Source organism: Alligator mississippiensis, chromosome 1, assembly GCF_030867095.1.
Source record: "Alligator mississippiensis isolate rAllMis1 chromosome 1, rAllMis1, whole genome shotgun sequence".
Taxonomy (NCBI): Eukaryota; Metazoa; Chordata; order Crocodylia; family Alligatoridae; genus Alligator; species Alligator mississippiensis.
Window position 1 is genome coordinate 472476861 of NC_081824.1, and position 70410 is coordinate 472547270.

Consider the following 70410-nt stretch of genomic DNA (forward strand, 5'->3'; position numbering starts at 1 on the left):
TCCCTGTCCTCCGGCATGTCCACTTCTCCCCATAGCTTTGTGTCATCTGCAAACTTGGACAGAGTACATTTGACTCCCTCGTCCAAGTCACTGATGAAGACATTAAACAGTATCGGTCCAAGGACCGAGCCCTGCGGGACCCAACTGCCCACACCCTTCCAGGTCGAGACCAACCCATCCACCACGACTCTTTGGGTGCGACCCTCTAGCCAATTCGCCACCCACCGGACTGTGCAGTCATCCACATCACAGCCTCTTAATTTGTTCACCAGTATGGGGTGGGATACCGTATCGAAGGCCTTCCTGAAGTCTAAGTATACGACATCCACCCCTCCTCCTGTGTCCAGGCGTTTCGTAACCTGGTCATAGAAAGAGACTAGGTTGGTCAGGCACGATCTGCCCGCCACAAACCCGTGCTGGTTTCCCCTCAGCATAATTTGCCCTGCCGGGCTCTCACAAATGTGAGCCTTGATAATTTTTTCAAAGACTTTACCAAGGATGGAGGTGAGACTGACTGGCCTATAGTTGCCCGGGTCCTCCTTCCTCCCCTTTTTGAAAATGGGGACCACGTTGGCCCTTTTCCAGTCCTCCGGGACTTGGCCCGTGCGCCACGAGCGTTCGAATATTCCTGCCAGTGGCTCTGCAATGATGTCGGCCAGTGCCTTCAGCACCCTCGGATGGAGCCCATCCGGGCCTGCCGACTTAAAGGCATCCAGTTCTTCCAAATGACTCTGCACCACCTGAGGGTCTACGCATGGAAGTCTGGCACCTTGCTGCTGCCTCTCTACAACCCCAGTGAGAGACTTGTCGTGCCCCTCGCTTAGGAACACTGAGGCAAAGAACTCGTTGAGGAGTTCAGCCTTGTCCCCCCTATCTGTCACCAATTGTTTCTGCCCATTTAGCAGGGGTCCTATTCCTCCCTGGGCCTTCCTTTTACTCCCAATATATCTAAAAAACAATTTCTTGTTGTTTTTTACTTGGGTTGTCATCCTCAGCTCCATGGTAGCTTTGGCCCGCCTAACTGCCTCCCTACAAGCACGAGCAGAGGAGGTATATTCATCTTTAGTGATCTCACCCTGTTTCCACTTTTTATGTGCTCCCCTTTTGGCCCTTAGGCTGCCCTGGATTTCTCTGGTCAGCCATGGAAGCCTCCTGGCCCCTTTCCCTTTTTTGCATCGCTTGTGGATCGTCTTGCTTTGTGCCCGAAGGATCGTTTCCTTTAGGCACAGCCACCCTTCTTGGGCTCCCATCCCTTCAAAACTCCTACTCTGCAGTGCGTTCTTGACTAATCGCCTGAGTGCAATGAGATCAGCTTTCCTGAAGTCTAGCACTTTCACCCTACTAGTTACCTTACCCACTCGCCCTCTTATGTTGAATTCTATTATTAGGTGATCACTGTCTCCCAAATGGCTACCGATCTGGAGGTCCCCTATCATGTCATCTCCCGTTGCCAATACCAGATCCAGTATGGCATTCCCCCTAGTGGGACCACGCACCTCCTGTGTCAGGTGGAGGTCCTGTACACAGGTTAGAAACCTGCGTGAGCGATGGGACCTTGCTGTCTGCGTCTCCCAGCAGATGTCTGGGTAGTTTAGGTCCCCCATGACTACTGCCTCTTTAGCTTTTATGGTCTCCGAGAGTTACCTCAGCAGCCCTGCATCTATTTCTTCCCCTTGGTGTGGGGGTCTGTAGCAGACCCCTACCACCAAATCCCTTTCTCCTTGCCCCCCATGTAGCCTAACCCACAATCCTTCTACTTCCTCAACCTTGGATTCTGTCTTGATGAGGGTTGATGTATATTGCTCACTGACATAAAGTGCAACCCCCCCCCGACTTTCTCTGACTTCAAGGGGAGTTAGAGAGGATACTGCCCAGAAGGGCTACAGCCCAAGTTTCTGGTCGGGTAGTCTTGGTTTTTCTGACTTGGTAAGGGAGACTGGAAGGAAGACGTACCTGAATTGGACGTGGCCGTCGGATTACCTGGGGATATTTAATGAGCTCCAGGTCTTGTGCCCAGAGATACGTGAGGTCCTAGAATAAAGAACAAGAATTGAATAAATACAAGCTAATTCTGAAAAGAGCGAGACCTGCGAGTTTCAGTTTACATGTAGGACTGAAATCCCAGTGTCACTACGAGGGGCTACAAGGGAAGTTCGGAGCCATAGGATTCATTGTCTCTATGACCTGATGTTTAGTGGTGTCTAGAATTCAATCCTCCTGACAGAAGACTTCTTACATCAAGACGTGGCAGACGATAGTCAGGGTCACCATATCCCCGCATCTGACTGCTGGACATTCGACCTAATCTAGAGGGCTTCGAGCAGTCACACCTTCTTTCAATAGTCCAACAATCCTCACAGCGGCTCATGCTACATCTTCAGCGTTTTCAATCCCAGGCACTTGCTCTCATAATAATGTCCCACGCTTGATGTATAGTGTGTACCAGCCACCCACTGGTCACATGAGTTCCACCTACCCAAACTACCAGATCTTCCACTTTCCTCTCTCTTCATGGGCCACCTTCCCACTATTAATCAAGAAAACACCTTCAGACCGTCGTATGCGCTCTGTATCAGCTCTACACAACATTGGCTTGTATCTACCCTCCCACTCTATGCCACAAAACACACGACATATACAGCACATTACACGGATCTTGTTTCCTTGCTTAACGTCAGGCTGAGACACACTCCCACTTCGATACTATCAGATACCCACCACGGACCTTCCCCTGTACAAACACCAACCTCAGACACAAGCCAGCCTCAGCTAAAGTGCTCTAAGCACCGGCTGCTCTCCTTAAACCACCTTAGTGAGACACAAATATCACAGGAACTGGTTTTTCTGTTCAGCAGACTGAAAGGCAGAGAAGGGGAGTGCACACAGTCACTAAAGGACTCAGTAACACAATTCAGAACGGAGCCAGAGCCCAGACGCTGTATCGCCACCTGAGCCAGGTTCTCTATCCCAATCCCCCTGACACCCCAGTCTACCCCTCTGCTCCACCAACAAATGGAGAGGACAGGGGACTGGGGGTTCAAGAGCCCAAATCCACCAAACTCTGCAAGCCCCTGCACTAGACTCCTTGTTTCCTTCACCACTACACCCCCATGCCCCCTCCCCGAGTGACCTCCTACCACACCACCACACCCCCACCACTGCCCTCCCCGCACTCCCACTCTCGAGCCCATGTCAGTAAGGGAGAGGGTTTGGGGGAGGGGGGAACGGGAGCGGAGCAGCACTGGCAGCATCCTCCGTTCCTCTGCCCTGTGGGGGGAGGCGGAAAGGGGCAGCAAAGTCACCGATTGCGACAGCCTCGTGGAGATTTCCAAGTGCTCCAGCCAAGGGCCACTGCAGGGGCCGTGCAATGTCCTGCGGTGGTTCCCTTTTTGAAACAGCCCCAAGCCAGCTATGCCTGGAGACATTTCAAATGTCATGTCTGCCTGCACCTTAAGACTGAGATGCACTGTGTCATGCGTGACTTGATCTGAGTGCTCTCCACCTCGTGCATGTGCTTATATTTTAGCTGTGGAATATCAAACCGATCCAGAAGATGTTCCATACTTCAGGAGCTATTCTCTCTGATAACGGGAAGGAGCATTTTCACAGCATACAAGTTTTACGCTATGTCCACAAAATTGCCCACAGCTTACCCTGTGAGAGCACGTGTCAAAGTGCACACGTTCTAGATCAAGGATTGGCAGTCGGGGTGCCCCAGGGGACCTTTCAGGGGTGCCACAGAGGATGTCTCCAGATCACAGCTGGTAGTCATCTCTAGCAGCAGTCCTCTGGGCAGCAGGCACCAAAGAGGTGTTACTTTTAATCTATGGTGTTGGTGTGCAACAAATGGCAATGAGTTGTGATGCAAAGAAGCACCCCATTTTTGTAGCTATGGAAACGAATGACAAAAGTCTCTGTGAATAAAGACAGCATCCTTTGCAACTGCCTCCTCAGCAATCATCAAACTCAGCACTTTGCATTCAAAATGGGGCCTCAACCCTCCGCCTCAGGATGTCTCCAAATACAACTGGTTTCTGATCAAACAGGACGGTGAAGGGGACGGCCAAATTCTGACGGCTTCTCAAAGTCTGCAACAACTTCCGATCTGGATGGGTAAAGACAGCCCCGCCGGTACTAGCTCAATTTGCCATGTGGTTGTGATGTTGAAAGAGTAATTGGTTTTCTTACCAGTTAGGCTACAAATGGACATGGTGAGTTTGGAAAGGGTTCTTCAAAAGGGAGGATAACATCTAGGATTTTGAAATGGAGGAGGTCCCAGAGTGGGCAGACAGGGGTCTAACTACTCATTTTTGCCCCCGGGGCATAGAAGGGAGGGTGGGTTGTGCGTGGGGGAGACCGAGCAGTGGATGGTCTTACCCGCTCCTGGCCTGCCTGCTGCAGCCGCAGCTGCTGCCGCCACACAGCGTCCCAGGCCCTTGACTGTGCTGTGGCAAACATCTGCTGCCCTGTCTGGCTGCCTGCTTCGGGCCTCAGCTCCTGCGTGCGGCAGTGCTCGAGGCAGGATGGCAGAGGGATGCATCTCCATCCTTGTCCCTCCTCCTGAGATGCCCTGTTGAGGAGTTCAAAACCAAGTTAATTGGAAATTATTACTTCTACTGGTGTAAGGAGCAAAGGTGATTAGGTGCTAAGCACATCTACACCGTTCGAAGTAAAACCAAAATAAAACAGAGAGAAAAAAAGAGAAAAGAATTCAAAATGCATTTGTGCCGTTTCTTTGTATGCATAAAGCGTGGCCCGATGAGCGTGCACAAACTGCGGAAAGAACAATGGGGAAGATCCTAAAGTTAAAATTAAATAAATGTATGTCCTTACTTTAAGTTCAAAAGCATGCCGTCATGGAGACATGGACCGTGAGCACACTGGCACAGAGCCATACCTCTTCACAAAAAAAGGAAGCAGGAAGGCAAGAAGAAAAGTGTTATGATATTAAGTAGGAAGTTTTAGGAGACCGTTTGCATCAACTCATTTAGAAACTGGAAATTGAAATCCAGGAGAAGCCGACAGAGCGGGTCCAGCCCCTGCACCAGGCAGGACAAGACACCGGGGCTCAAGCCACCGCGGCAAGGTGACCGTCCCGTCTGCTCCTGAAGATTTCCAGGGGAGGTGACTGCACCCCGCAGGGTCACAGTCAGGGCGGCCAGGATCTGGAACCAGCTGCCAAGGGGAGCGGTGCTGGCTCCTACCTCGGGGGTCTTTCCAAGGAGCCTGGATAACAACTAGCTGGGTCAGATGAGCTTCAGCTTACCAGGGCTCATATGAGCCCAGTATTCATTCCTGCCCAGGCAGGGGGTCGGACTCGATGATCTGCTCGGGGCCTTTCCCACCCTGCATCTATGAACCACCACTGCGGGGAGTTGATTCCAGTCTGGACACCCAATTAAATGCATAGAAATACATTTTTAAAATAGATTAAAGCAGGAAACTTGTAAGAGAAACAGTGCATCGATGGGACTACTAAGGCATTAAAGGAGAAGAAGACCCCAAAGAAGACCCTTCAAGGCTATCATCCAACACAAAACACTTTAATAATCAGGGTTTGGTTATGTAAATCCCCCAGAGTCAATGGACGGCAACCAATGAGACTGGAAGCAGAATTTCGGGGTCAGTTCAATTACCAAAAAAAGCCAACAGAAAAACTGGTATCGCTGGGTTGAGCACTTGGCCCTTTTCCTCAGCGCTCAACCAGGGCAAAGTTAGCAGCAATAGCATCTTCTCCTTCCCTAGAGTAAAGACAGGAATGGAAGTGAAGTAAGGCGTAGTTGCGTGTCTGCGGGCCTCGGGGCTCGGTCTTTCTGCACGAGCTCTCTCCGAATCCTGCGTGGAGTATATTGCCTTTTCTGGCCCTGCTCCAGCGCTCACTGCACCGCTATGCGCAGAGACCTGGCTGGGCCGTCTCCTTTCCAGCGCAGCTCCCTGCCCTTCCCCTCCCCTCCCCTCAGCACTGCATTCTTCAATTCACACCTGAATCTCTCAAATTAGACAGGGCAAAATGAGTGTGTGACAGTGAGAATTGGCATCTCTATTTGATTTACCTTCCTCTCTTTCCAAAGGATCCCATATTTTTCTCCCGGGATAAAAGACTGTCCAGTCTTCTGTGGCTGTATGAAAGAAATATTGAAGAGCAAGTTGAAACCACAACCAGTCATTCCCAGTTACTTGATGTCTGGAGCGAGGGACAGCGTCATGGCCGGGGGGCAGGGTACTGCAGTTTGGGGTGAGGGGCACTGGCAGGCTGGGGTCAGTGGGTTGGGGGTGAGGGGCAGCAGCAGGGCTGGCGGGGGCTCTGGCTCGGCACTGAGGGGCAACAGCATGGGCAGGGACAGGGCACTGGCATGTCTCTGCCCCCCACTGTCATATCCCCCGTCCCCCCTCCGCCATGTGACAGGTGTCCTGCATTTTGGACCTGGAAATATGGAAACCCTAAAGCAACCATCCGCATCCTCACTGCCTGCTCCGCTGCACCCCTCACCTTGCCTGCCCAGCCAAATAGCATCGCTCCAAGCACTCCCCCCGCCTCCCCATGTCAGGCCAGCACACCTCGTCTTCAGCCCTTGGCTTGTACTGAAGCAGACTGAAGTCATGTTTAGGAAAGAAACGAAAGCATAAAAGTGACAATTCCCCCAGCCACAAGTCACCCACCCCTAGGACGCCCCAAGTGTGGGTGCAAACACCCCCTCATTTGCCCACACTTACCCTTGCGGTCAGGGTGACACCAAGGACACAGGTGTGACCTGACTCCAAGCAGTGTTGGCTCGGGAGCAGTCCAACTGCTGTGCGCGTCTCCAGGAGCCGCACGGCGACGAGCCGGTTCTAGAAGGGGCCATTGTGATGCGCGTCACCTTCTCCGGGTCTCCCCGCGTGCACGTCTCGGCCGTGTCCGGCCGCACCGCTGCATCAGCCTCCAGGTGTGAGACAGGGCTGGGCTTGCATGCGGCCTGATGGTGCTCACAATGAGGGACTTCGCACAGGACTGGCCCCTGCCAGGGTTTCCCTCCAGGGCACTGTGACAGCGGGTGAGGAAAGGGACTCCAACACCAGGTCCTAACGAACACCATTTCTTGTCTGTGCACAAGAACAGACGGCCCAGGTCTGTCTCACACGTGCTCCCTGCGGTGACTCTAACCTCTATTTCTGGAGGCCGGGGGCTCCCGCTGCTCCGAGCTCTGCACTGGGGAATACACTGTATTACTTGCTGCCTACTGTCAGCCCTTTGACCGTGTGGGTCCTCCCAGTGTCTCAGCGTTGCACCGCTTTCATGGGCAACTTCCCCCAGTTTCTCTTCAAGCCTTTTCCCTTTCTGGAGGGAGAACTGTTTAACCAGATCCGTGCCCTGGATCTCCCTCTTCTGCCTTTGGTCAAACAGCCCTTGCACCAGAGCTGCGGCTGAAGAGGCTCTTTCATGGATATCAGGTGCTTACTGCGCCTCGAGGTAGTGCTCCTTCTCTGCCATCCTCATTTTACCTTTCCTGCCTGGTTCCTTAACCATAACCGCGCTATCTCTTTCGTTTTAGATGAACGGATTGGAAGAAGGACGGATCTTGGTTGAACGACTGTGTTGTGAGATTAGTCCTCGAGAGCTCGATGTCTTCAAATCCCTGAGCGGTGGCCATGGAGAGGACGGAGACGTGTCCTGTTTTCTTCAACCACAGAAACAGACTCAGAGGAAATCAAGAATTGCAGCAGGGGACATTTAGGTTCGATACAAGTCCTTTCGCACTATATGAGGGCAATTTTTTCAGGTATTTTTGAGCACGGAAAGGGGCTACCCGGAGAGTTGTGCAATCTCCATGCTTGCCAAGGCGTGAGAGCAGGGTTGATGCTTGGCTGGCCGGGTTTGTAGGGGTGATCCCGCCTCGAGCAGGGGTGACTGGATGGCCCCGACGTCTCTTCCAGTCCCGGGTTTGATGATTCGATGCCCTCTCGGTGTGCTACTAAAGGGACAGGAGCAGCAGCATAAGAAGATCAGATCAAACCCCTTTTGTCACAGAAGACCCTGCTGGGCTGGGGGTGGGAGGCACATGCCCCCCTCTTCTCCCTGCTACCAATCCCCCCTCCCCCATTATGGCTAATACACACACACTCACACACAGGCGTGCACACAGACAGGCACACACTCTACTTAGCACAGGGGCGATGGCAAGGCACTGCCCACACTGCTGGCAAGGTCTGTGGGTGGTCGCTGCCCCCTGTCCAGCGCTCGCCACCTCCCCCCACCCCCCGACGGATGCCAGCGCCAGTGCCGTCTGAGGGAGCTCCCGCTTAGCCCCGCCACTCTCCCACTACCACTGCCCCGCTCCCGTCGCCGCCGTGGGCACGTGTCCTTCATGACGCACCATCTCTCTGCACATGGGCACACAGGCACAAGCATATTCTCCCTGCCATGAACACACACACATACATGCAGGCACACGCACGCACAGACACATGCACACAGAGACAGAGATGTGTGTGCGCTCTACTCACTCGCTCTGCACGTGCACACATTAACACGCTCTCCATGCCATTAACACAGATGCATGCACACGCACACACATGGACAGACATATGCACACATGTAGGCAGGCATGCACTCTACACACTCACTCTCTGCACATGGACACGCAGACACAAATACACTCTCCCTGCCATGAACACAGACACACATGCACAGACAGGCATGTGCACATGCAGAGAGGAGCACACGCACAAACACGTGTGCACATGCATACACACATGCACACAGACACATGCACATATGCATACACGCATGCACACACACTCATGCAGGCACTCACGTGCACACAGATACGTAGACATGCAGACTCATGAACAGACACACGGAGGTACATATGAATGCACACAGACATCTCTTAGCCTGACGAAGGGTTTTTGAGCCCGACAGCTTGCTTAATAACTAGTCTCCAACTATTTGGGTTGGTTTCATAAAAGATATCCAATTCACCCAAGGAACCTTGTCTGCCTGGGTCCTTAGACCAACACAGCTTCAGCCTACACCCCCACAAACATGCACGCACACACATGCACACATGCACGCACAGGCACATGCAGGCACACACACATGCACACAGACACATTCACATACGCACACAGACATGCACACATGCACACAGACATTCACACACATGCACAGACATGAAAGAACATACATGGATGCACAAACACATACACACAGACACGCACAGACACATGCATGTAGACATGCACACACATAGATACATACACCTGCACACACATGTGTGCAGAAACCCAAAAGCACACTCGTGCATGCAGACTTGTGCGTGCACACCTAAGCATGTACAGGTGCACATGCACACACACATGCACACATATGAATGCACACAGACACATGCATGTGTATGCATGCAGACATGCACGCACATACATGTAGGCACACAGACGCATGCATGCACATACATGCACGTGCACAGACACACCTGCACACACACCTGCATGCACACAGATATGTGCCTGCACACAAACACATGGACGCGCACACATGCATGCATGCAGACATGTACACGTGTGTACGCAGACATGCATACATACGGATGCAGACAGACATGCATGCACAAACACATGTATGCACACACACACACGCGCGCGCGCACAGGATCCCGCCCGGCCCTGGGGCAGGCTGGGCTGCGCAGTGGGGGGAAGGGCCGGAGCCCCCGGGGGTCCGGGGAAGAGCCCGGCAGCGTCCTGTGCTCGGAGGGGGGCTCCTCCAGCCCCTCCTCAGCCACGTGAAGGTAGGAGACTGGGGGGTCAGGTGCTAAGGCCCCTTCTCGTAGCCCTGCCTGCCTGGACTTTACAGCCAGCACACAACCGCACCATAAAACCCAGCTGCGCTGAGGGGTCGCTGCATCCAGTGCTCCCCTGGGCTGGGCTGGGCTGGAGAGCAGGTCCGTGCCGGCTTTCCTGGATGCGCATCGGGGGAACGACGCCTGTACTTCGCCACCTACTTATTCCTGTTCACCTGACGGCTCGTAGTTCCCGAGTGGTTTGCAGGACAGCACCTCCTTTCATCCAGCCCCTTTCCGTGGATGTCCAAACGTCCCTGCCCTTCTCTTCCGCAAGTGGGTTTCTCTAACCCGGGGTTTTCTCCCCCTCCTTTTGGACACTGAAGCCTGTCAGGTTCCTCCCAGAAGAAAGGTGCAGGGAAAGACTCTGGATCTGCAGATAAAAAGTGGATCGGTTTTCTAGGATGAACCTGCGCCGTACTCTGGCTTGTCCTTTGTAGCTAGGTTGGGCTGGTGTAAATGGCAATCGCCTCTTCCTGGATCTGTATTGAAGTGCAGTGTCCCTCCAGATCCTCCTTGTGAGAGATCCTTCAGGTGAGGAGTTGCTTGGTTTATCCCTGGCAGCCAAGTGTTTCTCTTTTCTTTTCTTTTCTTTTCTTTTCTTTTCTTTTCTTTTCTTTTCCCAGGCTGGGAGGGGTTTGCAAGCCTGGCTTGGTAAAAATCAACCAGAAGCTGTGCAGCATTTTAGCAGTGATGACTTGAAACCACGGGGGGGGAAGGAGAAGGTGGTAAGCCTCAGAGCCAGTCCCGGGACGGCCCTGCCTGAGCCTCAGCGCCCCCCAGCACAGAAAGGATGGTCCCCAGGCGCCCGGCCTCAGCTGCAGCAGAGCAGCGCGCACAGGGAGCAGGGGCCTGCTTCCCCACGTCTGCTCCCACCAAGTCACACACGTGCTTTCCCCCACACTCGGGGCCCTGCTTGAGCCCGGCCTCACGCAGGTGGAGCCTGGGGTGGGGGCAGCTGGGAGCTCAGAGCCCTAGCAAGTGCTAACAAGGGGGTCCAGCCCCGCAGGCCAGGGCACGGCCCCTGCTCCTGCCCCACGGATCCAGCCCCAGGAGCCGCTCCTGTTTCCACATGGCCTTGGATGTAGCCTGGACCGGAGCCACATCCCGGGCCAAGGACAGGCGCTGTGTCCGGGCAGCACCCACGTGTCGGGGGGGCCGTGGCACCGGGCAGCAGCACTAGGGCCCAAAGCTGCTCGTGCCAAGGGGCACTGGGCTGGGCTGGGGCCGGCTGCAGGGCTGGGCGTCCCCGCTTGCAGGGGCAGGACTGAGCCCAGGACCGTGCTGGGGAGCTGCCACATGGTGCCAGACCCAGGAGGCCCTTGCCCGGCTGCTGGGCGCTGCCTCCCCAGGGCAGCAGGGGAGAGGCCCCCCGGCCGTGGGGGTGGGCACGAGGCAGGGGCTGCCCGGCGTGGGGCTGGGGGTGCCCCAGGCCAGCTGTGCACAGACCAAGAGGGCAAGGGGCAGCCAGGCCCAGCTTCCCCTCACCCAACCACACACCTCTCCCCTGGGTCCGGACTCCCTCGGCCCTTGCACATGCAGGGCACACACCTTCTCTTCTCCAGGCCTGGACTACCCCGCCTCTTGCACACTCAGATCACACACCTTCTCTCCCCCAGGCCTGGACTCCCATGCCCCTTGCACACCCCTCCACATGAGCACAGAGCCCTGCTCCTCCTCTCCAGCCTCAGTTTCCCCAGGAGCAGGGGGTGGTGCCGGCGCAGTGGGGCTTGCACTGGGGGCAGCAGGAGCAGGCGGAGGTGACGGTCTGGTGCCCAACCCCTGCCCTCTCCCTCAGCTGCCCTTCCCCTCCCTCGGCCCCACTGTCCAGTTGCACCCACTCAGGGGCAGTCTGTGGGGGAGGGGGTGGGTGTGCACCTGTCCAACCTCCTGCACGGGGTGTGCATGTGTGTGTGCTTGCCGTCCTGCATGTGGGGGGGTTGCCCATCCTCCTGCACAGGGGTATGCACATGTGTGCCTTCCTGCACGGGGGGTATATGCATGCACACATGCATCCTTTCTGCACAGGGTGTGCATGTGTGTATATGCCCATCCTCCTGCATAGGGGGTGGGGTGCACACTGTCCTGCATCATGGAGTGGGTGTGTGTGCACACCCTTTCCAGACTGCTGGAGGTGGTGAGCTGGGGCAGAGAGGGGGAGCAGGGCCAGTCTTCCCCTGAAGTGGGGCATGATTTCTACCTGGCATCTCCTGAGTTCATCTTCTGCCACGCAGCTCCAGCAGGGCACTACCAGCCCACTCCTCCTCCTCTTCAGCCTCAGTTTCCCCTGCTGCAGCTGGAGCCCATTGTTCCTAGTCCTGTCCCTGACAGCCACAGAGAAATGCCTGTCTCCATCTTCTCTGTCGTTGCCCCAAGACTGGGGTCAAACCCCGCTCAGTCTTCTCTTCTCCAGACTCAATCCCCTGAGCTCTTCCAGCCTCTCCCCCCCACCCCTGCCTCCCAGGCCCCTCATCCTTTGGGTCCCTCTTTGCTGGCCTCTGTCCACCTGCCCACCTCCTTCTGGAAGTGCGGGGTCCCGAACCGGACACAGGACTCCAGGGGAGTCTCCCCAGTGCTGGGGGATCCCTGCCTTTGGTTTGCAAGGGGCGCTCCTCCTCATGCTGCTCAGGAGGATGCTGATTTCTTTTACCACCAAAGCACACGGCTGGCTCGGATCCAGCCCACGGCCCCTGGTTCCCCCCACCTCATCTCTGCAGGGCTACAGCCTGGCTATGCGTTCCTCAGGCGGGATTGGTGAGTGCAATTATTCCCTCCCAAGTGTGGGGTTTTGCACTGGTCGCCCACGACTCAGTTTTCCTACTTTATTGGCCACGGGATCCTGATCTGAGTGGAATGGGCCAGGAACGCATTTGAATGTGAATTGTATAAATGGGACTGACACCACAACAGGCTCCATGTGAACTGTTACCACACAGGAAAGAGACCTGGGAGTGATTGTGGAGAGTTCAATAAGAGCATCAGCTCCATGCCCAGCCACCGTGAAGAAAGCAATGGAAAATGTGAGTGCTGATGAGGAAGGGAATTGTGAACAAGATCGAAAGCATCACGATGCCCCTTTATGAACCCATGGTGCACCCACACCTCGAATCCTGTGCCCAGGTCTGGTCCCCGCACGTCCAGCAGGATCTAGGGGAACTGGAGCAGGGCCAGAGACAACGGTACGGAGGGCCTTCCCTACGAGCAGGGACTAACGAGACCGGGTCTGCTCAGGTCAGCGTCCCCCAAGGTGCTGTTCTCGGACCCGGACTCTTCAATGTCTTCATAGACGACCTGGACACCCATCCCCCTACTCCATGACAGCCCCGTCCTGCTCCCAGGGTTAGCAACAACCTCTGGATTGTGGTGGATCATTTAGAAAGGGAAGGGGCTGGGAAGTCACACAGAGATCTGCCCTGGAAAGGTTGTGGGCCCAGGTCTGTTCCCACTGCACAGCTCGGGAGAGGACACAGAGATCAACCGCAGCGGGGGCACGTCCAGTTCTGGGCTGTAGGAGCAGGGAATGCAGGAGAGAGAATCCAGCGAAGGGGAGGAGGGCAGGGGAGCAGCACGCACCCCGTGGGGCACAGCTCTGCACAGGCGGAGAAGCAAAACAGGCCAAAAAGGCTCCGGGGGTGGCAGAAGCAGCTCCTTGCAGACCCCACTGGGCATGGGCAGGTCTGGGAGAGGGGTGATGTGGTGGTGAGGAAAGGCGAGGTCAGGGAGGAGGGTAGGGAATGCACTCCTCCCTGCAACTCAGGGCTCATACACCAGACCCCTGGACCAGGAGGAAGGAGAAAGCTGGGAGGCAGCGAAGAAAAGTGCCCGGGTGTCACTTGAAGTCAGCTGTGTGGGGGAGGGCAGCCTAGCGTGAACGCACTTCTTCCCCTGGGAGTACTGTTAGAGACTGATGGGGAATGCACAGGCTCCCAGGCTGATGCAAAGATCACCTCCTCCTCCGCTCCTTCCCCTCCATCGGGCTGACCTCTGCCTGAGGCGTTTCCTCTTCACCCCCTTCCCCTACAATGACACCTTGGGGGCCAGCCTCTGGGCTCGGGACTCCCGCTGTGCCCTACAAGGGACAAAGCCTGGGGGACCTCCTTCTGCAGCCCACCAGCATGAGGGTGCTTGTCTGAACGCAGCCCTGCTGGGTGCTGAGCAGGCACACATCTCCAAGCCCTTCCTGCACTGCCGGCACAACTAGGGATGCTTCTGGGTGTGGATGTGCCGGTTCCAGGCTGGGTGGGAGAGGTGGGTGACGCCTTTCCAATACTCAGAGCACCCATGTCACTTCTCCCTGTGACATGCACCGGTGCTCGGCACAGGCTGCAGGAGTAGGTGAAGCTCTTCCCACGCTCAGAGCAGTGATGTGGCTTCTCCCCTGTGTGGATGCGGTGGTGCCGGGCCGGGCCGGGCCGGGCCACGAGGGAAAGCTGCTCGAGCCCTGCTGCAGTGTGACACACAGGACACATCGGGCTCTCTAGGGGCCAGGCTGCAATGACACACACCCCCGTGCCCTGCCCGCTCCTACCCCGCGGGATGCACACCCTCTCGCAGCCCTGCTCCGACCGCCCACTACCCCTGGCCCCGCCCCTCCGCGCTGACCCGCCCCCCGCGCGTCCATCGCCCACAGCACACGACGGGGGTTCAACAGCCTCTCCGCCCCGGCCGCGCTCAGCCCGCCCACCTGCGCCGCGGCCAATGGGGAGCTTGCGCGTCACTACAGCGGGAGGGGGGCGGGGGGAGGAGCAAGGCGGTTCGCGCGTGCGCAGCGCAGCGCCGGCTGGGCGGCGGGGACGGGCCAGAGCGGCGGGAGGCGGCAGTCACGTGCCCGCGCTCAGGCCCCGCCCCGCGCCGCTGCCGGTAGGGCCGGGACTGCGTCCGTCGGCCCGGAAACGCGGCAGGAGCGGCGGGGGGCGGCGGCGGCAGCGTGTGGAGGCCGCCTCAGGCCCGCTTCCACACCCCGCCGCCCCGACACGAGGGAGGCCGGGTCTCTGCACAGTGGGGGGGGGGCAGCGCTGGAGTCCGGGACCGGGACTGGCCTCGTGAGAGCGGGTCGTCCTCGGCTGCGAGGGGTTGCCCACGGGTGTGTGTACGGGGGCGGGGGCGTGGACCTCCACATATACACTTGTACACGTATACACATAGGTGTGCATGTCAGTATACATACATGGAAAGAGTGCGTGTGGCAGTGCACATACATGTCTGCCTGTTTGCGCACACCTGCATGCACACACACGCAGTATGCACCTGCAGGCACGCTGTACCCTATGTGCTACACGTGCACTGTGTGTATACACCTACACATGCAGATGCGTGTGCATGCATGTACACACACACACACACACACGTGCATGCATGTACATGGCTGCATGGGCTCACACACCGAGTGCGTGAGTAGGGGTGGGAGTCAGTCAGCTCTGTGAGGCATGTGAACACCTGCATGCGATTCACGAGGTTTCCGGCAGGAAGCCGTAGCATCAGAAGCCGTTCGTATCTGCTGTGGCAAGAGGTAGGGGTGGGCGTCAGTCTACTATTTTTCATAATGAAAAACAGTGAAATTAATTTTTGAAAAGCAGGTGCCACAAAACTCAGGCCAGTTGCAGACGGGCGTCTGGAGCCGAAACAGGCTGAGAAACCCCCGTGCTAGGTACAGGAAGCCACGATGATCGCTTTCTCGACAGCATCTTCAATAGCAACTGGGTATATTTTTCATGCCTGTTAATGGGGACTGATTTCAGACACGCTCCAGTGAAGACATTAAGTAGGACTGAAATTGTCTCCTTGTTTCATTCAGCGTAGGCCTAAAGGCCTCAAGTTGCAGTTAGTTGGTTACTGAACAAACTGCCGGTTTTCAGGGAGTCTCCAGCGCTCGACGCTCCTCACCTCCCGCTCCAGCGCTCGGCGCTGTCTCCCCCGGGCACTGACGCTCCTGGTTATGCCTCTGGCTTTGCTTACACAAGAAGTTGAACCAGTTTAACTCTGGTTTACTCAATCTGGTCAATTTAAGTAGTGCACACCAATTCACAGGTGCTTTTCTTGGTGTAGCTTGTGTTGATAACTTTTTAAAACCAATTTTATTTAAATAGGCACAATATCTGGCTAGGTGAGGGTTGAAATGTCATTTCCCACACCCTTTGCATAGTCATAATTCACTAATTGAGAAATTAACTTTTTTTTCTTCTTCTTTCAGCGCTACGACTTGTTGTGAAGCATTTACAGCTGCTCCACTTATGCATATTTTCCAACAGGCAGGATCTTTTGAAAACGATACCTAATGTTATATTATTAAAATGGCTATCCATACAAGGCAGAGTGTAAAAATGAAAATGCTGACAGGTATTTTTTAATCTTTTGAGATTTTAACTAACATTTCATTGATATTTATGTTTTATTAATTATCTCTGTAAGCAAATACAAATTGACGTATTATGCATCTACGAGACAAGGGTTGCTCAATTTCCATCCCCTGGGCCAAATGCAGCCCCATGGAGCCATCACATCTGGCTTGTGGGGCTCCCCATGGGTCTGGGGAATTGGCAGCAAGCGAGTGGTGGCCATGAACACAGCCTCCCCACCACTTCCCCTGCCAAATCCCCAAGCCCCAGTACCTGCATGGCTGGTCTGAGCCAAGCTATGCCTCTTTCCCCTGTGGGCCTGGGCCACGTTCCCCCACTTCGGGATCAGGGTTGGACCGTGTCCCCTTCCTTTCCTGCAGGGCCGGGTTGGGCCAGGCCACGCACTCTTTCCCTCCCTACGGGGTCACCTGGCTAGCCTTCTTTCCCTCTTGACAAGGATGGGTCAAGCTCCTTTCCCCATCAGGGCTGTGTTGAAGCCAGTTTGTCCCCCACCTGGCCAGATGGTGCCCAGCCACGTGCCAGAGCAGGAACACCTGGATCCAGCCCGTGAATGTATTGGCCACTGGCAGTCTGGCCTGCTGTGTTGGGGCTGCACTGTACTATCGGTGGTCCATTAAACCAATTTTAAAGAAACGAGTCATGGAATCACAGATTATGCGATCATAATTTTATCACTACTTTATATTTTCCTTTCAAAGGAAAAACTAGAAGTACTCTGTGACAGGCTCACAGCCACAGGGGCTGCCATGACACCCCTAGCGGCCTTGCTGCTCCTGCCTGGCTCCAGCTCTAATGTCACTCTCTCTTCATTGTTCACCAGCCGTGCCTTGCTCTTAATATTACAGGTTGATTCAAGGAGGCTGCTAGCAGGCCTTAGAGTGAGCCCGAATCCAGTAAGTTTCCCCTGGGTCTGAGGCCCCATTGGCCACTATCCAGACATCCAACCTTGGTAGGTTCCTCTCGGCCTGACTACAGGTGCCCTACAGGGACCTAGCCTTAAGGGCAAACGGTGTGGTTCCTTTTCCTCCCCTACTCCACGCCCTAAGCCTCAGAGATGTTCTCCCTTTGATTTTCCTTCTTATGCACTCTGCCCCCTTGAGCTCCCAGACCCCTCCACCGCCCAGCCCTGGACACAGGTGGCTCTGGGCCTCTTGGACCTCGTGATCTGGGTCTCAGCCTTTTTTCAGTGCTGGGACCCCTCCCTGGGTCCCACCCTCAGTGTGAGGGCTCCTGGGATACTGGCTCTCTAAGCAAGCCTTGAGTCTGCACCCCCAGGGTTCAAGGCTAAACATAAATCAATAAGAAACATCACCGCCGTCTGGCAGACACCTCAGTCTTTAGAGGTGTAACATAAAGACCACTTGCCTGTAAACCCAGTCTTCCTCAGTCCAAGAAACTTGCCTCTGTTTCCAGACCTGTAGAGTTGTTTAGCCAAAATCCAGTTCCCTTCAGGGACCCGGAGCCAGGAGTTCTGCACTGTGCAGTAGCTGGGGGGAAACGAAGAGACTGGTGCAGACTCGGGGCTCATGTAGCTCCAGCCTGAGCCCTCTTCCAGCCAGGTGAGTCCCTCATTAGCTCCCCCCTGCCCCCTAAAAGCAGCCTCTCAGGCTGCTTGCTCTCCTAAAGGGTCAGGCACATCCCAGTGCCCTGTTACATATTCTGTATACTAGATAACCATGATAGTTGATTACTGTGTTAATTATTTGTACGTCCTTCCATGAGGAGAGGTGACAATCCTGACTAAAGTTCTGTTGTAGCAGATGCTGTACAAATGCAAATAAAGACTTAGGGTGTGTGTAAATGAAATGAAAATTCCCGTTTATGTCGACGCAACTGCATTTGTCACTATGGCCTGTTTGTTAGTTCTTATCCTGAAAAGATATAGTCTGAAAAAGCTCCATTTGTATTCGAAGGCCAAGTCTGTGTGTGCATAGTTTTCGACAAATGAGCTGTTAAACTCGGTAAGACTATTAGCGCATGAGGCTAAATGTTTGCATAATCATTTGCAGAAGTGGGGTGTGAAACTAGTTTTACAAATATACAGCAAAGCTAAGGCAGGTCTTACCTTTAAAGCCGCTAATCAGTCTAGTATTATGACTTCATTTGCTTAGCTAGAGTAAACCAAACAAAGGAAATGAGACTTAATAGATACAGCATGGGATACTGGAGTTTTTACAGGTTAGTTTTATTTTGGTACTGTGTGTAGGCCACATTAGCCCACTGATTGCACTGGTTGTTGTGCAAACACACATGAGCTTCATGCTGATAAATTACACTTTTAAGCCTTGGGACCGTTCTCTTTCTCTCTTGGTTGGAGGATTTGGACCAAAAAGGAAAAACACAGGGAGGGGGGACTTTGGGGAAGTGATTGAACAGAACAAAATCTGAAAAACGATTCTGCAAGAATATCTTCTTTTACCACCTGTCATGATGTAGAAATAGGCAAGAGGTCAGTTTGGCTTTTAAATTCAAATTGTAGGTGTGGGATGAAAAAAAACCACCCCATTTCTTCCACCTGTTCCCTTATATACTAAGCAAATCTGATTTAGAGAAAGAAGGGTTTTCTTTTTACTAAAACTGCACTTAACCTTGACCTGGCAATCGCATAGCATCATAGCTCCTAAATTATTTGACTATTTGATTACTGTAACTTTTAAAAAAATGAAACATCTAGGAATTAAGAACTGTAAAGTAACAGGTAGTGTGTTATTTTATCATCTCAGGTTCAAGCAGGACAGTTTCAGGAAAGTATGACTTGAGAGAGGCAGCCAGACAGACAATCCAAATGCTTCAGTTGGCAGGATGAAGTGATATGCTAATGTAAGAGAAAAGGTGGGTGTACAATGGCAAGGAAATAAATACCCGTTAAAGGGATGGGAGGTCTAGGACAGTGGTTCTCAACATTTTTTGTACCAGGACCTATTTATGAAGATCAGTGGCCAGTCCCCACCTGCCTTCCCCCAGCCCTGCTAAAGGGAGCCCCCAGCTGCCCCTGTGCCATTCGGGCCGAAGTCCCGCAGTTCGTGCGGATTTCAGCGGAGAGAGTCCAGCCCCAGCACAGGCTGGAGGGAGGAGGGGAGGCCTGTGGCGGCCCCCCCCCGCCCTGGTCTGGGGCTGCCATGCCTCACTAGGCAGCCTGGTCATGGTCCCTCCAGCCCGTCCCCCCAGCAGCGTCTCCCAGTTGCTCTGCCCATACAAGTATGAGCACCAGCCCAAGTGCCACCAGCCCACCTATGCAGCTCCCCCCGATGCCTCCTTCTCTTGCTGAAGGGGCAGGCGCCTACCCCTCCCGTCCCCCCTGCCCTGATGCAGCCTTGACGCCCGGCTATCTTCCCCCATATCTGGCAGGTACCCATCCCCCCTGCCCACGCACACACAGTCCCCAAGTCCCGGACCTCCAACCCCCACTGATCATACACTTACCTGCATCCAGCTATTGGTGCTACTCCCAGGACCCTGCCTGGGTGCATGCAGGCCATGGGGATGTGTGTGCAGAGACACACGTGTGCCTGCTGCCTCCAGTCACCCAAGCAGTGACTTGCAGGCAGGCTGGAATGAAGGTTGTGTGTCTGGGGAATGACAAGCTAGATGTGTGTGGAATTAAGGGCTAGCTCTGAAGAAGATGACAGTGGGAGAGATTGGGGGTGGAGGGGAAGAGGTGGGAGAGGTGGATTCTTTGCTAGTGAGCTTCCCTGGGAGTCAGGCAGCGTGGGATAGCTAGGATCTTCCTGCGAGCCCAGCTGTAAGTGTTCGGATTCAATGCTGGCAAGCATAATAAATATTGTTATAGCGTTTTGATGATAGTGTTAGAGCACGGGTGCTCAGCCTCTGGTCCTTGGGCCAATTGCAGCCTGTGGAGCTATGATATCTGCCCCATTGGGCTCCCCACAGTTGGGAAATTTGAGGGTTTCTCACCTGTCTAAACTCTTTCTTCTGGTGAGATACCCCCCTCCCCCTCCCCCATTGCCTTTGGATTGGTTTCTTGTCATGCCCCTACCTTTCCTCCCTCCATGGGCTTCGATTGGGGCTGGCCAAAAATCCCTGTTCATGCTGGATCAGGACTGGGCTGTGCCCTACCCCACTCTGGACAGCTGGATGGGGCCCTGTCATGAACTCCTTGGGCCCCAGATTGGAACCACTGACTGCGTACTGCTTGCATATGGATTGGGCACTGCCCATCCATCTCACCAGACAAAAAGGTTGAGCACTCTTTGTTAAGAGTGGTGTTTTAGCTGTGATGATCCAGGAAGTATGCAAAAGGCAAGGATTTTTTGGGTGTGGTGACTTTTATTGGACCAACTGTATGGTTGGAATTAAATTACTCCTCAATGTCTTCATCAGCGACTTGGACGAGGGAGTGAAGTGTACTCTGTCCAAGTTTGCAGATGACACAAAGCTGTGGGGAGAAGTGGACACGCCGGAGGGCAGGGAACAGCTACAAGCACACCTGGACAGGTTGGACAAATGGGCAGAAAACAACAGAATGCAATTCAACAAGGAGAAATGCAAAGGGCTGCACCTAGGGAGGAAATATGTCCAGCACACCTACTGCCTAGGGAATGACCTGCTGGGTGGCACGGAAGCAGAAAGGGATCTCGGAGTCCTAGTGGACTCCAAGATAAACATGAGCCGGCAGTGTGACGGAGCCATCAGAAAAGCTAATGGCACTTTATCGTGCATCAGCAGATGCATGACGAACAAATCCAAGGAGGTGATACTTCCCCTCTATTGGGCGCTGGTCAGACCGCAGTTGGAGTACTGTGTGCAATTTTGGGCGCCACACTTCAAGAGGGATGTGGATAACCTGGAGAGGGTCCAGAGAAGGGCCACTCGTATGGTTAAGGGCTTGCAGACCAAGCCCTACGAGGCGAGACTAGAGAACCTGGACCTCTTCAGCCTCTGCAAGAGAAGGTTGAGAGGCGACCTTGCGGCTGCCTATAAGTTCATCACGGGGGCACAGAAGGGAATTGGTGAGGTTTTATTCACCAAGGCGCCTCGGGGGGGTTACAAGAAATAATGGCCACAAGGTAGCAGAGAGCAGATTTAGACTGGACATTAGGAAGAACTTCTTCCCAGTTCGAGTGGCCAAGGTCTGGAACGGGCTCCCAAGGGAGGTGGTGCTCTCCCCTACCCTGGGGGTTTTCAAGAGGAGGTTAGATAGGCATCTAGCTGGGGTCATCTAAACCCAGCACTCTTTCCTGCCTATGCAGGGGGTCGGACTCGATGATCTATTGAGGTCCCTTCTGACCCTAACTTCTATGAATCTATAAGTTAGATAAGCTTTCAAACACAAGATTCATAAATTAATAGATTCATAGATGCTAGGGTTGGAAGGGACCTCAACAAACCATTGAGTCCGACCCGCTGCCTAGGCAGGAAAGAGTGCTGGGGTCAGATGACCCCAGCCAGATGCCTATCCAGCCTTCTCCTAAAGACTCCCAAGGTAGGGGAGAGCACCACCTCCCCTGGAAGCCCATTCCAAATTGTGGCCACCCTTCCCGTGAAGAAAGTTTTTGTGATGTCTAGCCTAAATCTGCTCTCTGTCAGTTTGTGACCATTGTTCCTTGTTACCCCAAGAGGCATCCTGGTGAACAGAGCATCTCCGGTTCCTTGCTGCGCCCCCCCTAATGAATTTGTAGTTGGCCACAAGATCACCTCTCAGCCTTCTCTTGTGGAGGCTGAAGAGGTCCAGATCCCTTAGTCGCCCCTCATAGGGCTTAGCCTGTAAACCCTTAACCGTACAAGTGGCTCTCCTCTGGACCCTCTTGAAGCTGTCCACATCCTTCTTAAAGTATGGTGCCCAAAACTGGACGCAGTACTCCATCTGGAGTCTGACCAGTGCCGCATAGAGGGGAAGTGTCACCTCCTTGGTTCTAGTTGTCATGCATCTGCTGATGCACGATTAAGTGCAGTTAGCTTTGCTGATGATTCGTCACACTGACGACTCACGCTCATCTTGGAGTCCACTAGGACTCCGAGATCCCTTTCCGCTTCTGCGCTGCTGAGAGGGTCATTTCCTAGCCAGTAGGTGCGCTGGATATCTTTACGTCCTAGGTGCAGTACTCTGCATTTGTCCTTGTTGTACTGCATCCTGTTGTGTTCAGACCACTTTTCCAACCTGTCCAGGTCTGCCTGCAGTCATTCCCTACCCTCCAGAGTGCTTACTTCACCCCACAATTTGGTATCATCTGCAGACTTGCACAGAGGACACTTCACGCCCACATCCAAGTCACTGATGAAGACACTGAAGAGTACAGGTCTAAGGACTGAGCCCGGTGGGAACCCACTACCCAGATGCTTCCAGGTCGATACCGACCCGTCTGCTACCACTCTCTGGGTGCGACCCGCAAGCCAATTTGCCACCTGCCAGACCGTGTAAACATCTAAGTCACAGCCTCTTAATTTATTTAAGAGAATGGGATGAGATACGGAATCGAAGGTCTTCCTAAAATAAAAAAAACCAACATCCACCTCTACTTCTGCATCAGCATTTTGTGACCTGGTTATAAAATGAAACCAGATTAGTCAGGCATGATCCACCTGCTACGGATCAATGCTGGTTGCCCTGCTGCATTATTTTTCCCGCTGGACTCCCACAAATATGATCCTTAATAATCTTTTCAAAGACTTTTCCAAGGATGGAGGTGAGGCTGACTGGCCTATAATGACTTGTATCCTCTTTCCTCCCCTTCTTGAAAATGGGGACCACATTGGCCCTTTTCCAGTCCTCTGGGACCTGACCCGAGTGCCACGAGTGCTCAAACAGCCGTGCCAGTGGCTCTGCAATGACACCGGCAAATGCCTTCAGTACTCGCGGATGCAGCGCGTCTGGGCCTGCTAACTTAAACACATCCAGTCCATCCAAGTGACTCTGCACCACGTCAGCGCCGACAGTTGGTAGGCTGGTATCCCTCTGATCCCATCTAAGAACCTGTTAGGAGACTGATCTTGACCCTTGTTCAAGGACACTGAGGCAAAAAACTCATTGAATAGCTCAGCCTTGTCCCCCCTGTCTGTCACTAATTGCTCGTGTTTCTTCAGTAGGGGTCCTGTGCTGCCCTGCGCCTTCGTTTTGCTCCCTACATACCTGACAATAGACTTCTTGTTGTCTTTAATTTGTGTTGCCAGCCTCAGCTCTGTAGTTGCTTTGGCCTTTCTAACTGCCACCCTGCAAGTGCAGGCCAAGTAGATACACTCCTCCTTGGTAGCTTCCTCCTGCTTTCACCACCTATATGCCTTCTTTTTTTTTTTTGCCCTTAGGCTCTTCTGGATGTTTGTGTTTAGCCAAGGAAGTTTTTTGGCCCCTTTCTCCCCTTTCCCTCGCACTGGGATCATCTCCCTCTGTGCCTGAAGGATCACTTCCTTTAGGAACGACCTCCCTTCCTGGACTCCCATCTCGCCAATACTCCTCTCCTGCAGTGCATCGCTGGTTAAACTGAGCACACTGAAGTTAGCCTTCCTAAAGTCAAGCACCTCCATCCTATTATTATCTTACCCACTCGACGCCGTATGATAAATTTGATTGAGTGAGTGGTGGTCACTGTCCCCAAGGTGACCACGAATCTGTAGTTCCCCTACCAGGTCATCCCCCATAGCCAACACCAAGTCCAGTGGGACCGTATACTTCCTGCGTTAGGTGAGCGGTTGGATTTGGCTGACTGCTTTTCCCAGCAGATGTCAGGGTAGTTTAGGTCCCCCATGACAACCATGTCCCTAGACTGTACGGCCTCTGAGAGCTGCCGCAAGCATTCCCAGTCTAGCTCTGCTCCTTGATGTGGTGGTCTGTAGCAGACCCCCATCACCAGGTCCCTTTCCCCTTGACCTCCGTGTGTCCTAACCCACAATGCTTTAACTTTCTCTTAAGACTCCCTTCTGTGCACTCACCTGAACACGGTCTGAAACCAATGATGCTAATGCGCAGAGTTCAGACTCCTCCTGCTCTCCCCTCAACTAAATAGGGATGGGAGAAAACCCCTTCCCACGTCCCTACAGCTGGCCCAGGTCACCTTACTGCTGCTGCTGGTTCCTTACCACGGCACAGGCGCCAAGGGCGCACACACGCTTGCTTCAGCATCCCAAGTAAAAGTCAAATGCTCTAGGTGAGGCTTGAACTCACAACCTTAGCAGCACTTCCATAGGGTTGTTTTTACAAGTACCACATGCTAACCCACTGCACCACCAGAGCTGAACTGAAAGGCTTTTTGTCACTCTTTTAGAGCATTGGTTTAAAGTAATTGTATCTCTGCTATTGGCTTTTGGATTTAATAAAGACATTTGAACTGAGTTACTGACACGCTCAACCAAATTCTAACACAACATACAGGGCGCATCTACATGTGTCACTATGGCAACTTTACTGTGCTGTGTGTGTGGCACATGATTATTTTTAGCCGCTACTTCACCGTAGTGGCGCGCTATACCAGGGGAGTGTGTTGCAATGGGGAGGTAGCTGCTGTTTGCGTGTAGATGCCCATGGATGCTACATCGCCAATTTTGTTTCTTATACTGCTGTTTTTCCAAATGTTTCTAATAAATCAGAGAAAACTAGGGTTGAAAGGGGTTCCAGTAACTCATCTAGTCCAACCCCTTGCTAAAAGCAGGACCATCCTTAATTTGATCATGCCAGAGACTTGTCGAGCCGGGCCTTAAAATCCTCCAAGAGTCCACCACCCTCTAGATAAGCCGTCCCAGCACTTCACCAATCTCTTAGTCAGAAAGTTTTTCCTAATGTCCAGCTTGTTCACATCCCTTCTGTAGTAGGGGGCACAAAACTGAGCACAGTACTCCACATGTAACCTCACCAGTGCAGAAAAGTGGGGAATAATGACTTCCCTCAGTGCTGACAACACTCCTACTAATGCAGCCCAGTATGCTGTTAGCCTTCTTGGCAACAAGCACACACTGTTGGCACCTATTCAGCTTATTGTCCGCTGTAACCCCCGGGTCCTTTTCTGTGGAGCTGCTGCTTAGCCAGTTGGTCCCACGCCTGTAGCGGTGCATGAGACTGTTCTGTCTTAAGTTCAGGACTTTGCACTTCTTCTTCTGGAGCTTTGCCTTCTTCCCCTGCATGGCTGGTTTCAGGCCTGGCCATTCTTCCTTCCATGGGACTGCTGTGGGGACAGGCATGCCCCCAACCTGCCGCTGTAGTGGGGCCTTGTCAAGCCCCTTGGGCTCGGGTTGAGGCTGACAAAGCCCCCTTTCTGCGCTGTCTTGGGGCTGGCGTGCCCCCTGCCTCCCTCTGCACAGATGGATGGGGCCCTGGCATGCCTTTGTTTAGAGCGATGTTTGAGCACCCCGTGGTTTGAGCACCCGTTTGTGTAGAGTTATGTTCTACCTGTGATGATCTAGGAAGTATGCAAGAGGCAAGGATTTTTGGGTGTGATCACTTTTGTTGGACCAACTGAATGGTTGGAATTAAGTTAGACAAGCTTTCAAACGCAAAACGTTCTTTGTCAGTGTTTTAGAGCAGTTGCTTAAAGCAGGTGTAGTCAATCTGGGGTATGCCTACCCCTGGAGGTAATTTGAAAGGTCCCAGGGAATGTACAGGGGCGGGCGCAGATGTAGCACACCTGCTGCCTCACAGGAGCAGGGCCAGGGCGGAGGGAGAGCGGGGCCCACAGAAGCTGCGCTGCCGCTGCTCTGCCACTCACCGTGCCCCTGCTCTGTCTGGCCCTTGCCACCCCCCGCCACGTCTGACCGTTCGCCACCCCCACCTGCTCCGCATCCGGCTGCTCCCACCCCCCTGGGGGTACACTTTTTAAAGAAGGGGCTGCCGGGGGTACACTTACTAAAAAAAAGGTTGAAAACTACTGGCTTAAACTCACTATATATCTGCTATTGGCTTTTGGATTTAATAAAGACATTTTAGCTGGATTTAATAAAGACATTTTTCTGACATACTCAATCAAACTCTAACACAACATGCAGTGTTGTTCTGGCTTTTGAAGACTGCCCAGAAACCTGTGCTTTTTTATTAATTGCTGATCATTTTACAGCTTTTAGAGAAAAAGGAAATTAGTTAAGCTCTTTCTGAGTAGTAAGATACTCATGTTTATTAAAAGCTTAATGAAATTTGGGACAATAACGAAATAATACCTTTAAAATATTTTTTAGAAGTTATGCATTTATATTAGGGGCGTACCGATAGAGATTTTTGGGGCCGATATTGCTAGCTGATCTTTAAGGAGGCATATTTGCTGATACCGATCTGGTTTCCGATACAGCTACCTCCAGCTGGTTAACTCCGGTCTGGTGGAAGGGGAAGGAGAAGGGGAAGGGGAAGGGGAAGGGGAAGGGGCGTGGCGGGGGTGCAGATCAACGCCGCCTATGGTGAGGGAGGAGGCAGAGGGAGGTGCTGCCCAGGCGGGGTGCAGGGGACGGAGCCAGAGTTCGTGATAGGGGGCCAGCTGTCACCGCTGCTTGCAACCCGGGAAGGCACTGGGGGGACATGTGCCCCCCTGGATCTGTGTGGGACGGGGCAGGCTGCAGCCAGGACCGCGTGGGGCTCTTCTCGGCAGGGGCTAGGCTTGGAGTGGGTGCCGGCAGTGCTGGGAGGATGCTGCATCCAGCCCAAATTTTGCCAGGGCTCTGCTTCCAGCGCCACCACCGCCAGCCACTCGGTGCAGCCCTGGCTCAACGCCCCACCTCCACCCATGCACCAGGAAAACCCGGGGCTGCATTGGGCTGCTGGCAGCGGTGGCACTGGGAGCACAGCGGTGGTGAAATCTGGGGTGGATGCAGCATCCTCCCAATGCCACCGGCGCCCTCTCCGAGCCCAGCCTCCACCGAGAAGAGCTCCACGCAGCCCCGGCTGCAGCCCACCCTGCCGTGCACAGATCCAAGGGGCGCGCCCCCCCCCGCCCGTGCCCTCCCAGAGTGCAGGTAGCAGTGGGAGCCACCTCCCCCCACCATAAGCTGGAGCTCCCCCTCTCCACCCTGCCTGGACAGCACCTGTCCCCACCCCCTCCATCACCAGCGGGAGCCTTGATCTGCCCCCCACATGCCGCTTTCCTCCCCTTCCACCACACTGGACTTGCCAGCTGAAGGCAGCTCTCCACGCTGCCAGATGTGCTCCTTGCTTCCTGAGTGCTGTGCTGTGACTGCACAGCACAGGCATTTATCAGCCAAATTATCAGCCCCATCGGGCCGATATCCGATACAGCCAGTTTTATTTGTACTGATACCGATCCGATATCAGACCAAGGTATCAGTGCACCTCTAGTTTATATGATCGCTCACAGCGCTGCTAAGTGGTGCAAATCACAAGCTCTCTTATTGTACCTGTAGGCTTTCATATATGACTGCAAAGTTGCTAACTTTTCTTATATACAAAAAACTAGAACTCTGGGTTCCAAAATGATACCTTTTATTAGACCAACTGGAAAATGGCAAGAAAACTGTCCTTTTCTGCAGGCTTTCGGGATCAAAGTCCCTTCGTAAGGCTCTGGGAAAAGTGTAGATGTTACAAGATGGTAAAACGTCCCCATAGGTAGGAAAGAAACTTCATTTTTGCACAGAGGGAGCTGAAGATGGAGGGCCGTCCCTCTGGGTCCTTGAGAATGTCTTTGTGAGCTGTGCTGAGTAGCTCTTTGATGTGTAGGAACTTTTCTTATAACCTTTCAAGTAAAAATGCGAATTAAACAGATGCTTGGCTTGCATGTTAACATCCTATTTGTCAAAGTTGTAGTTCTTGTGCTGCTCTTTCTCCAAATTTTCCTCATAAAGATTTTTCATAATCAGCTATTAATTAGTACTTTTGCTTTCAAGTAACAGTTCAAAAAAATCAAAATGTATTAGCTGAGAGACTGCTCATTTTCAAATAAGAACAAAAAATAATCTTGTATTTTAACTTTTTCCCCCTCCAGATATGTCAGTTGACCAGTTTAAAAGTGGATGGGATTAAGTTGTCCTTTTGGTGATACCAAGCGTACATTAGGTTTGAGTGTAACCTCCTAAATCCCTGTTGTGCTGTGCTCTTAATGAATAGCTTCACCAAGGTTTTGGTGTTAACGTGCAAGACTATTTTATCAACCTTTGTTAATTATAGAGTTTTGAAATTGTGCTCTGTCACGATTGATATTTTCAAAACTGTACATGTATTCTTGATGATGTACTAGCAGTAAGATGCACCGATAAAGATGTTTTGGGCCGATACCGATGGCTGATTGTAGACCATCCATATTGGATGATACTGATCCAATTGCCAAGATGCAGCCTGGCAGCTTGGAGAACGGCATTTGGCTGGTAAGTCTGTGGGGGTGAAGGGGTGTTGGGAAGGAAAGAGGCATGGGGGCGCAGATTGAGGTCCCCCGCAGTGAGAGAGGGAGTGGGGCTGGGGCAGGGGCAGGCACTGCCCAGCTGAAGTGGGGCAGGACGTGAGACGGAGCCGCAACTCATCCGAGGGTGGCAGGGAGGGAAGGGGTGGCTCCCACTGCTGCACGCGTCCCCAGGGCAGGCTTGTTTGGAGATTTTGGTGCCAGGAGATCAAGTGCTAGAATAAAGTCGTATATTAAAGACCATTAAATCACTAGTACCACGTAGCATTCATTCAGGAGCTGTAAAGAATGAAATGACTGAGCTTGTCTTGCATTTAAAAGCTTTTCTAACTTGATCTTAACTACACAGTGGATCCAGTAAAAAATATCACCCTAAGAAACTCTTGCCTCTCTCCTAAGAAAAATACAGTCTCATTAAAATCACCTATTATAACAGAGGGTTGTAAACTATACCTTACTTTTAAAACAGGGCTGAATGGTGGTCGTGGCGATTATAAACCCATAATCCATAGACGAGCGCTATCTTCAACTGTTTGAAGAAGTAAACAGATAAAAAAAGGGGGACAAGCCAGTGCAGCTTTTGTAACGGGAAACAATTTGTCTCTAGTCTTTTCTTTCATTTGAACAAAACCGGTGGATGAAACTGCAGTGGAAGAGGTCACAGAATCAGAGAAAATGAGGGTTGGAAGGGACCTCAGGAGGTCGTCTAGTCCGAGCCCCTCATGAGGTGCAACTCCAGGTGTGCTTTGGCCCTCCTGATTTCGTCCCTGCATGCCAAGCAGTACTGTTATGCTCCTTCCTAGTCGTTGGTCCAACTTTCTACTTCTTGCACGCTGCCTTTTTGTGTTTTAGCGTGCTGAGAGTTCCCTGCTAAGCCGACCTGGTCATCTGCCATTCTTGCTAGTCTTTCTGCGCATTGAGACGGTTTATTCCTGTGCCCTCCGTCAGGTTTCTTTAAAATACTGCCAGCTCTCCTGGACTCCTTTTACTTTCCGATTGGCCTCCCAGGGGAGCCCGCCCATCAGCACTTCCTGAGTGAAGGGAAGTCTGCTTTTCTGAAGGGCGGGGCTCGTACCCTGCTGCCTGTCTGCCTCCTGATCCTGAACTCAGTCATCTCGTGGTTGGTGCTGCCCACGGTGCCATTCACTGATTGATTCCCCACCAATTCTTCTCAGTTTGTCAGCAGGAGGTCAGGAAGAGCATGGCCCCTACTTGGCCTCTGCACCGCTTGCACCAGGAGGTTGTCCCCAGCACTCTCCAGCACTTTCCTGGTGTGCCTGTGCGCTGCTGTATTGCCTTCCCAGCAGATGTCGGGGATTGAAATCCCCCGTGAGAACCGTGGCCCGTGATTGGTAAATCCGCTCGCTGTTTGAAGAAAGCCTCATCCACCACTTCCTCCTGGTCTGGTGGTCTGTAGCAGACACCCACCATGACATCACTCGTGTTGCTCTTCCCTCTGACCCGAACCCAGAGACTTCCTACAGACCTAGCTCCAGTTTCAGACCGGAGCTTTGAGCCGTTGTACAGATACTTGTGCATGTGCAATTCCTCCGTCTCTCCTCCGCTGCTTGTCCTTCCTGAACAGTTTATATCCACCCATTGCAGTGCTCCAGCCATGCGCGCTGTCCCACCAAGTCTGTTATTCCAGTCATGTCATGGTTCTGTGACTGCAAGGACTTCCAAGTCTTATTGCTTATTTCCCAAGCTTCATGCATGTGTGTACAGACACCTGAGGACCTAGCTGATTGCTCTGCTTTCTCAGGAAGAATGAGAGGCTTTCCTTTTCCCTCATTTTCCTGCACTTCCTCCAGGTCACCTGCTTCCCCACTTACCTCAGGGCTTTGGTCTCCATCCTCCAGCGCACAGAGTTTAAATTTTAAAGCCTTCCTCACTAGGTTAGTGAGCCCGTCTGGAAATAAGTCGTTCCCTCTCTTCGTCCTGTGTCTCCCTAGCAATCCTTCTTGGAACAACTTCCCTTGGTTGAAGAAGCCAAAGCCTGCTGGTGTCACTGTCTGTGTCGCCATGCATTGATCTGCAAGATGCGTCTGCTTCCGATCAGGCCCTTCCCTTTGACCAGCAGTATTGAGGAGAACACCACCCGAGTCCCCTTCCTCTTCACCCTGGCACCCAGAGCCCTGTAGTCACTTTTGATCTGCTCAGGGTCGCCCCTGGCAGTATCACGGGTGCCGACATGGATGAGCAGCATGGAGGTAGCCAGAGCCTGGATGAGTGTGGGTAACTGCTCCGTGACCTCTCAGGTCCAGGCTCCAGGGAAGCAGCAGAGCTCCTGAGACAACAGGTCAGGCTGGCAGACGGACGCCTCTTCCCCTAGAGGAGGGAGTCTCCAGCCACCCCCACCCTTCACTTCCTCTTGGTGGCAGTGGTCTCGACCCTCCCTCTCTTGGAAAGGCTTGGCCTGGCCTCTGCCACCGACGGAACATGCTCCTCCTCTGCTGCTGGGGCTTCACGTCTCTTCTCCAGGCAAACCGCTGCAGGTGGGCGTGAATATTTCTCCTTGCTGCAAGAGGTCACAAGCTTTCAGCTTCTGCCTTCCTTGGCGTTCAAGTCCTCTTCCTTCTCTAGTGCCGCCCTTGGCAGTCTTGTCACCACAGTAGAAGTATCCTCAAGCATCAAATTGATGAAGTTGTCATGGTGGAGGATGCTTTGGAGCCTCGCCACCTCCTCCTGTAGCTCTCTCGCCTGCTTCCCGAGGGGCACCACCTGAACGCGCGGCTCACATCACAGGCTCCCCCATCTCGCTGTCACTGAAAGGAACCTGCCAGCGGCAAACCCCGTGGGGTAGATGGTGAGCGCTCCTGCCTGGGTGGACACCTCACAGGTAGGAGCCCAGAGAGAGCTGGCAGTGGCAGTGGCTCGGGGATTTTGATGTCTTCCAGGCGTGTCGCTGGGTTTCTTAATCCGCTCCCTCTCTCTGCTCGCCCCTCTTTCCAAGCAGACCTTTCCTAGCAAACTCCCTTGTAAACTGGCCTCTGTGCTGCTCCTTGGTCCCAAAAGCTTCCCTTTCCCCTGCTAACCCGCTTCCTCTCTCCAAGTTTACGGTGAAGGAAGGTGAGGGAGAGCTTCCAGATAAATTACCTAGCAAACGCCGCCTCCAACTTCCCTCTCACTCTGGACTCCAGTTAAGCAAGGAGCACAAGAACTGGTCTAATTGCTGTGTTTTACCTACTTACACTAAATAGATGTAGATTAGGTACTCTCAATTAAAGAAAGGTCTTACATTAAAGGCTCCCCTTTAAAGAACGGGGGGCAAACTGACCTGTGAACTAACTTTAAAAAAACATATTATTTCTATATATAAATAGCTACATGTCTATATAACTGTACCTCTAACACAGTGGTTCCCAAACTGTAGGTCACAACCCCAAATGGGCTTGAAACATCAGCAGGCTGGGGTGGCAGGGGTGGGGGGCTATGGGTGGGGAGCGAGGGGTCATGCTGAGGAATGGGGCCATAAATGGATCGTGCTGAGGAAAAGTTTGGGAGGCACTGCTCTGACAGCCTGCCTTGTGACTGCTGTGGTTTGCTTGACAGTCCAAACCACACTTTTACAGTTACACCGCTCTTAGTCTTGTTACAAAGACTGTACTGTGCAGTGTGCACACCCGTCACCGTCACATTGAAACCTGCAAACTGACTTATGAACTGTTTGCAAACTGCCCCGTTTGCTGCCCCTGGTCACGCAGAGTCTCCTTTTCTCCCCTCCTGGCCCTTGCTAAGACTTTTGTCAGACAGAGGTAGCAGTCCCCCAGCTTGCAGCACTCCCAGCTCCTTAGAGCACGTGCCCAGACGTACACGCAGCCCCAGCTCACTTTCCTTCCAGGGGTTCGGGTCAGGTGCCTGGCTCCTCTTCCCTCGTCTCCTTTGCCCTGTTTGCTGCCCCTGTTCACCTTGTTTCTCTCTACTGAGCCTTTCAATGTACCTCAGTCTAACGTTTATCTTTAAATTCTCTTTTATTTAGAGCCCTTGCTTTCTGTAAGTGCCTTCGTTGCATCCCAAGAAGGAAAGCTGCTGCATCATTGAACCAGTTAGTCTCCAGTGTGCCACCCTGCCCAGATTTCTTCCAAGGAAGGAGTAGTGGATGTGATCTCTGCAAAAAGAAAGCTTGTCTGGTAAAGAGCAATTTTCCTCTTTAAGTAGCTTTTGACATTAAAGCAAAGAACTCTCAATACCATATTTTATGTACTTTTGAAAAATGGGCTGTTTACTTCGTTCTGTCTGTGCGGGATATGCAGATTGAGGACTGTACTGTGTCATACACAAACATCTGCGACCCTGGGTAGAGTATGTAATGCTGTAAACGTTACAGTCCACGTGCTTGCACAGAGCATTGCATAGAAACTAGAAGAGTTTGTGCCAGAGCCAGGGGCACAGGAGTGGCTTTTTAAGAACTGTCCTTATGTCTGTTTCTTTTAGTTTGTAGAGGTTAAAACTTTCTGAAACATTATGCAAAGCTGAGGTATAGCACCCCTGCTAATACAGTATGTAAATATTCTCATTACATTTGGGGGGCATATTTCACCATTTTGACATATAGCAGTGCTATAGAGGGGCATGACAAGGAGCAATCTATACCTGCAGCAATGATGAAGCAGTTATATTTCAGACATAACATCATTCTTTGTAAAAATAGTCCTCACTCTCTCTAGGCTAAAACATCACGGCCACCTGTAAGGTTTGTTATGCTACAGTCAAAACTGCAGTTGAAAGGGATTTCTTCTTTCCTTTTAGTTTTGTTAACTTACGGAGGAGGAAATAATTTCAGTTCACTTTAGGAATCGGTCCCGTTCCTTTGCACCTGTTTTCCCTAAGTTAGTCCTTGGAACAATACCGGCTCAATTATAGTGAAGTAATATCATGCATTTTGAGCTTGTGGAATCCACAGACCGCGTAATTCTCTGCATTTCCTCCCCCTTCCTTGCATCCCACTTTTTGACAGTGTCCTTCTGCTGGAGCTATGCTGGAAAACCTTGCAACCTTGCGTGTGCGTGTGTGCGTGCATGTGTGTGCGTGTGCACACATGCTGCATGCAAAATCCTACACTTTGTTTAGTCTGCAGAACCTCTTCTGTTAGCTAACGCTCCAGGCTCCGCAAAGGTGCAGTGAGAGAGGAGCACTAGTAAGTACCTAAGGCAGAAAGCAAACAAGGGCTTTATCACTGGTCTTTAACTCCTATCAAAAGGGGAGGGAGGGAGAAGTCATTTAAACATGAGGCTTGAATGAAAATTAGCATGGATTAGTCACAGTTGTCCCAGGAGTCCTGTTATCTCAGGTCACAGGTACTTATGGTAGGGAGTGGGGTACTTTACCTGTAGGATCCCCAAGTGAAAGACTCTTGAGGGAGCCAAGAGGGGGAGGAAGAGTCCTGGGTCTGTTTTTAGCCAAAGGGAATTCCCCTTGAGGCATGGCAGGAGTAGTGTGTGTCTCCCTGTCTTTTCCCAGTGGATGAGCTCCTGGGCAGTTCATGCATGGAGGAAGGATGACTCTCTAGCCTGTTCCCCGCAGGTAAACGGCAACAAATTGAACTGATTTGGAGAAACAAGTGGGTTACGTCTGAGCAGCTTCCTTGCTTGCTAGTCAGTTGGCTGAAGAGTGGTTGATGCTGATGTTACTTAATACTAGATTTACCCTTCTGTGGCCCCTGGCAGAGAGATCGGGGCATTCATCCTCCACTTTGCACAGACTGGAGGGAACAACCTGGCTCCCATCTTAGTTTTGAAGAACTTCATTGCTGAAAAATCAAATGCGCACGTGTTCCCTAAGGAACGTATCCATTCAAAGGCATGAAATATAAACGTATATTGTTACGTGCAAATGCTTTGCACAAGTACATTTGCTGGATGCATTTGGTATGTTCTTCAAGCAAGTAGTGTCGTTAGCTGTTAAATTCTTGACTCCTCTGTTAGGCTTGGGACAGAAATTACACACAAGCTGGTCTAAGAGATTGGAAACAGGTTCAGATCTGGAACACAACAGAAGGATGGGGCACATAAGCCACTTTCAAGATTGCCGAAACAGGTTTAAGATAAGCCTGGATGGATGTAGTATTAGACTGAACTGATTTAGATTAAACTGGTTTATTGTACTTCTGACCCAGACCCTCTCCAGATTCATATTAACACATAGTCCCCCAGCATCCCTGGACCTCTGCCAGCCTGCAAGGGAAAAGCCACCTTTGCCCACGTTTTCCTCCATTAAAAGACAATCCACCCTTAAAGTTTGTTGATCCAGTTTTAAAGTTTGTTCGTGACCCTTTCATAGGCACTTGTGACCCCCTTTTGGGACACAACCCGCGAACTGAGAACCGCTGCGGTAGAGCAGCAGGGTCGGTCGCGGAGCGCGCTGCTGCGGAGCGGAGGGGCAGTGCCGCTCAACCCTGTGAGACGGGTCCCACGTACCAGATCAGACCTCTTTGTGGGCCAGATTAAGCCTGTGGGCTGGAGATTGCCACCCCCTCTTATAGCTCCTTTTCAGCTGGGGCTTTGTAGATGCTCCTGTTACCTTGTTTCTACATCGAAAGACTCGTGCTACACGGCAGGGTAGGCTTTCACCTCGTAGACTAAGTCAATCAGAGGTGCGTAAGCTTTTGTAAGCGAGCTCGCTTCATACCCCTTTCTTTTTCCTCCCTTCCCTACCCTTTGTTTTCCAGTAACTGCTCTCTGTTTAGAACCGCTGCTTCCTGAAACGTCTTGTTTGACAACAGAGCCGTCCAGTTTCTGAGTGGCTGGGGCTGCAGCCCCCCTATCCGCATGCTGTAGGGGCTGCATGCCCACCAGAGCCGCCTCCTGCACGAGCTGAAAGGGGTCTGCAGGACCTCCCCAGCCACAGACTCCCTTGCACCAGGACTGTGCCGCCCTGCCTTGGCCCTAGTGCACAAGGGGTGGCGGGGGGAAGTGGGCACGCAGGAAGCAGATGCTGGGCTAGGGAAGGGGATTTTGGTGGCAGCAGCAGCAGCGAAGCGATGGGGCAAGCAGACTCGGGACTGGGAGTTTGGGAGCTGCACGCAGCCCACAGGCCGCCAGTCGGATGCCCGTAACTGGTTGGCTTTCTGTGGTTTACTCTCCTTATGTGCTGTCCCTATATTCATTTTAGTTCTCGTTGAGTTTTCCTTTTCTTACTCCTTCTTCGAAACATCTCCTAGGTTGATCCTGACGGTAAAACAAGCGTACCCGTTAAGATGACTGCGGGGAAAGTATCCTGTTTTCATCTACGCAGCCTGGTGAGTTCCACGATTTACATTTGAAAAGTACCTCTTACAGCACATGTCCTTAGAGCTGATTTTTTCTATTATATGATAAGCTTCTCATGGCTTTTCCCTCCCCCGATACGTGTGAAGTGGGTCTAGACTTTTGGGAGATCGCATGTTTTTCTGTCGAAAAACCACAGGGCGGGTCAGCACTGCTACTTAGGACGCCGTAACGTGCGACTTCTCGGAGCGTGTGACAAAGAGTTCCCGTTGACGTTACACGGTATTTAGTATTGCCAGCCCCACAACCAATGCTAGTTGTGCCATTGCATTGCTGCTGCGGCTGTTGCATTGGTTAGCAGCAGCCCCCGAACTGACAAGCTCCACACGTCTTCAAGGCTCCCAGGAGGCAGTTTCCGGACTGGTGTTATCACCGACCGACCGTGCTGGGCATGGCTTATGGCGCTAGCAGTGCCGCGGTGCTTGCAGCGGGCATGCTGACAGCCTCTTATCCCACGGAGAGCTCCTGACAGTCGGTCCGTTCCCGCTGGGGATTTAACAAGGCCTTGGTTGGCAGCGCCTTCCAAGACGGGCAGTTTTCCTGTGCGGGGACAGCCTCCCGCGTCCATCCCGCGTCTCCCTGGACGGAGCAGGGCCGGGCAGAAGCCACGCGCTACGGTTCGGAGGAGAGCAGTGCCGGGGCAGGGTTCAAGTCAGGATGTCGTCGTCACGCTGGGGCGTTTCTCCACCTTCCTGCCGAGAGCGTCTCGTCTCCGCTTCCTGTGCTCCAACAGCCAGCGCGGAGGCGAGAGAGGCAGGGAGGCGGTGAGGGGACGGGAACATGAGCAAGGCAGATGCCAGTGCTGTGGGCCCCACGGGGGGTGGGTGGCGTTGCCAGAGGGAGTTTTCCCTGGGGCCAGAGGCTGCTTGTGACAGCCGAGGGAGCGGGGCTCTCGTCTGACGGTCGGGTGCGAGCACGCTGGAACGATTCAAACGAGGCAAAGCACAGGCTCCGCGCCCCAAACTGGAAAGGTGTCGCTGCATTCGAGTTGTTCCTGCGCAGCGTTGAAGCGTGTTCACGCTCGGTGACGAAGCTCGTTCACCCTGCGTGATGAAGTACGTTCACACACAACAGCGAAGCACGTGGACACGCAACGAAATGTGTGCACACAAACAGCGAAGCCTGTTCACGCGCAGTAGCGAGCGGTCTAACTGTTGTTAGGCGTGAGCTCGCTGAGAGCAACCGAGATGAAGCAGAGGAGAGGCCCCACACGCCAAACTGGAAAGGTTTTGCTCTGGTTCAATCCTCAGCTCGTTCACAGGCAGCAGTTAAAGCGTGTTCACGCTCAATGATGAGGCGTGTTCAAATGCAATTAGGTGCGTTCACACTCAGCGATTTAATAGCGTTGAAACGCGTTTACACGCAGCGTTTAAGCACATTCGCATAGACGAGTGACGCGCCTTCCCTTCCTCCTCAGGATTAGAGCTTAATAGCAGCTGCCCCTTTGAACCCTGCCCCTGGGGAAGGACTCCCAGCGTGCCTGTGTGCCGCTAAGAGCGCTGTCGCTGGGAGCAGGGCCCCGCTGGACTGGAGAGGGTTGATGTGAGACGCTGCCATCGTGGGGCTGAGGCTTCCTTGCAAAGGTGTGGAGCCTCTCAGTTGTTCACAGCTAGTTCACACCCAACCACGAGAACAATGCTTTTGCGTATGGCCACCAGCCACGAGGCGCCAGGCAAGCTGTTGTAGGGGGCAGTCTTGACTAGGAGCCTTGGGCCGGGAGACGGGGCTTGTGCGTCTCCCCTGCCCACGGGGGGCGCTCCTCCCACCGCACCGTCCATCTCCCCCTGCTCCAAGGCCACGCGACGACAAAACGATGCATGCGCTCACCACGTAGTTGGTGTGTAGCGCATCGTGCTCCAGAAGCCTCGCCTTGGTGTTGTGGCGGCCTCTGGCTCTTCCCAGGCCTTCCAGCTTTCAGTTGTGGCTCGCATCTGACCTCTGAGACGTACCGTACCGTACCGTACCGTACCGCCTGTGTTCAGTTTGGTTCGTTTTGCTTCATAACAGTGACGACAACATCCACAGCTTTCCAGCATCCTAAAGCCCCCGATTTCTGCTGTGACAGAGGATTTCCGTTGTAACAGAGCTGTTCGCAGGGGGTCACCAAGCAGGCTGCCCCTGACACCCCCCCCCCTCAGCTGCACGCTGCTGACCGCGCTCTTCATCCAGGTGCAGGCAGAGGGACCGCTTTCCTCCGGGCAGGCCAGCCACCCCGTCCTTCTCGGACAAGTAGTAGCCTGCCTGCCAGACTGCCGGGGGCCCCTGCCCGGCACCAGCCCCCCCCAGATGTCTCTGACGAAGCGACGAGATCTACTTTTTGACAGCAGCAAGTTCTCCCCGAGGGGAGGTGCACCGCTCCTGGAGGCACTGCAATACCAGGCCGATGCGTGGAGTGGATGGAGCAAGCTCCGAGTCCATCTCCCAGTTCCAAAAATCCATTTAATATAAAGTCCTCACATCGAGGACATATCAGATATTAAACTGATAAGAACAGATTGACTTTTATCAGTAAATGGTAAGGATGGTAAATCCAAAAAAGATGACAAAGCCGATAGGGAAATACAGAACGCCCGGGCGAGGGACTAACAATAGAAGGATGGGGGTGAGGTTGGGAACGCACCTAGGTTACATGCGATACAAAGTTAGCCAACTAAGCCCGGGGGTAAGGGGAGAGGGGAGTGGGGAGGGGGAGGGAGGGGGGGGTTTCGCGACGCTGAGAGAGAAAGAGGATAGAAACACACATACCCGTGACAATGGTCCGCAACGGTGGGAGGAGTGGTCCGAAGATGAAGCGTCTCAGTCTAGATACAGTCTATCGCGGGGGTCCTCTTCGGGTGGCGCTGGGTCGTCGTCCGTCGTTGATGAGTCCTCTTGAAGCGAAGGTCCGTCTGTTGCGGAGGGGGGCGGTTCAGGCGGTCCCCTCCGGGTCCGGTCCGGCGGCTGTTCTCCTGCTGGGGTCCGTGTACTGGCGGTGGCCCGTGATGTGTTCCACGTAGATGTCGCGGGACCACCGGATGGTGTCGGACACCATGAGGCAGCGCATCAGCTTGGCGTAGCGGCGGGAGACGCGGCAGGCGCGCAGGACGCTCTCGTTACTGGGGTCCCAGGCTCCGAGCGTCCCCACGATGAGCGCGTCGACCGTCACGTCGTAGCCGCGGCCCCTCAGGGTGTCGGCCAGCGGGGCGTACTTCTCCCGCTTGCGAGCCCGGGCGTCGGTGAAGGCTTGGCGCCGGTTCTCGAACGGGATGGTGACGTCCACGATGGTGATCTTCTTGGCCTCCTCGTCGGTGATCACGATGTCGGGGCGCATCTGGCTCTCGCAGCCCGGGACGGTGCGGTTGACGGAGACCTGCCCCGCGGCGGCCGGGATGGCCCTCACCAGCCGGTCCTGGACGGCGTTGTGGCGGAGCTGCCAGGCCCTGGCGTGCGGCTTGCAGCTGCACAGCACGTGGGGGAGGGTCTCGGCCGCGTAGCCGCACCGGCGGCACCTCTTGTCCCGGTGGCCGAAGCGGACGGCCCCGTTGAGAGGCAGGCAGTTGAGGCGGGCGCGGTGGAGGAAGCGCCAGTCCGCGAAGCGCGTGAAGCTCCCGCTAGGCATGAAGTGGTTGCTGGCGTCCCACTTCGAGGTGACGTCGAAGACCTTGCCCTGGTCGGGTTTGGCCCTCAGGTCGCCGGCGTATTTGTTGCGGACGGCGTCCTTCAGGAACCTCTCCAGGAAGGTCCTCGTGCGGGGCGTCACGGTCACGGGGTCGGCGTGCGGGGCTGGCTGCAGGGAGACTGCCAGCTCCCGGCGCTCCTCGGTCCAAGTCCAGGCGCAGCCGATGCGCTTCCCGAGGCGGCGCGTGGCGTTGCGGGCTCGGCTCCACAGCGAGGCAAAGTCCCCGCCGTCTCGGCTGAACTCGCCCTCCAGCGAGCCGCTCAGGAAGGTGGCCAAGTCACGTCCGGTGGGTTGCCTGCCGATCCTCTTGCGGGCGGTCTCCTCCAGGGCGCTGGCGGCGATGATACTTACCGTCGCGTCCGGGCAGGTCAGGAGGCGGAAGGCGTGGGTGACCACGGCGATGTCGCCGAGGTCTCCCATGCGGGGCACGTTGGCACCCCCCTGCCGGTAGGGGATGTGCAGGACCTCGTTGCTGGCCCGCAGCGGCAGGTGCAGCCACTTCTTGAGCAGCCGTCGGATCTCGGCGTCCGCCTTCTTGAGGGGGGTCTTGGGGACCGCCGAGCCTCTCAGGACGAACGCGACGCGGGGGATGAGGAAAGTGTTCACCGCGTCGATCTTCTGCCACGGGGCCAGCAGGGACGAGTCCAGTTTGTGCGCGTCCTGCACGATGCCGTTGATGGTTTCCTCCGGCGTCTGCCTGGCCCGGTGGCCGGTGGGCGTCCCCAGGTGGCAGTAGGCCTCCCCGTCGCGCAGGTGCCGCATCGCCTGGCCCTGGATCGTGAGGGTGGAGTCCAGGACGCGGCTCTTCTGCTTCCCGTCGACGTGCAGGGAAGCGCACTTGGCGACGTTGAAACGCAGGCCCATCCACCTGGCCGCCTCCGACGTCACGTCCAGCATCTGCTGCAGCTGGGTGGCGTCGGGGGCGAGGAGCACGAGGTCGTCGGCGTAGGCCAGGACGCTCAGCTTCTCGCCGTAGAGGTCGAGCCCGCCGGGGCCGCCCGCCACGGCTCGAAGGAGCGGTTCCATGGCCAGGTTGAAGATGATGGGGCTGAGGGGGCAGCCCTGCCTCACTCCCGACCGGATGGGGATCTCCGCGGTCTCCCCGTCGGTGGCGCGGACGGTTGTGGTGCAGCCGTGGTAGAGCTCGCGCACCAGGTTGGTGACGCCGTCCGGCAGGCCCAGCTCGCGGAGGGTGTCGAAGATGTGGCGGTGGGGCACGGACCCGAAGGCGTTGGAAATGTCCAGCCACGCCACCGCGCACTGCTTCTTGGTCCTCCGGGCGTTGTCCAGGGCCATCTGGAGGGTGAAATTGTGCTCGTAGCAGCCCTCCGTGGACATGAAGCCCTTCTGGCTTCGGCTGACGGCTCCGCCGGTCACCGCCCAGTCGGCGATGCGGCCCGCCAGGCAGCCGGCGTAGAGTTTCGCGACGGTGGAGCACAGGGTGATGGGTCGCCAGTTGCCCGGGTCGTTCGGGTCTCCCTTCTTGTGGATGAGGACCGTCATGGCCCTCTTCCAGGCGGCGGGCGTGCGCCGGAACTCTCTGCACCTGTTGAAGAGAACAGAAAGAACAAGGCAGCCCGGGTCACGTTTTTTAAGGAGACCGTACCTGATCCCGTCCTTGCCGGGGGCGGTGTCCCTGGTCCTCTTCAGGCGGGCTTCCACCTCCTGCGGCGTGAAGGCGTCCTCGAACCCCTCCGCCGGGGGCACGGGGGTCAGCGCTTCGACGGTCGCGGGGCGTGGGGTGGCGGCATCCGTTGGAGGGTTGAAGACCCTGCTGAAATATCTGAAGAGAGCCTCCCGGGGGACCTGGCAGAAGGCCGAGGGTCCCTCCAGGATTTCTCTCACCGCCTTGGGACGGTTGGCCCGGTACAGCTTCTGGATCCGGGAGGCCGCCGCCGGGTCGTAGCGCTGGCGCCTGGGTCGCCTCTGCGGTTGGGGCCTGTGGTCTCGTCGCGTCGCCGGTCTGTTGTTGTTTCCTCGGGGTTGGCCGGGCCGGGCGGCCGCCGAGAGCTCCTCTGTGAGCCGGGCCACCGAGGCCTCGAAAGCCTCGAAGGTGGTGGCCTGGGAGAGCTCCTCCAGCCAGAGGGTCTGCCACGGAGAGGGCATCCTCTGCTGCGGGGAGGGCTCCGCACCGGGAGATTCCGGCACGCTCGGGGGCCGGAGGGCGCCCGGCGGCTCGGTTCCTCCCGGCGGCTCCGGAATCCTCGGCGGGGCGGGGGCCTCGGGTGGCCCCGGGGGTCCCGGTGGAGGGCTGTCCGGTCGGGGCGTCGCGTTCGGTCGGGGGACCCTGGGCGGAGGCCTGCACGGTGGCGTCGTCGGGGCAGGTCTCTCCGTAGGGCGGTCCTCGGAGGTCTGGTCCGGTGGGGTTGTCGGCGGGGTGGCCGGTCTGGCGGGTCTCCGCGCCGCGGCCTGGGTGCGCCGGGCCGGGGCGGCGGACCTCACCAGCGTGCCGGGTCTCCTCTCTGCTCCGTGGCCTTGGCATACCTTCTGGTGGTTCTTGAGGAGCTTCAAGGCCTCGTATTCGGTGCCGCAGAGGGAGCAGTAAAAAGCTAGGCGCAGCTGGTGGAAGCGCCGCAGGTGCTTGTTCATGTCGCCGTGCGACCTGTACTGTCTCGGCGGGTGGCAGGTCGGGCAGAACAGCTTGCCCGGAAGAGGGAAGGGGAGGAACGTGAGCGCCGTCACGTCTGCTCCTTCCCCTGGGTCGTCCGTGGGGGGGTCCGGCCTCGGGGGGGTTCGGGGCTCCTCCACCAGCGTGGGGAGACCCTTGGGGGGGGCGTCCTCGGGGCCGCCGGGGTCCGGGGGCCGTCGCCGTTCGGGGCCCGTCGTCGTCACCGAGGCGCCGTGGGGGTCCGGAGGGCTCCGCTGTCGCACGGGACGCTCCGTCGTTGTCCGGGGGGCGTCCTCGGGCTCCGGGGTCCTCCGCCGGGAGGCGGCTCTCGTCAGCCGGGGTTCCGGGCTTTGAGAGTCTCTCTGCCTCCGGGGGTGGATCGATGGTCGGGGGTCCGCCGCCGCCTGTCGGGGTCCCGACATCGTGGGGGGGGTGCGTCGGGGTTCTTCGCCGGCTCGGGTTCGCTGGTCTACCCTCCTGGGAGGGTCCTCCGGGATCCGCAGTCGACGTTCCGCCCTAGCTGGGGTCTCCGTGCCTCGAGCGTTCTCGGCAGTGGATCAGGGCGTCCTTGAGACCTGGGGGTGTTGCTCCACGTTCCGTCCTCCGAACCCTGGCGTTCGCCTACCGACCGAGGTCTTCGGCTACTAGCCCGAGCTGGGGTTTTCGCTTTATCGGGGTCCGGCGAGCCAGAGCACCCTTTGGCTACTAACCTGGGAAGCACGGTCGCTTGCGCAACCGGATACCCTTTCGGACGTACTGGCGGCACCGCCTTCTCTAGCCCGTCATGACTGACGAGAACCCTCGCTGCAGCAGGAGAAAGAAAAGCAAGCTGCTAGTCAGCTCACTTTTTGTCTCTATAATTCCGGCAGTCTGCCGGACTGGGTTGGCGCCGGTCCTGGAAGTACTGCAATACCAGGCCGGGCGCGGGGCGAAAGTAAGTGTTTCTCTGTCTTTTTCAGCAATTAAACTGCAAAACCGGGCCGACGTGTGGAGTGGATGGAGCAAGCTCCGAGTTCCGCTCCCGGCACCGGAAAATGCGTTCAATGCGTCAGTCCTCGCATCGAGAACGTAAGAACAGATTTTTTTTTTTTTTTTTATTAAAAGCATCCTTCCTTCACCACCACCAGGAAAAACCTCTCTCCTTCACATCACAGCACAACAAACCTTCCCGTACAAAACTGGAAAGCGCTTGTCTCTTTGTTACAGGTTCAAACTACAAAACCATTTTAGCTCTCCCTTAAGTAACAACGCTGAACATAAAATAACATCACATAACATAACATCTATCCAAACAGTTGTTTACTCCACCTTTCCCACCCCTTTCCTGCCCTCTCACTCCAACAGTTTCTGCCACTCAATACCTTCCCACTCTCCTTCTCCTTTCCGTCGATAGTACCCCAACTCTGCGTACGCTAAATACACACATTCCCGTGGCGCGAAATAAAGCCCCTTCTGTACCAATAAACATCGCGTTTTCCACAGTGCCATCCTTGTACACAACAGTAAAACCCGAATCTCCCATTCCCACGCTTTATGCCTCGCCAGTCCGTACATCGCTCCCTCGTAGCTCACGCAATCCCCCCACCCTATCTCTTTACAAAACTTCGCCACCTTCTGCCAAACCTTCTGTGCATATGAGCATTCCCATAGCACGTGGAACACCGTTTCCTCCCTGCTGCACAGTTCCCTCGGACACTCCCCTGACCTTAGCAGACCCCATTTCCGCTGCTCTGCCCTCACCGGTAGCACTTTCCTGACCGCTCGCCACGCAAAATCCTCGTGCTCCCCCTTCCATCTTTTCCCAACTATCCCCTTCCAGGCCCTTCCCACCTGCCCTTCTGACAACTCTCCTATATCTGCCATCTCATCCTTCGCTCTGATTCCTCTCAGCACCTTCTTTGCTTCTCTCAGTCCCTCGCACCCTAACTCCTCCAGCCCCTTCGCTCTCAAAAAGGCCCAGGCCCGTGCATACCACTTGGGCGGTCTCTCGGCCCACAAGCCCGTCCACCTCTCTCCGTATAATCCCAACCTCCTTAAAAACCTTCCCGCCCAATATCTGCACAACGCCGCCACTTTCCTTCCCTCCAAACCCGCAATTCGCACCACCCCTTTCCAAAAGTGCACGTACAGGAACACCTCTAGTTCCGGCACGCCCCAGCCTCCCAAGTTCTCCCCCTTATATATCTCCCTCCTCGCCACCTTCTCCGTCTGCCCACCCCAGAAAAAGAGACATATCTCCCTTTGCACCCGCCTCACCTGCAACCAGGTAGGCGGGTATACCGTTGCCACAAACAAAATTGTTGGCAGCAGAAACTGTTTCATAATCCCCACCTTTCCCCGAAACGTCAACTTCCTCGTTCGCCACAGTCCTACCACCTTCCTCACCTGCCCTCGAAGCGCCTCCCACGCCCGCTCCCCCTTCCCCTTCACATCCATATAGACTCCCAACACCTTCAAACCCTCCTTCTCTACCTGCCACCCCACCTCCTCCAGCCCGGCCCATTCCCCCACCGCTAACAAACTGCTTTTCCCTGTGTTCACTCGTGGCCCCGCTGCTTCTCCATATTCCTTAATGCTTTCCACCACCCTCTCCAAGGACCCCCTATCCCGCACCATAAACATCACGTCATCCATATACAGAGTCACTCTCACTTCTCCTCCCCCTGGCACCGGTATTCCTCTCACTCTCCCATCTCTCCTCACTCTCTGTGCCAACGGCTCTATGCCGCACACAAACAGCTCCGGAGATAGGGGGCACCCCTGGCGCACCCCTCTCTCCACCCTGAATTCCTCTCCCAAACAGCCCTTCACCGAGATCCTGCTCCTCGCCCCTCTATACAGGGCTCTCACCCACCCCACAAATTTCCCAGGGAAGCCCATCCGGTCCAACACCTTAAACAGGAAACCGTGCTCCAAACTGTCATATGCCTTCTCTAGATCTACACTACCCATCACCACTTTCCACCCCCTTTCTCCCACGTACTCCAAAGTATCTCTCCATACCCACTGCGTATCCCCCAGCCTCCTACCCTTCACTGCACACGTCTGATCTTCCCCCACCACCTCTCCCATCACCTTCCCCATCCTTGTTGCCAGCACCTTTGAGAACAACTTGTAATCCACATTCAATAAAGTAATCGGTCTCCAGTTCTTCAACACTTCCTTGTCCCCTTTCTTATGCAACAACACCACCACCCCCACCGCAAAGCCCTCCCCGACCACCCCTGATTCCATCACCTCCCGAAACATCTCCACCACATCCTCCCCCACCACCCCCCAGAAACGCTCGTAAAATTCAGCCGGCAACCCATCCAAACCCGGCGTCTTCCCCTTCTTCATCTGCCCCAACACCTCCTTCACTTCCTCCTCCGTGACGTCCCTCTCCAAATCCACCCTCTCCCTTTCTTCTACCCTCTTTTCCAGCTCCCCCAAAAACCTCTCCCCCGCCATCCCATCCACCTCTCGCTTTTTATACAGCTCCGCGTAGAAACCTGTCACCTCCTTTAACACCTCCCTTTGCGACTCGACCCGCACTCCCTTCCCTGTCACCACCGCCCCCACTTCCTTGCTCCCTTTTCTAACTCTGCCTGCAAAATACTTCCCCCATTCCTCCCCCTCCCCCATCCACGGAGCCCGTGCTAAAAACATCCTTTCCTGTTCCTTCCCCCGAAACCATTCCTCTACCGCCCGTTTCGCCTCCCCCAGCTCCCGCTTCACTTCCTTTCCCCCCATCGCTTCTCGAATCAGCCCCTGAACCTTCCCCTGCAATCTCCCCAGCTCCTTCCTCTTCTCCCACGCTTGCCGTTTTCCAACTCTACTAAACCACCCCTTGATCTTCTCCTTCATAACCCTCCACCAATCCCAATGTGATTTAAACAGCACTCTTGTTGTTCTCCACCTCTCATATTCCCTCCCAAAGGCTTTACACACCCGTTCGTCGTCCAGCACCCTCGTGTTCAGCTTCCACACCCCCTTCCCTCTCCCTCCCCCGACCTGTAACTGTACCCTCAACATCTTGTGATCACTAAAACCCACTTCCACCACCTCCTTCCTTTCCACCCCCACTCCTTCCGAGACCAACACAAAATCAATTCTCGAAACCTTCTGTCCCCTGGGGTCAATCCTCGTTCCCACCCGCTCTCCCTTCCAGACATCCACCAGCCCCTCTTCCCGAATCCAATTCCCCAAACACCTCCCTGTACTATCCAAACTTCCCCCGCCAACCCCCCCTTCCCTATCTCCTTCCTCGAGAATGCAGTTGAAATCTCCGACAAAAACTTTCTTCCCTCCCCCTCCCCCACATATCGCCAATCTCCGAAAGAATTCCCTCCGTTCCTCCTTCACCGCCGGGGCGTAGACATTGAAAACCCCCACCTCCTCCCCCCCCACCTCCACCTTCATGTGTTGCAGGCGCCCCTCAACTAAGACCTCCACCCCGGTTACTGTTACCCGTGTTTCATCCACTAAGATTCCCACCCCCGCCGCTTTATTTCCACCCGCCCCCGCCCACCACGATCTTCCCTTGTCCCATCTTCTCCGTAGCACCCCGTAATCTTCTTCCCACCCGATCCCACACTCTTGTAAACAAATAATATCAGCCCTCACCGCCCTCAAAAACCCTCCCATCCTTTCCCACCGTTTCTTAGACGCTAGACTCCTCACATTTAAGGAGACAACACACAATGCCCCTGCCATGGCGAGTAGCAACAACAAAAACTTCCCCTTTTTCACACTTCTTCCCCACTCTCACTCTCCGATGTCTCCAGCACGGATTCCACCCCTTTCCGCCATTTCCCAGAAGTTTTCAAACGCTCCCCCACTGCTTTTGGGTTCAAAAATCCCAAAATGTCTGCCGTTTCCCTTTCCCCCTCTCCCTTTTCTTTCTTCTTCCCTTTCCCTCTTTCCTTTCCACCGTCGGTTTGTACCCCCGGCTTCTTCGTCTCCTTTTCCTCCCCGCCGGAGTTCTTCCTTTTCTTGAGATTCCCGTCTCGCCCTTGCTCAATGGCCTCCATCTCCTCCAGTTGTTCTACCCACGCTTTCTCTTTTATACGACTCGGCTTTTGTCCCTTTCCATGTTGCCTTTCCAAATCTGCTACCATACCCCTCAAGTGTTGCAATCCCTCAGCCTCCCTTCCTTCCTCCTCTGTTTTCTGTGTCCACTTCTCCACATTTTCCTCCTCCACCAGCTCTTTGGCTGCCTCTTCGATCCCCTCGTAAACCTTCTCCTCGTTCTCGAATCTTTCCTCAACCTGCGTTTCCTCCACGCACATCTCGTCCCCTTGCTCTGGCACCAACCTCTGCGCCTCCTCCTCCTCCTCCAGTATTCTCGTTTCCTCCCGGGCCTCCTCACGACTCCCCGCCATCCGTACGCGGTTAGCGTAGGACGAGGGGCACGCCTGCTGCGTGTGTCCCTCCTGCCCGCACCCTGGACACACAATGCTCCCTTTACAGAATTGGGCTGTGTGCCCCAGGCCCCGACAGCGGTAACACACAGTAAGGCGACAGAACGCCGCCAAATGCCCCTCTTGCCCGCACCGGTTACACAACTTGGGCTGATCGTGATATACCACGTAACCTCTGCATGGCCCAATTTGCACCGCCGAAGCTAAGTGCTTGACTGCCCCGGGCTTTCCCACCACCTCGCAGAGCGTCACCTTTGCTTTCCATGCCCCGGTCCACACCCCCCAGCGATCACACTCTCTCTCGACAACAGCCACCCGTTCCACCCTCTGCTCCAGCCATCTTTTAACTTCTTCTTTTTGGTCCACCTCAGTAAACATCTTGATGTAGAGAATTCTCTCTCGTGCTCTCCGCCCCATGTCAAAAACCAGGCCCTCCAAATCCCCTCTGTTCTGGGCCTCCTCATGTGCCTTCCAAAATGCTGCGTAACTGCTCCCATTTTCGAACGTGACATTCCAAACTTTTCTGTTATCGAAAGCAATTACACAGTACAAGTCTCTCGGGTTCACTTTGAGAAGCTTCAGGAGCACCTCTGCCATGAACTCCCCACGCCTCAGTGTCTTACTTCCTTTATAGCCCTCAGGGCTGAGGGTTATTTTCACCCTCCATTTTGTGCCCTGGCCACCATTTCCTGCTTCTTCAGGCTCTGCTTCTGCCTCTGGCCCTGGTGTCTCCCGACGACTTCCTGCCGCCGGCGAGGCTCCTCCTCCATCTTCAGGGGTCTTCTGCCCCCCCGCTCCCACGTGGGCCTTCCCTTTCCGTTGAACGCGGGTCCACCCCTCCTCCTCCTTCTCCTCCTCCATCGCCATTTGCTCACCATCTCTGGTCTCCGCCCAGTCACCGATATGGTTCGCCAACCGACGTCTCTGCTCCCGGACTCTCTCCGCCTCGGTTCCTGCCTCCGCCGTAATCTGCATACTCATCTGCATATTCATCTGCATATCCGACCTCGCCTTCGAAGCAGCCATTCCACTCTGTGTCACTGTCTCCTCCGTCTCGTGCGCTGCGCTGCTCATGGGTGTCTAAAGACCCCGCATGCCTAGCACGTCAGTTTTTCCACTGAAAACAGCCGATACTACACTTGATCTGAGCCTTCAAGAGGCCGAGAAGCGATACCGTGAGCCCCTCGGAAACCTCGGGGCCCCCACGGGCAGCCCCCCCAAACACACCGCAAGCTGCCACGGAGGCCCCTCCGCTCACAGTCGTCACCTGCAGCTTCTGGCACCAGAAACCCACACGGAAAAGTCCTTCCGCAATATCTCGTGCCCAACTGGTCCGAAGCACCCCCCCCACCCTCCCCCACGTAGCCCAAAGGCCCCCCCATTCATGCCCTCTCAACACTGCCCTGCCTCTCGCCTCCTCCTCGCTGGCCATGAGAGGAGAGATGATTTGCTCAAAGCCGGAGTGAGCGCGATGACGACAGCGTCTCGCGGGGCGTTCCTCCAGCCCTGATCTCCCCGCCAGCAGCAGCACAGCAACAGCAGCAGCAGCAGCAGCAGCAGCAAGCCCCTGAGCAGAGACGGGTACACTGGGAGCCCTTGTCAAAGGGGCAGGGATCAAAAGGGCAGCTGCTGATCCCTGAGGGGGAACGGGCTCTAATCCCCGAGGGGCAATGCGCTTCACTGGTCGGTGCCACCGTGCTTAGTGGCAGAGCGGGAATGTGCTTCAGTTGTGCTTGAACACAGTTAATCACTGAGTGTGAGCCCAACCGGTTGTATTTGAACAGGAACACCCTTAATTGTTGCCTGTGAGTGTGATTGTGCTTCAGTTGTGCTTGAACACCCGTTGATCACTGAGTGTGAGCCCACGCACCAGTATTTGAACGGGAACACCCTTGTTGCCTGTGAGACTGTGATTGTGCTTCAGTTGTGCTTGAACACCCGTTGATCACTGAGTGTGAGCCCACGCACCGGTATTTGAACGGGAACACCCTTAATTGTTGCCTGTGAGACTGTGATTGTGCTTCAGTTGTGCTTGAACACCCGTTAATCACTGAGTGTGAGCCCACCCACCAGTATAATGGGAACACCCTTAATTGTTGCCTGTGAGAGTGTGAATGTTTGCAGTTGTGCTTGAACACCCGTTAATCACTGAGTGTGAGCCCACCCACCGGTATTTGAACGGGAACACCCTTAATTGTTGCCTGTGAGAGTGTGAGTGTCTGCAGTTGTGATTGAACACCCGTTAATCACTGAGCGCAAACCCACCCACTGGTAGTGGAACAGGAACACCCTTAATTGTTGCCTGTGAGAGTGTGATTGTGCTTCAGTTGTGATTGAACACCCGTTAATCACTGAGCGCGAACCCACCCACCGGTAGTGGAACAGGAACACCCTTAATTGTTGCCTGTGAAGGAGCTGCAGACGACCGAAAGAGAGCAAAACCTTCCTTTCCGGTTTCGGCTGCGGCGCCTCTCCTTTGCTTCGTCTTAGTTGTTCTCAGCTAGCTCACAGCTAACAACTAGAACAGGCTTGCACGTGATTGCGCTTCACTGTTTCTGTGCACACGCTTAATTGTGTGTCAGTGGACATCCCTGTTGCGTGAAAATGCACTTAATCGCACAGAGCGAAGGCTGAGTGAACACGCTTAACGGCTGTGCAGGCACGAGCCGAGAACGATTTGAAGGTGGCAGCTCCTTTCCAGCTTGGGGCGCGGAGCCTCTGCTTTGCCTCATTTGAGGCGTTCTCAGCGTGCTCGCACCCCGCCGTCCCAACGGAGCTGCTGCTCCCCTTTGGAAAAGGCCCCTTTCCTCTCGGCTCTCACGAGCAGCCTCTGGGCCCAGCAACCTGGGGAGAAATCCCTCTCGCAACACCGCCCTCGGCACTGGCGTCTCCCTCGCTCGTGTATCCCAAAGATTCCTGCCCCCTCAACGCTTCCCTGCCTCTCGCCTCCTGGCTGGCTGCGTGAGGAGAGGAGACGAGACCGAGACAGAGACACGCAGGATCTGCATGAAGGCAGTGCAACGCCCCAACGTGATGACGACATCCTGACTTGAACCCTCCCTTGGCGAGGGGACGTGCCTCTGGCCGCCCGCCCTCTCCTCTGCCCGGCCCTACTTCCTCCAGGAGCAGGTGCGACACGAGCAGGGGACCGACCCCACGCAGGGACCCTGTGCTTACTGGAAGGCGGTGTCAACGCAGTGCGCGTTAAATACACAGCTGGAACTGAAAGTCAGAAGTCTTCAACGGGACGGGAGGCTGTCAGTCTCCCTGTACGCTGCACATACCGCGGCACTGCTAGCACGGTAAGCGGGGCCCGTGAAATGCCCAGAGCTGTCAGCGATAACACCAGTTCAGAAACTGACTTTTGGGGGCCTCGAAGTTTCGCGGAACTCGTCACTTCAGGACCTGCCAGCAAACGTCACAACCACAGCAACAAAAATAACAACAATTCACAGATTCATAGATGTTAGGGTCGCAAGGGACCTCAATAGATCATCAAGTCCGACCCCCTGCCTAGGCAGGAAAGAGTGCTGGGTCTAGATGACCCCAGCTAGATGCCTATCCAACCTCTTCTTGAAGACCCCCAGGGTAGGGGAGAGCACCACCTCCCTTGGGAGCCCGTTCCAGACCTTGGCCACTCGAACTGGGAAGTTCTTCCTAATGTCCAGTCTAAATCTGCTCTCTGCTACCTTGTGGCCATTATTTCTTGTAACCCCCTGAGGCACCTTGGTGAATAAAACCTCACCAATTCCCTTCTGTGCCCCCGTGATGAACTTAAAGGCAGCCACAAGGTCGCCTCTCAACCTTCTCTTGCAGAGGCTGAAAAGGTCCAGGTTCTCTAGTCTCTCCTCGTAGGGCCTGGCCTGCAAGCCCTTAACCATACGAGCGGCCCTTCTCTGGACCCTCTCCAGGTTATCCACATCCCTCTTGAAGTGCGGCGCCCAAAACTGCACGCAGTACTCCAACTGCGGTCTGACCAGCTCCCGATAGAGGGGAAGTATCACCTCCTTGGATCTGTTCGTCGTGCATCTGCTGATGCACGATAAAGTGCCGTTAGCTTTTCTGATGGCTTCATCACACTGCCGGCTCATGTTCATCTTGGAGTCCACTAGGACTCCAAGATCCCTTTCTGCTTCTGTGCCACCCAGCAGGTCATTCCCTAGGCTGTAGGTGTGCTGGACATTTTTCCTCCCTAGGTGCAGCACTTTGCATTTCTCCTTGTTGAACTGCATCCTGTTGTTTTCTGCCCACTTGTCCAACCTGTCCAGGTCTGCTTGCAGCTGTTCCCTGCCCTCCGGCGTGTCCACTTCTCCCCATAGCTTTGTGTCATCTGCAAACTTGGACAGAGTACACTTCACTCCCTCGTCCAAGTCGCTGATGAAGAGGTTAAAGAGTATCGGTCCTAGGACCGAGCCCTGCGGGACCCCACTGCCCACACCCTTCCAGGTCGAAACCGACCCATCCACCACGACTCTCTGGGTGCGACCCTCTAGCCAACTCGCCACCCACCGGACCGTGCAGTCATCCAAGTCACAGCCTCTTAACTTGTTCACCAGTATGGGGTGGGATACCGTATCGAAGGCCTTCCTGAAGTCTAAGTAAACGACGTCAACCCCTGCTCCTGTGTCCAGGTGTTTTGTAACCTGGTCATAAAAAGAGACTAGATTAGTCAGGCACGATCTGCTTGCCATGAACCCGTGCTGGTTTCCCCTCAGCAGAATTTGTCCTGCCGGGCTCTCGCAAATGTGAGCCTTGATAATTTTTGCAAAGACTTTGCCGAGGATGGAGGTGAGACTGACTGGCCTATAGTTGCCAGTATAGTATTGCGGGGCTGGTATTAATACTGCGTGACGTCAAAGCGAACACCTTGTTATACGTTCAAAAAAGTCGCACCTTCCTGTATCCTATAGAGAAGCGCTGACCACCCTCTTATCTGCTGAGCACAAATCGTGACAGAAAAATCTGGTCTCCCCAAAAGTCAAGGCCCAATTCAGAAATAGGGAAAAAACCAAAAAAGCTACAAAAAGTCTCTGGTATAAATAAAAGTATGAGGTCTACGGAGATGAGGTGTAAGAGGTGCTTCTGAACAACTGGACAGCCCTGCTGGAAAACACGATACGTTTCTGAAAGTCTTTTAAAAACACAATGCACATATTAAGTAATCAACAGCACCCATTTCTAAGGCGCGGCTTCGTCAAGTAACCAGAGTATGAGCATCCACCGTACTCTGATATGCCGTGGCATCAGGTTTCACTCTGGCCTGCAGACCTAAGGGCCTGCCTTCGGCCTGCTCCTTTAAGGATCCGAGCAGGGAGAGGAACTGGCCGCGCTAGCCTGGATTCAGGGAAGATTTGCAGTGCGGATCTGCCCTTCCTAGAGTCACTAAACCAGGGATGCATCAGCTTTCGCAAGCAGCAGCTTGCTTCCTCGGATGCTGAGATGCAGCTGGAGGAAGCAATGATGCTAAACCGAAAGCAGGGATTGGAATACCAAAGGGTAGGGAAGGGGAAGGACAAAGAAAGCGGGGCCGCGAGCCCCGCTGACTGACACCTGCAGGGTACCGCAGGCCCTGCCGGCACCTGCTTTTTCCTCCCCTCCCATTCTCATCACCGCTCGAGACAGAAGTGCTGCTTCCGGCACTCCCGTCTGACCAGCCGATGAACAGGGCCTCTGATGAAAAACAATTCCCCAATTTTCAGTTAAAAAAACACTAACCTCGAACCCCCACATTTTCCCATTATGATTAAAATGAAACCCCACTATATAAAAATATAAATATAAAAATATAAATATAAAAATCGGGGATTTTTTTTAAATTGGAGAAAACCTGGATCCCTGCTGATGAAGTGAGCTAGCTTACAAAAGCTCACTTGCCTCTGATTTTCTTAGTCTGCAAGGAGTCTGTTTCACTCACAGCCGTTATAGTCTTTGCCCATGGCCACCGGGCTCCTGGGACGGGGTACTCACTCAGACCTCCATGCCCCTGGGCTTCTGTCCTTGAGCCAGCGTTCAGCACAGACGGGTGGGATGGGAGACAGCTTTATCTTTATTAGGAACAGGATTCAGCAATGCACGCGCTCACAGCTTGCGGGGAGAACAACAACAACCCACCACCCGCACACCGCACCCACTGGGCATCGGGGGGGAGGACTGGAGCGTGCCACCGCAGGCCCCTTCCAGGCGCACGCCGTGGACCGCATCCCCCTTCTGCACTCTGGGAGCTCCCTCTCCCGTAGTTGAAAGTCCCTCAGCGGCTACTTTAACTGGGAACATTTCAGGACCGCGGAGCTAGAGGTTGCTAGCACTTGGCTCACCAAAGGGGTCTGGATCCCATTACATAAACCTTCTACTTCACAGGCAACCTCACCTCCCATTCACTCTTTGTTTCCGTGGTGCCATCAGGTGTCTCCGTGGGTACTGGTGGATCCTCTGAAATGTAACGAAACTCTTGCTCTTGGTGATCTGGTTTTACTTCCGATGCTTGTTCTGCTGCCGTCTCCTGGGGCGCATCAACTTGTTCTGCTGCTGCTACTGAGGACTGATCTTTCCTTAAATGTCTTCTGTTTCTCCTGTAGACATTACTGCTGGGAGTTTTTGCCACGTAGGAACGCGGTTCATCTGCGACCATGTGGATTCCTGGAACGTCCCCAAAAGCACTCGCGGTTCTTCTGTGGGAATTCTTCGCTAGGCGACTCGACACCAAAGGGAAGGCGACTGAAGTGGCACGCAGCTCGGCTGATTCCTTGCCTGGTTTGACTTGCCTGTAGCCGTCCTCTTCATCAAGAACGGTGAACAGCTTTTTACCTGACAAGCTCTTTTGCACATCCTCTACAGCGGGAATAGAACAGTGCTGCCTCGATACTGCCTCGTTGAGGTCTCGCGGGTATAAACCAAGCGGTAGCGAACCATCCTTCTTTTGTGCCATCACGAGGCTATTGACCCAGGGTGCGTGGGCTTAGTCAACTTCGTAAGGACTCTCACAGCTTCCAGCGTTTCGAGGGCAGTCTTCTACGTGCCTAGGGTTGCACAGGGAATTTTTCTACACCCGTACACCGCTGGTGGTACTGCCGGGTCGACACAGATGTGGTAGGTACCGGGAAATAGGCCCACCCCTTCGAAAACGTCCGGACATAGTTTGAGAAGGTCCGCCTTGGTTGCGGGTATTGTCGGGGCCATTCCGTGGACTCGTCTGATGAGGTCCGACGTGGTGCAAGCCACCCTACTAGGTCTTGGTGGGTCACTATTGTCAGTTAGGTAGAAAGGTACATCAGATTCATTAGCACCAGATTTGCAGCCTGCAATGCCTGCACCTTTTGGTTTCATGGGTGCACCGCCAAATGCGACTAATGTAACATGAGTTTGAGCCTTGCATAGTTTTCCCTGCAAAGCTTTTGCTACAGCTACTGGAATAGCGTTTGCCTCTGCTCCAGTATCTAACTTCAAACAAGCTGGCAAGCCAGCGGTCATCACTGGGCTATACCAGGGGTGTAGGTTGTAGCCGTGTTGGTCTAAGGACCCAGGCAGACAAGGTTCCTTGGGTGAATTTGATATCTTGTATTAGACCAACCCAAATAGTTGGAGAATAGTTATTAAGCAAGCTTTCGGGTTCAAAAACCCTTCATCAGGCTAAGGAGGTTTCAGCACTTGGTGTGCGCTCTTCCTGGATGGGATGAAAAGTCAAGAAGCCAGGGGCTGGGCTGGGCTGGGGAATCAGTGGCCAGGCAGACTGTAACGTATCAAAACTCCTGTGCTATACCTGCGCTATCCCAGGCACTCTGCTTATCAACGGTGGGTGAGTGCTGCTTGGCAGACACTGCGCCCATATAGAGGGTACTGACTCCTTTTGCAGATTTTGGAGCCCCTCCCTTTGATTTGCACATTTCTGCAAAGTGGTTCGCTCCAGAGCATTTGTAACAGGTTTCTCCAAAAGCTGGGCAGGATCTAGGCTTGCGTGTGCTTCCGCATCGTTTGCAAACTTTGCCCTTTGCAGCTTGATGGCCCTCCTGTGGAGCAAACTGCACCGGTGGTTTGCTTTGCTTTTGCAAAGTGCTATGGCAGCTTTGCTTCTGCTCAACTGTATGCAAGCTTGCTTCTGTAGAGAGCCTTTGGTCTGCCTACTCCGACAGGTCACTTCTGACACCATACAGTGTTGGCCTTGGCCACGGGGTCCCTGGGACGGGGTACTCACTCGGACCTCCACGCCCCTGGGCTTCTGTCCTCGAGTCAGCGTTCAGCAGAGCGACTGGTGGGACGGCAAACAGCTTCATCTTTATTAGCAACAGGATTCAGCAACACACGCTCACAGCTTGCGGGGGGAGAACAACAACAACCACCACCCGCACACCGCACCCACCGGGCATCGGGGGAAGGACCGGAGTGTGCCACCGCAGGCCCCTTCCAGGCACAACAGGGATGTCCACTGACACACAATTAAGCGTGTGCACAGAAACAGTGAAGCGCAATCACGTGCAAGCCTGTTCTAGTTGTTAGCTGTGAGCTAGCTGAGAACAACTAAGACGAAGCAAAGGAGAGGCGCCGCAGCCGAAACCGGAAAGGAAGGTTTTGCTCTCTTTCGGTCGTCTGCAGCTCCTTCACAGGCAACAATTAAGGGTGTTCCTGTTCCACTACCGGTGGGTGGGTTCGCGCTCAGTGATTAACGGGTGTTCAATCACAACTGAAGCACAATCACACTCTCACAGGCAACAATTAAGGGTGTTCCTGTTCCACTACCAGTGGGTGGGTTTGCGCTCAGTGATTAACGGGTGTTCAATCACAACTGCAGACACTCACACTCTCACAGGCAACAATTAAGGGTGTTCCCGTTCAAATACCGGTGGGTGGGCTCACACTCAGTGATTAACGGGTGTTCAAGCACAACTGCAAACATTCACACTCTCACAGGCAACAATTAAGGGTGTTCCCATTATACTGGTGGGTGGGCTCACACTCAGTGATTAACGGGTGTTCAAGCACAACTGAAGCACAATCACAGTCTCACAGGCAACAATTAAGGGTGTTCCCGTTCAAATACCGGTGCGTGGGCTCACACTCAGTGATCAACGGGTGTTCAAGCACAACTGAAGCACAATCACAGTCTCACAGGCAACAAGGGTGTTCCCGTTCAAATACTGGTGCGTGGGCTCACACTCAGTGATCAACGGGTGTTCAAGCACAACTGAAGCACAATCACACTCACAGGCAACAATTAAGGGTGTTCCTGTTCAAATACAACCGGTTGGGCTCACACTCAGTGATTAACTGTGTTCAAGCACAACTGAAGCACATTCCCGCTCTGCCACTAAGCACGGTGGCACCGACCAGTGAAGCGCATTGCCCCTCGGGGATTAGAGCCCGTTCCCCCTCAGGGATCAGCAGCTGCCCTTTTGATCCCTGCCCCTTTGACAAGGGCTCCCAGTGTACCCGTCTCTGCTCAGGGGCTTGCTGCTGCTGCTGCTGCTGCTGCTGTTGCTGTGCTGCTGCTGGCGGGGAGATCAGGGCTGGAGGAACGCCCCGCGAGACGCTGTCGTCATCGCGCTCACTCCGGCTTTGAGCAAATCATCTCTCCTCTCATGGCCAGCGAGGAGGAGGCGAGAGGCAGGGCAGTGTTGAGAGGGCATGAATGGGGGGGCCTTTGGGCTACGTGGGGGAGGGTGGGGGGGGTGCTTCGGACCAGTTGGGCACGAGATATTGCGGAAGGACTTTTCCGTGTGGGTTTCTGGTGCCAGAAGCTGCAGGTGACGACTGTGAGCGGAGGGGCCTCCGTGGCAGCTTGCGGTGTGTTTGGGGGGGCTGCCCGTGGGGGCCCCGAGGTTTCCGAGGGGCTCACGGTATCGCTTCTCGGCCTCTTGAAGGCTCAGATCAAGTGTAGTATCGGCTGTTTTCAGTGGAAAAACTGACGTGCTAGGCATGCGGGGTCTTTAGACACCCATGAGCAGCGCAGCGCAAGAGACGGAGGAGACAGTGACACAGAGTGGAATGGCTGCTTCGAAGGCGAGGTCGGATATGCAGATGAATATGCAGATGAGTATGCAGATTACGGCGGAGGCAGGAACCGAGGCGGAGAGAGTCCGGGAGCAGAGACGTCGGTTGGCGAATCATATCGGTGACTGGGCGGAGACCAGAGATGGTGAGCAAATGGCGATGGAGGAGGAGAAGGAGGAGGAGGGGTGGACCCGCGTTCAACGGAAAGGGAAGGCCCACGTGGGAGCGGGGGGGCAGAAGACCCCTGAAGATGGAGGAGGAGCCTCGCCGGCGGCAGGAAGTCGTCGGGAGATACCAGGGCCAGAGGCAGAAGCAGAGCCTGAAGAAGCAGGAAATGGTGGCCAGGGCACAAAATGGAGGGTGAAAATAACCCTCAGCCCTGAGGGCTATAAAGGAAGTAGGACACTGAGGCGTGGGGAGTTCATGGCAGAGGTGCTCCTGAAGCTTCTCAAAGTGAACCCGAGAGACTTGTACTGTGTAATTGCTTTCGATAACAGAAAAGTTTGGAATGTCACGTTCGAAAATGGGAGCAGTTATGCAGCATTTTGGAAGGCACATGAGGAGGCCCAGAACAGAGGGGATTTGGAGGGCCTGGTTTTTGACATGGGGCGGAGAGCATGAGAGAGAATTCTCTACATCAAGATGTTTACTGAGGTGGACCAAAAAGAAGAAGTTAAAAGATGGCTGGAGCAGAGGGTGGAACGGGTGGCTGTTGTCGAGAGAGAGTGTGATCGCTGGGGGGTGTGGACCGGGGCATGGAAAGCAAAGGTGACGCTCTGTGAGGTGGTGGGAAAGCCCGGGGCAGTCAAGCACTTAGCTTCGGCGGTGCAAATTGGGCCATGCAGAGGTTACGTGGTATATCACGATCAGCCCAAGTTGTGTAACCGGTGCGGGCAAGAGGGGCACTTGGCGGCGTTCTGTCGCCTTACTGTGTGTTACCGTTGTCGGGGCCTGGGGCACACAGCCCAATTTTGTAAGGGGAGCATTGTGTGTCCAGGGTGCGGGCAGGAGGGACACACGCAGCAGGCGTGCCCCTCGTCCTACGCTAACCGCGTACGGATGGCGGGGAGTCGTGAGGAGGCCCGGGAGGAAACGAGAATACTGGAGGAGGAGGAGGCGGAGGAGGCACAGAGGTTTGTGCCAGAGCAAGGGGACGAGATGTGCGTGGAGGAAACGCAGGTTGAGGAAAGATTCGAGAACGAGGAGAAGGTTTACGAGGGGATCGAAGAGGCAGCCAAAGAGCTGGTGGAGGAGGAAAATGTGGAGAAGTGGACACAGAAAACAGAGGAGGAAGGAAGGGAGGTTGAGGGATTGCAACATTTGAGGGGTATGGTAGCAGATTTGGAAAGGCAACATGGAAAGGGACAAAAGCCGAGTCGTATAAAAGAGAAAGCGTGGGTAGAACAACTGGAGGAGATGGAGGCCATTGAGCAAGGGCGAGACGGGAGTCTCAAGAAAAGGAAGAACTCCGGCGGGGAGGAAAAGGAGACGAAGAAGCCGGGGGTACAAACCGACGGTGGAAAGGAAAGAGGGAAAGGGAAGAAGAAAGAAAAGGGAGAGGGGGAAAGGGAAACGGCAGACATTTTGGGATTTTTGAACCGAAAAGCAGTGGGGGAGCGTTTGAAAACTTCTGGGAAATGGCGGAAAGGGGTGGAATCCGTGCTGGAGACATCGGAGAGTGAGAGTGGGGAAGAAGTGTGAAAAAGGGGAAGTTTTTGTTTGTTGCTACTCGCCATGGCAGGGGCATTGTGTGTTGTCTCCTTAAATGTGAGGAGTCTAGCGTCTAAGAAACGGTGGGAAAGGATGGGAGGGTTTTTGAGGGCGGTGCGGGCTGATATTATTTGTTTACAAGAGTGTGGGATCGGGTGGGAAGAAGATTACGGGGTGCTACGGAGAAGATGGGACAAGGGAAGATCGTGGTGGGCGGGGGCGGGTGGAAATAAAGCGGCGGGGGTGGGAATCTTAGTGGATGAAACACGGGTAACAGTAACCGGGGTGGAGGTCTTAGTTGAGGGGCGTCTGCAACACATGAAGGTGGAGGTGGGGGGGGAGGAGGTGGGGGTTTTCAATGTCTACGCCCCGGCGGTGAAGGAGGAACGGAGGGAATTCTTTCGGAGATTGGCGATATGTGGGGGAGGGGGAGGGAAGAAAGTTTTTGTCGGAGATTTCAACTGCATTCTCGAGGGAGGAGATAGGGAAGGGGGGGTTGGCGGGGGAAGTTTGGATAGTACAGGGAGGTGTTTGGGGAATTGGATTCGGGAAGAGGAGCTGGTGGATGTCTGGAAGGGAGAGCGGGTGGGAACGAGGATTGACCCCAGGGGACAGAAGGTTTCGAGAATTGATTTTGTGTTGGTCTCGGAAGGAGTGGGGGTGGAAAGGAAGGAGGTCGTGGAAGTGGGTTTTAGTGATCACAAGATGTTGAGGGTACAGTTACGGGTCGGGGGAGGGAGAGGGAAGGGGGTGTGGAAGCTGAACACGAGGGTGCTGGAAGACGAACGGGTGTGTAAAGCCTTTGGGAGGGAATATGAGAGGTGGAGAACAACAAGAGTACTGTTTAAATCACATTGGGATTGGTGGAGGGTTATGAAGGAGAAGATCAAGGGGTGGTTTAGTAGAGTTGGAAAACAGCAAGCGTGGGAGAAGAGGAAGGAGCTGGGGAGATTGCAGGGGAAGGTTCAGGGGCTGATTCGAGAAGCGATGGGGGGAAAGGAAGTGAAGCGGGAGCTGGGGGAGGCGAAACGGGCGGTAGAGGAATGGTTTCGAGGGAAGGAACAGGAAAGGATGTTTTTAGCACGGGCTCCGTGGATGGGGGAGGGGGAGGAATGGGGGAAGTATTTTGCAGGCAGAGTTAGAAAGGGGAGCAAGGAAGTGGGGGCGGTGGTGACAGGGAAGGGAGTGCGGGTCGAGTCGCAAAGGGAGGTGTTAAAGGAGGTGACAGGTTTCTACGCGGAGCTGTATAAAAAGCGAGAGGTGGATGGGATGGCGGGGGAGAGGTTTTTGGGGGAGCTGGAAAAGAGGGTAGAAGAAAGGGAGAGGGTGGATTTGGAGAGGGACGTCACGGAGGAAGAAGTGAAGGAGGTGTTGGGGCAGATGAAGAAGGGGAAGACGCCGGGTTTGGATGGGTTGCCGGCTGAATTTTACGAGCGTTTCTGGGGGGTGGTGGGGGAGGATGTGGTGGAGATGTTTCGGGAGGTGATGGAATCAGGGGTGGTCGGGGAGGGCTTTGCGGTGGGGGTGGTGGTGTTGTTGCATAAGAAAGGGGACAAGGAAGTGTTGAAGAACTGGAGACCGATTACTTTATTGAATGTGGATTACAAGTTGTTCTCAAAGGTGCTGGCAACAAGGATGGGGAAGGTGATGGGAGAGGTGGTGGGGGAAGACCAGACGTGTGCAGTGAAGGGTAGGAGGCTGGGGGATACGCAGTGGGTATGGAGAGATACTTTGGAGTACGTGGGAGAAAGGGGGTGGAAAGTGGTGCTGGGTAGTGTAGATCTAGAGAAGGCATATGACAGTTTGGAGCATGGTTTCCTGTTTAAGGTGTTGGACCGGATGGGCTTCCCTGGGAAATTTGTGGGGTGGGTGAGAGCCCTGTATAGAGGGGCGAGGAGCAGGATCTCGGTGAAGGGCTGTTTGGGAGAGGAATTCAGGGTGGAGAGAGGGGTGCGCCAGGGGTGCCCCCTATCTCCGGAGCTGTTTGTGTGCGGCATAGAGCCGTTGGCACAGAGAGTGAGGAGAGATGGGAGAGTGAGAGGAATACCGGTACCGGGGGGAGGAGAAGTGAGAGTGACTCTGTATATGGATGACGTGATGTTTATGGTGCGGGATAGGGGGTCCTTGGAGAGGGTGGTGGAAAGCATTAAGGAATATGGAGAAGCAGCGGGGCCACGAGTGAACACAGGGAAAAGCAGTTTGTTAGCGGTGGGGGAATGGGCCGGGCTGGAGGAGGTGGGGTGGCAGGTAGAGAAGGAGGGTTTGAAGGTGTTGGGAGTCTATATGGATGTGAAGGGGAAGGGGGAACGGGCGTGGGAGGCGCTTCGAGGGCAGGTGAGGAAGGTGGTAGGGCTATGGCGAACGAGGAAGTTGACGTTTCGGGGAAAGGTGGGGATTATGAAACAGTTTCTGCTGCCAACAATTTTGTTTGTGGCAACGGTATACCCGCCTACCTGGTTGCAGGTGAGGCGGGTGCAAAGGGAGATATGTCTCTTTTTCTGGGGTGGGCAGACGGAGAAGGTGGCGAGGAGGGAGATATATAAGGGGGAGAACTTGGGAGGCTGGGGCGTGCCGGAACTAGAGGTGTTCCTGTACGTGCACTTTTGGAAAGGGGTGGTGCGAATTGCGGGTTTGGAGGGAAGGAAAGTGGCGGCGTTGTGCAGATATTGGGCGGGAAGGTTTTTAAGGAGGTTGGGATTATACGGAGAGAGGTGGACGGGCTTGTGGGCCGAGAGACCGCCCAAGTGGTATGCACGGGCCTGGGCCTTTTTGAGAGCGAAGGGGCTGGAGGAGTTAGGGTGCGAGGGACTGAGAGAAGCAAAGAAGGTGCTGAGAGGAATCAGAGCGAAGGATGAGATGGCAGATATAGGAGAGTTGTCAGAAGGGCAGGTGGGAAGGGCCTGGAAGGGGATAGTGGGGAAAAGATGGAAGGGGGAGCACGAGGATTTTGCGTGGCGAGCGGTCAGGAAAGTGCTACCGGTGAGGGCAGAGCAGCGGAAATGGGGTCTGCTAAGGTCAGGGGAGTGTCCGAGGGAACTGTGCAGCAGGGAGGAAACGGTGTTCCACGTGCTATGGGAATGCTCATATGCACAGAAGGTTTGGCAGAAGGTGGCGAAGTTTTGTAAAGAGATAGGGTGGGGGGATTGCGTGAGCTACGAGGGAGCGATGTACGGACTGGCGAGGCATAAAGCGTGGGAATGGGAGATTCGGGTTTTACTGTTGTGTACAAGGATGGCACTGTGGAAAACGCGATGTTTATTGGTACAGAAGGGGCTTTATTTCGCGCCACGGGAATGTGTGTATTTAGCGTACGCAGAGTTGGGGTACTATCGACGGAAAGGAGAAGGAGAGTGGGAAGATATTGAGTGGCAGAAACTGTTTGAGTGAGAGGGCAGGAAAGGGGTGGGAAAGGTAGAGTAAACAACTGTTTGGATAGATGTTATGTTATGTGATGTTATTTTATGTTCAGCGTTGTTACTTACGGGAGAGCTAAAATGGTTTTTGTAGTCTGAACCTGTAACAAAGAGACAAGCGCTTTCCAGTTTTGTACGGGAAGGTTTGTTGTGCGGTGATGTGAAGGAGAGAGGTTTTTCCTGGTGGTGGTGAACGAAGGATGCTTTTAATAAAAAAAAAAAAAAAAAAAAAAAAAAAATCTGTTCTTACGTTCTCGATGCGAGGACTGACGCATTGAACGCATTTTCCGGTGCCGGGAGCGGAACTCGGAGCTTGCTCCATCCACTCCACACGTCGGCCCGGTTTTGCAGTTTAATTGCTGAAAAAGACAGAGAAACACTTACTTTCGCCCCGCGCCCGGCCTGGTATTGCAGTACTTCCAGGACCGGCGCCAACCCAGTCCGGCAGACTGCCGGAATTATAGAGACAAAAAGTGAGCTGACTAGCAGCTTGCTTTTCTTTCTCCTGCTGCAGCGAGGGTTCTCGTCAGTCATGACGGGCTAGAGAAGGCGGTGCCGCCAGTACGTCCGAAAGGGTATCCGGTTGCGCAAGCGACCGTGCTTCCCAGGTTAGTAGCCAAAGGGTGCTCTGGCTCGCCGGACCCCGATAAAGCGAAAACCCCAGCTCGGGCTAGTAGCCGAAGACCTCGGTCGGTAGGCGAACGCCAGGGTTCGGAGGACGGAACGTGGAGCAACACCCCCAGGTCTCAAGGACGCCCTGATCCACTGCCGAGAACGCTCGAGGCACGGAGACCCCAGCTAGGGCGGAACGTCGACTGCGGATCCCGGAGGACCCTCCCAGGAGGGTAGACCAGCGAACCCGAGCCGGCGAAGAACCCCGACGCACCCCCCCCACGATGTCGGGACCCCGACAGGCGGCGGCGGACCCCCGACCATCGATCCACCCCCGGAGGCAGAGAGACTCTCAAAGCCCGGAACCCCGGCTGACGAGAGCCGCCTCCCGGCGGAGGACCCCGGAGCCCGAGGACGCCCCCCGGACAACGACGGAGCGTCCCGTGCGACAGCGGAGCCCTCCGGACCCCCACGGCGCCTCGGTGACGACGACGGGCCCCGAACGGCGACGGCCCCCGGACCCCGGCGGCCCCGAGGACGCCCCCCCCAAGGGTCTCCCCACGCTGGTGGAGGAGCCCCGAACCCCCCCGAGGCCGGACCCCCCCACGGACGACCCAGGGGAAGGAGCAGACGTGACGGCGCTCACGTTCCTCCCCTTCCCTCTTCCGGGCAAGCTGTTCTGCCCGACCTGCCACCCGCCGAGACAGTACAGGTCGCACGGCGACATGAACAAGCACCTGCGGCGCTTCCACCAGCTGCGCCTAGCTTTTTACTGCTCCCTCTGCGGCACCGAATACGAGGCCTTGAAGCTCCTCAAGAACCACCAGAAGGTATGCCAAGGCCACGGAGCAGAGAGGAGACCCGGCACGCTGGTGAGGTCCGCCGCCCCGGCCCGGCGCACCCAGGCCGCGGCGCGGAGACCCGCCAGACCGGCCACCCCGCCGACAACCCCACCGGACCAGACCTCCGAGGACCGCCCTACGGAGAGACCTGCCCCGACGACGCCACCGTGCAGGCCTCCGCCCAGGGTCCCCCGACCGAACGCGACGCCCCGACCGGACAGCCCTCCACCGGGACCCCCGGGGCCACCCGAGGCCCCCGCCCCGCCGAGGATTCCGGAGCCGCCGGGAGGAACCGAGCCGCCGGGCGCCCTCCGGCCCCCGAGCGTGCCGGAATCTCCCGGTGCGGAGCCCTCCCCGCAGCAGAGGATGCCCTCTCCGTGGCAGACCCTCTGGCTGGAGGAGCTCTCCCAGGCCACCACCTTCGAGGCTTTCGAGGCCTCGGTGGCCCGGCTCACAGAGGAGCTCTCGGCGGCCGCCCGGCCCGGCCAACCCCGAGGAAACAACAACAGACCGGCGACGCGACGAGACCACAGGCCCCAACCGCAGAGGCGACCCAGGCGCCAGCGCTACGACCCGGCGGCGGCCTCCCGGATCCAGAAGCTGTACCGGGCCAACCGTCCCAAGGCGGTGAGAGAAATCCTGGAGGGACCCTCGGCCTTCTGCCAGGTCCCCCGGGAGGCTCTCTTCAGATATTTCAGCAGGGTCTTCAACCCTCCAACGGATGCCGCCACCCCACGCCCCGCGACCGTCGAAGCGCTGACCCCCGTGCCCCCGGCGGAGGGGTTCGAGGACGCCTTCACGCCGCAGGAGGTGGAAGCCCGCCTGAAGAGGACCAGGGACACCGCCCCCGGCAAGGACGGGATCAGGTACGGTCTCCTTAAAAAACGTGACCCGGGCTGCCTTGTTCTTTCTGTTCTCTTCAACAGGTGCAGAGAGTTCCGGCGCACGCCCGCCGCCTGGAAGAGGGCCATGACGGTCCTCATCCACAAGAAGGGAGACCCGAACGACCCGGGCAACTGGCGACCCATCACCCTGTGCTCCACCGTCGCGAAACTCTACGCCGGCTGCCTGGCGGGCCGCATCGCCGACTGGGCGGTGACCGGCGGAGCCGTCAGCCGAAGCCAGAAGGGCTTCATGTCCACGGAGGGCTGCTACGAGCACAATTTCACCCTCCAGATGGCCCTGGACAACGCCCGGAGGACCAAGAAGCAGTGCGCGGTGGCGTGGCTGGACATTTCCAACGCCTTCGGGTCCGTGCCCCACCGCCACATCTTCGACACCCTCCGCGAGCTGGGCCTGCCGGACGGCGTCACCAACCTGGTGCGCGAGCTCTACCACGGCTGCACCACAACCGTCCGCGCCACCGACGGGGAGACCGCGGAGATCCCCATCCGGTCGGGAGTGAGGCAGGGCTGCCCCCTCAGCCCCATCATCTTCAACCTGGCCATGGAACCGCTCCTTCGAGCCGTGGCGGGCGGCCCCGGCGGGCTCGACCTCTACGGCGAGAAGCTGAGCGTCCTGGCCTACGCCGACGACCTCGTGCTCCTCGCCCCCGACGCCACCCAGCTGCAGCAGATGCTGGACGTGACGTCGGAGGCGGCCAGGTGGATGGGCCTGCGTTTCAACGTCGCCAAGTGCGCTTCCCTGCACGTCGACGGGAAGCAGAAGAGCCGCGTCCTGGACTCCACCCTCACGATCCAGGGCCAGGCGATGCGGCACCTGCGCGACGGGGAGGCCTACTGCCACCTGGGGACGCCCACCGGCCACCGGGCCAGGCAGACGCCGGAGGAAACCATCAACGGCATCGTGCAGGACGCGCACAAACTGGACTCGTCCCTGCTGGCCCCGTGGCAGAAGATCGACGCGGTGAACACTTTCCTCATCCCCCGCGTCGCGTTCGTCCTGAGAGGCTCGGCGGTCCCCAAGACCCCCCTCAAGAAGGCGGACGCCGAGATCCGACGGCTGCTCAAGAAGTGGCTGCACCTGCCGCTGCGGGCCAGCAACGAGGTCCTGCACATCCCCTACCGGCAGGGGGGTGCCAACGTGCCCCGCATGGGAGACCTCGGCGACATCGCCGTGGTCACCCACGCCTTCCGCCTCCTGACCTGCCCGGACGCGACGGTAAGTATCATCGCCGCCAGCGCCCTGGAGGAGACCGCCCGCAAGAGGATCGGCAGGCAACCCACCGGACGTGACTTGGCCACCTTCCTGAGCGGCTCGCTGGAGGGCGAGTTCAGCCGAGACGGCGGGGACTTTGCCTCGCTGTGGAGCCGAGCCCGCAACGCCACGCGCCGCCTCGGGAAGCGCATCGGCTGCGCCTGGACTTGGACCGAGGAGCGCCGGGAGCTGGCAGTCTCCCTGCAGCCAGCCCCGCACGCCGACCCCGTGACCGTGACGCCCCGCACGAGGACCTTCCTGGAGAGGTTCCTGAAGGACGCCGTCCGCAACAAATACGCCGGCGACCTGAGGGCCAAACCCGACCAGGGCAAGGTCTTCGACGTCACCTCGAAGTGGGACGCCAGCAACCACTTCATGCCTAGCGGGAGCTTCACGCGCTTCGCGGACTGGCGCTTCCTCCACCGCGCCCGCCTCAACTGCCTGCCTCTCAACGGGGCCGTCCGCTTCGGCCACCGGGACAAGAGGTGCCGCCGGTGCGGCTACGCGGCCGAGACCCTCCCCCACGTGCTGTGCAGCTGCAAGCCGCACGCCAGGGCCTGGCAGCTCCGCCACAACGCCGTCCAGGACCGGCTGGTGAGGGCCATCCCGGCCGCCGCGGGGCAGGTCTCCGTCAACCGCACCGTCCCGGGCTGCGAGAGCCAGATGCGCCCCGACATCGTGATCACCGACGAGGAGGCCAAGAAGATCACCATCGTGGACGTCACCATCCCGTTCGAGAACCGGCGCCAAGCCTTCACCGACGCCCGGGCTCGCAAGCGGGAGAAGTACGCCCCGCTGGCCGACACCCTGAGGGGCCGCGGCTACGACGTGACGGTCGACGCGCTCATCGTGGGGACGCTCGGAGCCTGGGACCCCAGTAACGAGAGCGTCCTGCGCGCCTGCCGCGTCTCCCGCCGCTACGCCAAGCTGATGCGCTGCCTCATGGTGTCCGACACCATCCGGTGGTCCCGCGACATCTACGTGGAACACATCACGGGCCACCGCCAGTACACGGACCCCAGCAGGAGAACAGCCGCCGGACCGGACCCGGAGGGGACCGCCTGAACCGCCCCCCTCCGCAACAGACGGACCTTCGCTTCAAGAGGACTCATCAACGACGGACGACGACCCAGCGCCACCCGAAGAGGACCCCCGCGATAGACTGTATCTAGACTGAGACGCTTCATCTTCGGACCACTCCTCCCACCGTTGCGGACCATTGTCACGGGTATGTGTGTTTCTATCCTCTTTCTCTCTCAGCGTCGCGAAACCCCCCCCTCCCTCCCCCTCCCCACTCCCCTCTCCCCTTACCCCCGGGCTTAGTTGGCTAACTTTGTATCGCATGTAACCTAGGTGCGTTCCCAACCTCACCCCCATCCTTTTATTGTTAGTCCCTCGCCCGGGCGTTCTGTATTTCCCTATCGGCTTTGTCATCTTTTTTGGATTTACCATCCTTACCATTTACTGATAAAAGTCAATCTGTTCTTATCAGTTTAATATCTGATATGTCCTCGATGTGAGGACTTTATATTAAATGGATTTTTGGAACTGGGAGATGGACTCGGAGCTTGCTCCATCCACTCCACGCATCGGCCTGGTATTGCAGTGCCTCCAGGAGCGGTGCACCTCCCCTCGGGGAGAACTTGCTGCTGTCAAAAAGTAGATCTCGTCGCTTCGTCAGAGACATCTGGGGGGGGCTGGTGCCGGGCAGGGGCCCCCGGCAGTCTGGCAGGCAGGCTACTACTTGTCCGAGAAGGACGGGGTGGCTGGCCTGCCCGGAGGAAAGCGGTCCCTCTGCCTGCACCTGGATGAAGAGCGCGGTCAGCAGCGTGCAGCTGAGGGGGGGGGTGTCAGGGGCAGCCTGCTTGGTGACCCCCTGCGAACAGCTCTGTTACAACGGAAATCCTCTGTCACAGCAGAAATCGGGGGCTTTAGGATGCTGGAAAGCTGTGGATGTTGTCGTCACTGTTATGAAGCAAAACGAACCAAACTGAACACAGGCGGTACGGTACGGTACGGTACGTCTCAGAGGTCAGATGCGAGCCACAACTGAAAGCTGGAAGGCCTGGGAAGAGCCAGAGGCCGCCACAACACCAAGGCGAGGCTTCTGGAGCACGATGCGCTACACACCAACTACGTGGTGAGCGCATGCATCGTTTTGTCGTCGCGTGGCCTTGGAGCAGGGGGAGATGGACGGTGCGGTGGGAGGAGCACCCCCCGTGGGCAGGGGAGACGCACAAGCCCCGTCTCCCGGCCCAAGGCTCCTAGTCAAGACTGCCCCCTACAACAGCTTGCCTGGCGCCTCGTGGCTGGTGGCCATACGCAAAAGCATTGTTCTCGTGGTTGGGTGTGAACTAGCTGTGAACAACTGAGAGGCTCCACACCTTTGCAAGGAAGCCTCAGCCCCACGATGGCAGCGTCTCACATCAACCCTCTCCAGTCCAGCGGGGCCCTGCTCCCAGCGACAGCGCTCTTAGCGGCACACAGGCACGCTGGGAGTCCTTCCCCAGGGGCAGGGTTCAAAGGGGCAGCTGCTATTAAGCTCTAATCCTGAGGAGGAAGGGAAGGCGCGTCACTCGTCTATGCGAATGTGCTTAAACGCTGCGTGTAAACGCGTTTCAACGCTATTAAATCGCTGAGTGTGAACGCACCTAATTGCATTTGAACACGCCTCATCATTGAGCGTGAACACGCTTTAACTGCTGCCTGTGAACGAGCTGAGGATTGAACCAGAGCAAAACCTTTCCAGTTTGGCGTGTGGGGCCTCTCCTCTGCTTCATCTCGGTTGCTCTCAGCGAGCTCACGCCTAACAACAGTTAGACCGCTCGCTACTGCGCGTGAACAGGCTTCGCTGTTTGTGTGCACACATTTCGTTGCGTGTCCACGTGCTTCGCTGTTGTGTGTGAACGTACTTCATCACGCAGGGTGAACGAGCTTCGTCACCGAGCGTGAACACGCTTCAACGCTGCGCAGGAACAACTCGAATGCAGCGACACCTTTCCAGTTTGGGGCGCGGAGCCTGTGCTTTGCCTCGTTTGAATCGTTCCAGCGTGCTCGCACCCGACCGTCAGACGAGAGCCCCGCTCCCTCGGCTGTCACAAGCAGCCTCTGGCCCCAGGGAAAACTCCCTCTGGCAACGCCACCCACCCCCCGTGGGGCCCACAGCACTGGCATCTGCCTTGCTCATGTTCCCGTCCCCTCACCGCCTCCCTGCCTCTCTCGCCTCCGCGCTGGCTGTTGGAGCACAGGAAGCGGAGACGAGACGCTCTCGGCAGGAAGGTGGAGAAACGCCCCAGCGTGACGACGACATCCTGACTTGAACCCTGCCCCGGCACTGCTCTCCTCCGAACCGTAGCGCGTGGCTTCTGCCCGGCCCTGCTCCGTCCAGGGAGACGCGGGATGGACGCGGGAGGCTGTCCCCGCACAGGAAAACTGCCCGTCTTGGAAGGCGCTGCCAACCAAGGCCTTGTTAAATCCCCAGCGGGAACGGACCGACTGTCAGGAGCTCTCCGTGGGATAAGAGGCTGTCAGCATGCCCGCTGCAAGCACCGCGGCACTGCTAGCGCCATAAGCCATGCCCAGCACGGTCGGTCGGTGATAACACCAGTCCGGAAACTGCCTCCTGGGAGCCTTGAAGACGTGTGGAGCTTGTCAGTTCGGGGGCTGCTGCTAACCAATGCAACAGCCGCAGCAGCAATGCAATGGCACAACTAGCATTGGTTGTGGGGCTGGCAATACTAAATACCGTGTAACGTCAACGGGAACTCTTTGTCACACGCTCCGAGAAGTCGCACGTTACGGCGTCCTAAGTAGCAGTGCTGACCCGCCCTGTGGTTTTTCGACAGAAAAACATGCGATCTCCCAAAAGTCTAGACCCACTTCACACGTATCGGGGGAGGGAAAAGCCATGAGAAGCTTATCATATAATAGAAAAAATCAGCTCTAAGGACATGTGCTGTAAGAGGTACTTTTCAAATGTAAATCGTGGAACTCACCAGGCTGCGTAGATGAAAACAGGATACTTTCCCCGCAGTCATCTTAACGGGTACGCTTGTTTTACCGTCAGGATCAACCTAGGAGATGTTTCGAAGAAGGAGTAAGAAAAGGAAAACTCAACGAGAACTAAAATGAATATAGGGACAGCACATAAGGAGAGTAAACCACAGAAAGCCAACCAGTTACGGGCATCCGACTGGCGGCCTGTGGGCTGCGTGCAGCTCCCAAACTCCCAGTCCCGAGTCTGCTTGCCCCATCGCTTCGCTGCTGCTGCTGCCACCAAAATCCCCTTCCCTAGCCCAGCATCTGCTTCCTGC

General features: G+C 55.6%; 1 long non-coding RNA gene and 3 other non-coding genes across 6 annotated transcripts; 2 read left to right on the forward strand and 2 right to left on the reverse strand.

Annotated features, from left to right (window-relative positions):
- The first annotated feature begins 14907 nt into the window (after positions 1 to 14907).
- On the forward strand, positions 14908 to 57022 carry LOC132248721 (uncharacterized). Of its 3 annotated transcripts, XR_009460069.1 has the most exons (5): positions 14908 to 16154; positions 18898 to 19006; positions 32429 to 35686; positions 42940 to 43048; positions 53958 to 57022. It is a non-coding gene; the product is annotated as an uncharacterized LOC132248721 (long non-coding RNA). The 3 variants fall into 3 exon arrangements; XR_009460073.1 differs by lacking the exons at positions 32429 to 35686; positions 42940 to 43048; positions 53958 to 57022 and adding an exon at positions 22369 to 26438; XR_009460074.1 differs by lacking the exons at positions 32429 to 35686; positions 42940 to 43048; positions 53958 to 57022 and adding an exon at positions 22301 to 22359.
- TRNAT-UGU (transfer RNA threonine (anticodon UGU)) lies at positions 24266 to 24359 on the reverse strand. Its single transcript has 2 exons — positions 24322 to 24359; positions 24266 to 24301 (listed from the first exon to the last, which is right to left on the reverse strand). It is a non-coding gene; the product is annotated as a tRNA-Thr (tRNA).
- LOC132247813 (U2 spliceosomal RNA) lies at positions 38057 to 38242 on the reverse strand. The gene has a single exon (XR_009459252.1). It is a non-coding gene; the product is annotated as a U2 spliceosomal RNA (small nuclear RNA).
- A 10520-nt stretch (positions 57023 to 67542) lies between the features above and the next one.
- LOC132247814 (U2 spliceosomal RNA) lies at positions 67543 to 67728 on the forward strand. The gene has a single exon (XR_009459253.1). It is a non-coding gene; the product is annotated as a U2 spliceosomal RNA (small nuclear RNA).
- Positions 67729 to 70410: the final 2682 nt, after the last annotated feature.